Genomic DNA, 72,089 nt, shown 5'->3' with positions numbered 1-72,089 from the left:
TGAGTGACTCTTTGGACTCTGGGTGCTCTTCAAATTTACTGGTGCTTTCGATCCTTTTGGCATTAAGTAGCAAGAAGTTTGGGGGCTGAAACACCTCTGTTAATGTTATCTGGAACACTGTGAATTAATTTAAAAGGGCTCATCATCCTACTCTCTATAGTCAGGTCTCCCTCCTTGCACTCACAGAGTGCACTTGACTGGTGGTCTGCCAGGCAGGTAGGCTCCAGTCTCCATCTCCTCCTCTCAGGAATTCATACACCCCTATGAAAATCAGATCCTCACTTCTCAAGGAGGTTGGAAGAAGGTTAGAGACCAACTGTTCAGCCAAATCCAGCTGTACTACAGGGTTTGCTAGGAAAATTTTTCTAAGGATGCTGCTAAGCTAAATTACCTATTCTTATGTCACAAGTTGGTCTGCACCACTTTACACAGACAGATTCACTGTATCATGTTCCACAGGCAATACAATTATCCTTACTAGGTTGGATAGGAAACTCCACTCTCATGGCAAAGTGTATGAGACTATGTTGTTCATCAGAGCCTTTGTTTTCAATGTTATTAATCTGGCAGCATGTCACCTACAGCTAATTTGATCATTGGCGAATGTGAGGCAGAAGCACGTCTCTCCCTCCATTGTTCCAGGTTTCCAGACACTTGAAACTACCCTTACCTTAGCTGTATTATTAGAATTTATGAGGTCATGACCCCATGGAGTATATGTGCTGCCCAGACATACAAATCCAATAGTTTTACGTTGGGCGAATCGGCACTGTATGCTGTTTACTAACAAAACAACTACTTCCCATGTGCTAGTTATTTACTTAGCTACTGGAAAATATGCCACACTAATATCAACATAGAGCAGCCAGCACATAACATTTACACTGAACTTTGAGTCATTTCAAGTACTGCTGGAACATTTAAGAATGGGAATCTTTGAAACAACCACTACTCTTGTGTATTTTGAGTATGACTAGAATAAGTTCAATTGCTCTCAAATGCTACCATCTCCTTATATATAGTAAGGAGGGTTAAAGGTGGTAAAAGTTGGTATTAATAAATACTTTTCCCTCCTTTGCTGCACAATTAAAACATTGTATATATATATTTCAGTAAAACTGTCCAAGTCTTTTTCTCCAGGGCTAGCTGGTGATGATATTTTTAAAGATCATTCAGAAAGATATATGTGCAAATGCTATTATGCCTGTATACTGCCAACTAAAAAAGGAAAAACCACCTCATCTACCCTTCTGACATCTCTCAGTTGCACACTTTTCCTCCCTGCAAGCAGCCAGTTGAGCAGGTCAGACAAGAGCATTTTAGGTCATTCAGAAACTACTCTTTCACTCTAACTCCTATAAAGGGAAAGTAGGATGCTTAAGGAAGTCTGGAGAAGCAACAAGACTTTCTTCCCTTTTGAACACCCACACAACAGGTCCACACACAGAACAAGGAGAGCACTTCTAATGGACATAAAAATATTGCCCTCGCACTGCCTGTGAGGAATTACACAACGTGGCTTAAAAGCCACCATCCAGTTCACATGCTCCTAAGTGGAGCTCCACAAGCATACAAGGATTCCTGTTGCTGTGAAAAGCCCTCTTATTAGTTGCAGCTGAAGCTCAGCATGACTCACCTGTGCTTTCTTGCTGGGCACTCTGCACAAAATTCTTATAGCAATAGGTTTGGTTAAAAACAAGTGTGGAACAGAAGGTGGCAATTGAACTTAAAAATACAAAAAACATATATAAATAATTTAAAAATCTCTCTGAAATCAGACCGATTATATCAAACAGACTGAATATATCAAATATGGGTTTATTAAACGATGAACCTCTTTCTCCCAGTATAAAGTTATTACGATTCCACATTTTCCTGGCATGACCTCTTGTCCCTCATACATTCAGTTCAGGAAGAGATGAGTTATTTAGCTACTCCTCTGGGATTTTAGAGCACTAAGTCTAAGTGGACTCCCCCAAAATCCAGAGGTCTGGACAACTCTTCTACAGGCATCGTCCATGTGCACATCACACATATACAGAGCCTGGATGCTCTGAGTGAGAGAGGCTTGCCCCAGGACAACTGTATAAAACCTAAATGTCCATCAGACTAAATTATGACAGAAACACAGATGCATTCACTGTGGATTCAACTTCCTATGTCTGATAAATCCAGCATGCATTGGGTTCACTCTGGGTGGTTTTTATGTATGTGCACCGGGATGACACCAGGGAAGTCCTGGGCCAACACATGGTGTTAATCTGCCATGAGAGAGTGGGGAATGGTAGTGCTGAGTAGCTTATGTTTTTTTCTACATTACACTTTGAGGTGTAGAAGATTTTATGATAAAATAGCAATGCTGCATCTACTCAGCATGTGTCTGCACCCCTGTGATTGTTTTAGTTCTAGTCTACCTGACTTACTTTTGCTTGAGGCAAATGTTTCACTACAGTTTTGACTCCATTTTGAAATGCTTTCCTTCTATGCTGTTCTTGCCACTTGATAATTCTCTCCTGAGTAGCAGACTTCTTAGAGGGTTTCTGTGAGGATGCCTCTACAGAAAGATTCCTGAAAAATGGCTGTTAATAAGAAAGAAAAGCAGAGGTCCTGTATGTGTCAGAGACTACAAAGAAACAGAACAAAGTCTCTAATAGGGCATGTGAGAAGAACTGATTCTCCCTAAGGGGAACAGGGGAAAGATGGAAAGGAACTAGAGATTTCAAGATTGTCTCTTTAAATTACGAAAAAGAGACAAAAAGTGGTGCTCAGTTCTGGTCTTACAGTCTTCTGATTCAATTGTCTACATTTCCTCTCCATTCCCTCAGTCCTCATTCCTTCCCAGATGCATACAGGACGTTTTAGTTGCTTGATGGAGACATTTTCTTAATGCTACCACTTTGCGGATAAAATACATTTCCTCAATATATAACTGAAACCTTCCCCTCTGTAACTGGAATTGAAGAACCATTCTCTCAATTTGTTTTAAGATTGGCATAATACCCATGAGTCTATAAATTAAATCTGAGATCAAGGGGTCTCTCAGGAAATGCTGCAAACAACATTAGACTGTGGCACATCATTCTTGGAAAGAAGTGAGTCATCCTTTCCAGCCAGCATCAATACTTGCACAGCTTTTTCTAAACCATGTAGCCCACTACCAGGGCATTTTTGGCCTATGAACCCAAGTGTAAATCTAATCCTGTACCTTGAGGGTGGCTTATACTAAAGCCTTGCCCTCCCAGGGTCAAATTAGAGATCCATCCAACCTTGTAGGCAACCTCGCTATTTCTGGTATTCACTGAGCCCCAGCAGCTCTTCAGTCCAAGAAGAATATTTGGAAAGAGAAGGGGACTTTGAAGAAAAAATAAAAAGATAGGAAGAAGGAGAAGGTGATTTTCCTACACAATTTTACAACAATCAGTACCGATTGGTGCTCATTACCAATAGGCACTGACTCCTTTATGAGCATGGTAGCATTCTATTATAGAATTACAAGGCCTGGAAAAAAGCTGGTATGATGATTATGTCTTTACTTACAAGCAAAACACATCACAAAGCACTGTAACATCAAGAAATTGGAAAAAAACGTCAAACAAAGCTAACCAGAAACATTGCCCTCCAATTAATCTAGAAGTGGCCTGAATACTTTTTTTGGATTGCAAAAGAAGTTTTACTCAAATTCTAAAAAATAAAACCTATAAAACTTGCCAACAAAGGCATATAAACTTTTTTTGTTAGCAGAATACACAAGACTTGCAATTCTCTATTCATGATAGGAAGAAAACTGAGTTTTGACTGAATATATTGGACAATCAATCAAAGAGTATTTGCAGTACCATTTCCAGGAACTAGTGTCTGCAAATATCGAATGATTTTTCAAATTCTCTCTTCCCTTACCAAGACAAATAACTTTTTTGTTTGTGTGTTGTTTTGAAAACTAAAGAACTCTCAACATCTTGCTGCTGTAGCATTGGTGGTGGAATTTTAAACATCTACCCAACCCAAATTCTTGAGCTCTTTGAAAATCCATCCTCTTATCCTTGTGCCTAAATACTTACTGTGAGTTAAACCAATTTGCAGAATCTGGCCTGGAATATGAGGACCACCTAACTTGTACTCAGATTAAATTCAAAAAGACAAACAGCCTAAGAACCACTGACAAAACCAGGCAAGAGATACAGGCACTTTAAAATCTTTGTGTAAAAACAATTAAACCATAAAATGTCATTAAACCATAAAAGGAAAACCAAAAAAAGTTTGCCAGTTTAAACAAAGAGGAGCTGCTCGCATGTCAGGGAAGACCATCATGGCTCTGTAGCTCTTTACCAGAAACAAAACTACTTGAAACTATTAAGACTATCTGGTTTGGGGTCAGCTGATGAGGATGAGACAGGAGAGAGGCAAGGCTGAGACAGCAGCAGTCATGGCCATGCAAAGAGGCTGAATAGGCCGAAGATAAATAAATTGCATGGGCACACCTGCAAAAAGACACAAGGGGTGGCCTATGTAATCCTGGGATTACACATTGAGATTTTGATCCCTGAGAAAACCTGACCTCTGTGCAAAGGCAGTCTGCATAGAAAAAATAGGCCTTCAGAAGTGTGCCAGTCATGTTTGCAAGCAGTGAACTCTTTAGGGTGGATTGCTGCTCATGGGCAGCAGCTGCAAAACAAGTTCTGGAGCTACATGTGGGTGGGACATGTTTGTTCTGTGGTGAGGGCAGTAGGAAAGATGCCTGCAAAAGGCACAGTTATAGGAGAAATCCTTGTGTCCCCACAGCCCTAGGGTTTCACAGTAAGCCAAAGGTTGGTACAGCTCAAGGTTTCACAAGGGACATGGTCAGTGCTCCATGGCTGTGATCAGTGCGCTGTGGCTGTGCTCTGGAAGTGCACAGCCCTAGGATGGAGGAGTAGGGGCTGTTCTCAGCCAGCTTCAGCCATGTTCTTCACACCAGCTTCTGCTGCCAGCACAACGGGGGCAAGGTGCACCAAAAACATCCTCTGTGGACTCCCAGCATGCCAGGTGATGTGCTTGCATGACAGTTCACAGAATTTCACAACAGATAGACATCTGAGGCCTTTGGCCTTGAATATGTTGGTGGGGATGTCTTTACAGGACTATTTAGACACAATCACTACCATGAAATGTCAAAATGCTTTTCACTTCTACAGATTCACAGCCACAAGGATATAAACATCAAAGTCTCAGATAAGCTCTTCTAGTGTTTTTGCATTTTTTTGTGCTAGCATGAGTGTACATTGGTTTTGGCTGGTTGGAGGTATTTTTTGGTGATTTTTTTTTTTGTTTGTTTGTTTTTAAGCTGACAGCTAATTTCTAAATAGGTTGAAAAGAAAACTGTATGATGAACTGCTGCTATTGATTTTTTTCTCTCCCTCTTCTTTCAGGTGGCCAAACCAGTATATCTGGTAGGACAAAAACACAAAAGTAAGATTATAGAAACAGACTTCTTGTTATAACAATTTTTTTTATTGTTTCAGAATCAAAACCACTTTTCTAAAATGGCATTTCTTTTCCTGAAGAATGTGATAAAACACATGGAATAATTATTCTGAACACCCTGCCAAAAAACCCCCAAAACTAACCTAACAATTTATATTCTTCACTACAGGTAATTTCTTTTAGGAGAGGTGGAGGGTAGGAGATTATTTTTGCTTAAATGAAAGATATTCATCAAAGGTTGGCAGAATCCTAATAGGTGGGAAGCTCAGGAATCAATCAGAGCAGGATGAGGCCTTTTGAATACTTCTCTAAAGGTCTTGCAGCTTTGACAAGTTCTCTCTACCTAGTAAAAATAGGTCATCCCATGAGTTTCCCAGACTCATCCTTCTAGTTCCATACATAAAAACAAGACAGTCAGTTTCCCTTCTGCTGTTTTACAAGTTGTGTATGAAAGCAGAAGTCCAGAGTTGCAGCAATAACTAGTGAAAATCTCAAAAATGTAAAGCTATTTTTCAACATAGCACTTGGAAAGACGGAACTGCAGAAATAATTGTTTGGAGGTAGTGACTGAAACCATAAACCAGCCAGCAACAAATGAAACCTAATATGGATAAGGTGCTCTGAACTATACTATTTCCTTCTCCAGTTCATCACTAGATTAAAGAAAATGTAAAAACATTTTTTTAGAATTTAAAGCTGCACTTTTCTCTTGGCGCTGGGTATCTGTTTCTTAAATTTTAATTTTGTTTATTATGATCAAAAATGTGGATTTGAAAAGAGAAAATGTTTTCACTTTGAAAATGCTGCATGAAATATGAAAAAGAATATTATAAGGTCCTCAATTTTCCTTAAGGAATTTTTTTCTGAACTTAGTTCCCCACTGGGAGATTGTTTAGGTCATGCAAAAATTGATTTTCCAGCTAGTAAACAATGTGACTGAAAACTTTTGCTTTAACATTCCATCCAGTTTTGTCTAAAACAGTTCAGTGATCCTAACCTCATTTCTTAAGTTACTTTCCAGATTTCTTAACATTTACTTAAAGACAGATAAAATCAGATATGCCATTCAATCAAGTAGTAATTGAACATTCAACTAAATCATATGTATTTCAGTAATCACACATTTATACAAAGTGTATTAAAAGCTTTGATCTTTTCTGATTGCACATTCCCTAGAATTACTAGCACCCACTAACAGCCATTAACATAGTGGACCTTCAGGTCCCTCTAAATGTAATATGGAATCATATATGAAAAATGTGTAATCATAAAAGAAAAAAACATTCCTCCACTCACAGTTATGTATTTATAAAATATGCTTACAGACAAATGTTCACACTTAGCATTCTGTACACTTTAAAAATGTGATGATATCATTTAGGGACGTTTAAAGAAGGTCTACAGAATACCAGGACAGAAAGAAATATCCACTTCTACAGAATTGCAGTGCTGGAAAAGACTGTAATACAACCTGTATGTAACAATGTACAAAAATATAACTGGTTAATAAAAGAATTAGGAACAGAGTAGGTAGTCCCACTATATCTAGGAGGGATGCAAAACCATTAGAGAGACAAAATAGACAATTAATGCAAGCATATTTTTTTGTGATCTAAAGAAGAGAGGATAAAAAAACTCTATGTCTTGGCTGTATGCTGTATGGCAAGTACACCATAATATGTTTCTTCTGAGAAAAACACATACACATATAAACCAATAATTAAATAGGATTACATTTCCATGCCTTTACCTGCAATTCACTGATGAAGCTGAAGGACAGTGGTGCACAGCAGAAATTCAAATGGTCTGCTGTGGCCTTGGAGCCTATAGAGCTTCTTTGACATAATTCATAGCAATTTCTGTACCCAAGAAAGCTATTTTATTTTACTTGTCCATTTGAAGATGTCAACAATCTCATTAAAACTGATACTACTAGGTTGTTACCAACTCATGAAGGTAGTGTGAAAGAATATTATTTTAGAGAGGCAATTTCTCAGTGGCCTTACTTATGGTAAATTACATGCTGCAGATATGGCAGGCAATGCTAGCAGAAGATATAGCATAAGACCATGCATGAAAAACACATCCAAGTTATGGCCATCAGTGTTGGTATTTGTTGCATCTGCTAGGATATAAACAAGATCTGAATGCTTCCCAGGAGATGTGAGTCTCCCATCTTTGCTTTGCTAAACATGATATGGGAGAGAAGGCTGAAGATTTGCATTTCCTAAGAGCAGCACAGAGTAGCTTTGCAGCTCAACACCCCAAACCACAGAGAATAGCTTGATGAGAAGCTGCTCAGAGGCAGCTTTTGTCCTCGCTCTCCGTTTTGAGTTTGGAGTATTTCACCAAATTAGAATTCTTTTTCTACAAGCTTTGTGTTTATAGCTTTTTAGTCATAAATTTAACCATGACTGGGGCTATTGTTTTCCCCTGGTAGCACATCTCACTGATTCATATTTTGAAATGATTCATATAATAACTCAGGGACATTCACAAGAGGTTATTTTTGGAAATGGCCAAATATCCAAGCATTGCAATAGCATCCTGAGGAATTACTTATCCAAGGCAGAGGAGATAACTGACTGAGGGATCATAAGCAGCTGAACCTTGAGCTCTGCTGTAAACTAGTGTGAGGAAATGTTCCCATGTGTATGTTCATTTGTCTGCTAATAAGAAATTGGAAAGGATGATAAGCAAAGCAGTGACATGACTCATTAGGGCCATCGAATGATTTTCTTCACCATCTCAATATTTCCCCTTTAGCTTTTCATCATTTTTTTTTATTTTATGACTAAAAGTTAAAAAAAATTGGAGTCCTAGAGAACACACATGGCTTTTTGATCTGAAAGGATTTTTAATTGAGTTTCCCCCAAGGTAAACAATTCTCTCTAACTGTTTCCTAACTAGCAGCTCACACCAAACCCACTAGTGATCCATGCTGTTAGGGTTGGAAAAAAACCCTGTCAGTAGAGAGAAAACAAAGTTTTTATTTCAAAGAGATTTAATTGCACAGCCCTCCCTGAGTGCAATGGATCGTTTCAGTGGGGTGTGTTCAATGCAACATTGCTCCATTCAGCCCCAGGCAGACAAATTCTGCACTTAGTGGGAAGGACAAGAGCTTCTCACCTGACTCCCCACAGCATAAAAAAATGAGCAGGGACAACAATAAGTGTCCAGAAGCAGTCCTGGTTTCTCTCTCTTGTCAGTAGAAGAGAAATAGCTGTTGAGACCACAAAAGGGAAGACCATTAGTTTGTGAAGTAACCACCCTCTCTCTAGACTGAAAGGGAGTTTCTCATACTCATCACTTCTGATTTTATGGCCCTCTCCATAATATTTTTCCCTGTATAAGAAGCTGTGCAAAGTTACAGTACCTTCTTTACAGGCTGCTTTGCAATCAAAAGGCTAATGCCTCCCCACAAAACTCTCTCAAGTAACCTACATAAGCTTTGCTATAACACTCACTGTGAAACCAAATGACAACCAAGGAGATGCAGGACTCAGCATAAAAGAACAAAACTTCATGACGACTAATTCTTGCTCTGAAAAGGAGGAAGAGAAGAACAAGATGAACTTGCTCTATTATTCCTGGTATCAGGAAATGCATGTCAAGGAGCAAAGTGAAAAAAAAAGTCTGAAAGGTTCTGGAATTCAATCTGGCTCCCTGTATAAAGACAATTTTGGAGTGGAATGTTTTTTGTTTACATTCAGTTTCTGCAGCTAATCTTTCGAATCCTGGCTTCTCAAAAAAGTTGCATATTCTCAATATCTCACTTTCTATACATATCTACCTTCCACGTAGGAAATCTGTTCTAACACAACAGGACACATCTGTCTGCCTACATTAGGAGCTCCTGTCAGTGAATAACAAGACTTTCTGAAAATGCCTTCTTTCTTTCTTTCTTGCAAGGGTCAGGACACTTTTGACATTACACAAGCAGCAATTTTATACTCCTGGTGATTATAATTCGCTCGTACTGAATTTAGGAGTTTGTGACTCTTATGTAGTCTGTCCACTCTCTAGATTCACAAAACTAGCATACTTCACTCAGAAAATATCATGCACTTTCACACTCAGATCTATCCTTTGATACTCTGAGAATTTCACCACTCTGCAATAGTACAAAGAAGACGGAAAGGCTTAGTTTTTCCCTATATTTAGTCGTGGGCTGATATCATACTCTGAGCTCTCTTTTTTCCCTAAAAATTACGATTTTCAGTAAGTGACTCAGCTGCTTTGCCCATGATCACATTGGAAGCTCTGCTGCTGATTTCAGTACAGGAAGAAGAGTTTAACTTGTTAGATCTAAATCAAATTTGATTAAACACAAATTATTTTTAGGATATCACAGTGATATTTACTCTGTGCCATCGTCTTTTTTCCACCACTGGTCAGTAGGCTGATATAAAGAAAGACAAAAAATGATATATTATGGACTAGGATGTCCTTTGAAAAATGCCTAAGGTACTGAACTTTAGAAACTTTATGACATTTAATTTTGTCTAATGCAACTGAGCATTCTTTTTGTCAGCTGAGGTGGAATACCAATAGTAAGTAACATTATTTTGCAGTGATGAGATTGTATTTTCATTGTGGAGAAGAATGCAGTATTACTCTCCACTAATTGCTTCCTGTTTCCAAGCATCCACACTTGCTGGAAGCTTCAATCAAAACCTAATGGAATATCAGATAGAGTTAAATGAGAGTACAGATAACTAAGTGTAACATTGATTTTCCTGGTTTTAAGTACCAGTTTGTTTGGTGATTGCATTTTTTACATCAGACTGGCCCCTTGCCATATGACAAAGCACAGAATACACTATCCAAAAGCAGGTAAAAAAAGATAATCACAAGAAAAAGCCAGAGACTCTCAGCTACAGTCTAACACGAGTTTGTGCCTGGAAAACTTACCTTACCAAAAAAAAAAAACCAAAAAAAAACAACCCTCCCCCAAAACAAACAAACAAAAAAAAACACACAGAGGAAGATAATGAAGCAACAGAAGATATTTAACTTGAAGGATACTCATTAAAATCAAATATAGGATAATATAATATCCAAGGCGTGGATTATAAAAGCTATATGCAAAAGAGAGAGAGGTGTGTATTCCATGGGGGATCTTAAGGAAATGAGAAGGTTATTTATGGATGACTTCTATGCATACTGTAAGTACATAACCCATTTTCACATATGCACACAGCTGGAAAAGTACCTGAAGCAAAATGAGCATGAGCTTTCTGTTCGTCATGTACTTTATGTGACTCAGGTGGTTCTTCCAAATGTAACTATAAATGGGAACAGTACATGCTAGCAACTCAAGTCTGCACTCAAATAAAGTCTTCTCTGATTTGTGAGTCTTGGTAGAGCTCAGTGAATATTCACACATTGCAAATCTCAGTGCCCAGAAGGGACAATACTCTGATTTCCTGGTTATGGCTCTGTTCTCTAAGGTTATTAATTTAAATGGATGAAAGTTCACAAGAAAAAAGGCACATTGTAACACACACTGGGAGGTGAGATACTGAAAAGCAAAAGGTTTCTGGGAAAACTGAAAGTGGCACATAAAAAGATACAACATTACAACCTGATCTCTACAGGAACCAAATTGAAACACAATTTTCAAAGCATTGTGATCTTTCGAATCCAAAAGGGTAGCAATCTCTCTGCACATCTGGGAAAGGACCACAAGCAAAGATATATATTCAAATGGTTTTATCCCTGAAGATAGGAAGAGCTGTATTTTTATTTTGTGCACTTGTCAAGAACATTGCAGATGACACCAGGTTGGGGGGGAGTGTTGATCTGCTGGAAGGAGGGAGGGCTCTGCAGAGGGACCTGGACAAGGTGGAGAGATGGTTTGATTCCAGTGGGATGAGGTTCAACAAGGCCAAGTGCCGAGTCCTGCACTTTGGCCACAACAACCCCCTGCAGCGCTACAGGCTGGGCACAGAGTGGCTGGAGAGCAGCCAGGCAGAAAGGGATCTGGGAGTTTGGATTGATGGGAAGCTGAACATGAGCCAGCAGTGTGCCCAGGTGGCCAAGAAGGCCAATGGCATCCTGGCCTCCATCAGGAACAGTGTGGCCAGCAGGACCAGGGAAGTGATCCTTCCCCTGTACTCAGCGCTGGTGAGGCCACACCTGGAGTGCTGTGTCCAGTTCTGGGCCCCTCAGTTCAGGAAGGATATTGAGGTGCTGGAGCGGGTCCAGAGAAGAGCAACAAGGCTGGTGAAGGGACTCGAGCACAGGTCCTATGAGGGAAGGCTGAGGGAGCTGGGGCTGTTTAGCCTGGAGAAGAGGAGGCTCAGGGGAGACCTCATCACTCTCTACAACTATCCAAAAAGGAGGCTGTAGTCAGGTGGGTGTTGATCTCCTCTCCTAGGCAACCAGCAGCAGGATAAGAGAACACGGTCTTAAGCTGTGCCAGAAGAGGTTTAGGCTGAATATTAGGAAAAAAAATTTACAGAGAGAGTAATCAGACATTGGAATGGGCTGCCCAGGGAAGTGGATTCTCCATCTCTGGAGGTTTTTGAGACAAGACTGGATGCAGCACTTAGTGCCATGGTCTAGTAACCATGGTGGTATTGGATCAAGGGTTGGACTTGATGATCTCAGAGGTCTTTTCCAAGCTGGCTGATTCTATGATTCTATGATTTGGCTTTACTGTTCTTATACTAATAAAAAAAAATAAAAATTCCAGCACCTGTAGTAAATGAGCAATCATAAAACATGTGTTTGTAGGAATTGTTAAGTGGGCCTTAGCAGTTGGAAGCAAGATAAAATCACAAAGAAAAGAAATACATTTAAGTTGGGAACTCTGAACACAGTGGTAGGGAAACAAGAATTACTTGAGAGGACCACTTTCAAAACAAGGAGCTGCATTCATTTTGTATTTTACTCAGTTTTTAATCTGAAATATGGATACACAAAGAGTTACAACAAAAGCAGCAAAACATGGATTGATAATTACTTTGTCAATAGCTCACCTATCAAGACCTGATTTCTAGCAGATCTGCATCTGAAGTGTGAGGACCTGCATAGATGTGCCTAACAGAGAGCGAAGTTACCACCTCTTCCAGAGTGACACAAGCTTGAGTCACCCTCTCTTGCTCAGCTTGTTGTCATGAAAAGAAGTTCCATGTTTGGCAATTTGTTCAAGGTTGGCTAATGATATCAAAGTTTCCATGGATAAAAGTGAAGGAGAGGAGATTGGTAGCCAGACTTTGTGATTGTCAACATTTTGTTGGCCTAGGAAACACAGCAAAAAAGCCTGGAAAATTGTTCTCTGATACCACTCAACGGAGTTAAGCATTAACCGTAGCATTTCTGAGGGTATGTTTGTCCTCTGGACTAAAGTGACAGCAGAGAGGTGTTGGTCACATCTCCAAATAAGGCTTAAATAGTAGTATCGCAGGCCATAAGACATCTTGGTTCAATTCCTGCTTGCTTAGCCAACATGGCAACTGTCACACTATCATAAATTATCTCAGAAGTTCTGGCAGCATGATCTACTACCTCATTCTTAACTCTCTATTGGGTAAGTAACAATATCTGTAACATTATCTGTCAAGTAAGCATTAAATGGGAAAACAGGACAGAAACTGGAGAACTAGGCAAATGCCAAACAAAGGAAGTGTGGCTTTGTTTTTAGTAAAGTAGAATTAGGGAGAGGGCATCTCAGAGAGTAACAGCAGCAGAGCCAGCTGTTTTGCAAGTATGTGTAAGACCTCATGATCAACTTTAATTAAAGTGCTTCTTCAAAACACTGCATAATGACTTTGACTGTTCAGAAGCAGACTGGCATAAGAAAATAAGACATATTTTTCTAGAATACTGCAAATATAAGTGACAAAAAAAATCCTAACATTTAGAAATATTTTAATGCCCCTGTCTCCATCTCCTGATAGGTCCTAATATAACAAAGCAGGAGAATTTAAACCCTAAGTGCCTAAACATACATCAGCTTTATTAGAGCATTCCTGTCTTCCTCCAAAATTATTTGGTAAAAATCTCAATTAAAATACAGATCATTAAACTGTAATTATATAAATTTATTTCCATATTTTCCCCATGCTGTCATGCAGGAAACTGTAAGCAAATATTTATAAAACATACTGTGACTGTAATTAAAGAGATCATAGTGTTGGTAGAGAGAGGGCTGAATGGGTTTACTTCAAAGTGTTCCTCTCAGAGCCTTTATTAATTTAAGATGCTAAGCTGTTCACAATTTTTCCAAGTTTTTGAGCAAATCTGAAAATGCCAGGAAATAAGAGGAAAAGCTCTTTCTTCCCCCTAAGCCTAAAATGGTGTAAATGACAAAGATTTTATTAGCTTAGCTAATGATCAATATTATTTATGTTAACCATCAATATTTCCAGGCAAGGGTTTAAGTGAAACTAGTCCCCTTCCCTTTGCATGCTTCTTCTTTGGTATGAAACGTGATTTTGGTTCTTTTAGCACTGTACAGAATCTGACAACTTATTTGTTGCTTAAGGATTGAAAAACTGCCTAAGGAAACCTCCCCCTTTTTGTGCTCAGGTAGAGAGCTTCAATGTTGAAGTTTTGTCTTCGTTAAAGACAGGAGATTCTTGCAATGCAAAATGGTCACCCCTTCTTTAGCAGTATAAAGGGCACAAAGGATCAGATGGACCTGTGTTGCAATGGAGCTGTGCCAAATCCATACCTTTTCCTACAGAATGAAGGTAAAAAATACAGCAGGATTTTTTTGTAAATTGTGTAACAATCTTTAAACACATAAAATTGAGCTCAATAACTGTATTGGCTACTTCAACAGTAATTTAGACCAAACATCTCATTCCCAGGCTTCCTTGCCTTTGAAATCTGCAAGAGAAAATGTCCCTGAACAGGAGAGGCAATGAATAAAATGTGAGGAAGAGCATCACACACAATAAAAGTGCCCACTTAAAATACCCACCTGGACAATGTTTACTGCCTTGAGAAACTTGTTGTGTGCTATGAAGATAAGGAAGACTGCCTTAAAATCATCAGTATACAACCACAAACAGCATGGAGAGCGTGTCAAGGGAAGTGTTTGCCTTGCTTTTTTGCAGAAGACAAGCTGAGGCTAGAAAATTGCAGGTAAACTGCAAGTCACTTCCCAGAGCTGAGAGCTCAACCTGGTGGTATTTTAACTCTAGGTTAGAAAATGATATTTTTCTGTCTTCTGTCCCTTTGGTCTGTCTTCCATGGAAAGGGGAGCTGTGCTTTTGACTCACAACCAGACTGCAGAGCACCAGCCCCTCACCAGTCAAATAGCCCACCACACTCTAACTGCTAATCCTTCCTTTTCAGTATCACATTCACCACAAACTCCTGTTTTGATATAGCTGAGCTACAGCTGCAGAAATGTGCTATGCAAATGAAATGAGAAATTGCTTTAATATTCCCTTTTCATGGGCTCTTTTAAGTACTGAAATCTCATTTTCTCGGTTTCAGGAAATGTGCTGCTTGGCTTTCTGCTTTTGAGGCACAATGTTATATGATGCCCACAAAAAAGGGATTGTTCTTTCCATTTTATTCTCCTTTTCAAAGGAGAAATGACACCTAAAAATACCCAAACCAAACCAAAAAAAACCCCAAAAACCAAATCAAACCATCACCACCACCAAGACCCCACCAAAAATAATCCCAACAACAACAACAAAAACAGACAAAAAACCCCACCCTAAACATTTTGACTGATGTACTTGTGGTTTGTTTGTTTCTCCCTGCCATAAACAATGTTGTAATGAGTTCATTTTAGTTCATTACCATTTTAGGGGTGTTACGAGTTCTAGCATTACCTCTGCACTTAAAATGGAGCACACTCTCTGGATCTGGCAAAGATGCCACAAACACTAAAAGCTTTATTTAATGTGTCCATTAAATTTTAGATTTAGATTACTTAGTTAGAACCAGTGGGGAATTTTTGACTTCAATAAGTTCTTCACAGAAATTATAGCTGGGGAGGGGGTGGGGGAGCATTAAAGGTTTTTCAATCAAAAGAAAGCTTGGTTTACATCAAGAAAAGAAACTATTGTGGTTTGTGCCTGTTCAACCCATAATATTTCAGTTTATCCGGTTCATCAAAAGTATTAAGTGCATATCAGTTTGATAAAACATTATCCATATATCACAGCATAGATTTGAGAAAAATGAGTACAAGGTCGGATTTTTTCCCCATGGTGGCAGATTTCCTAGAAGTGTAATTCCTTCAGGGTAATGTTATACAACATGCTTCATTCTATAGCAAAATTGTTGAACATGTTCCAGCCTCTGCCTGTTTCTGTCTCCATCTCCCATGCCATTCACTCGGAGATCATGCTCTAACCTGGAACACTGGGCTGGTTAAGACTTTGTACTGGAAGTCTATTTTCAATCTGGTTTACATTGTGACCCTCAAAATCTACACCAGCACAGAAGAGTGGAAAGAGTATGTGAGGACCAGAGCATCTCTGTCTGGCTTTAGTCCCAAGTGCAGCATACCCTCAGACTGTTCCTGTGCAGTGGTCCCTGCAGCCATCAATCTAACTGCTGATTCATTATATACAAGTTGTGGAAGTATTATGCGAGATGCATCCCATGGGATGGATGCTCTTCCTGAATGGAGATCCAGAACTACCAGTATTCCTAACTTTTTCTTTTCTTTTTTTTTTTTTTTTTTTTTTTTAAATTCATGCTGATCAGAAAATGTCATGTAACAAGTTACCTCAAAGTATTGTCTAATTTCAAAGAAATCATCCTTTGAGAAAATTTAATTGGAACTGCTGAAACATTCCTAAATTGGGTGACTTTATTCTGATTTTACCACTTTCACCAGCTGACAAAATAACTTATACTTTTCTATGAGATAGAAAACCTTTGGGTTTTTATTTCATTGTCATCAGAAGTCATGTAGAGAAATATCTTATTAACCTCTGTGTAGTGCTTTAAAGTTAGATAAATACTCAAGGAATATAATAAAATAAGCTGCAACTGAAATAATTTAACAAAGTGATTTAACATATTCAGGAGATGGACTCAGAACTTCAGTTCTGTTTTGGTTAATTAGACTTTTCCAGCCTTTCAGGGGGTATGGGAAGATCCTTAGGGAGCAAAAAAATTTTAAAAAAACCAAATCCCAGGTTTCATCAAAGAAAGTTGATTGTTTTCAGCATGTTAGTCACATGTTATATACATGAGGTATTATCAGTTTGGAAAATGTCACTGCAAGAAGCCCCAAACAAAATATTTGAATCTTCACTTTGCTTTTCTAAGCAGCTCAACAAAATAAACAAAATTAATTTGGTCATGTCAAAGATACAATTTTTGGGTGTAAAATAATCCTAAAATTTTTTTCCCTTTTCTATTCTAGCTACTTTTTGGTGATCAGTGCACATGGCTGATGCATCCAGTCCCGAGCGCAGATGTTGATGATTCACCAGAACAAATGAAAGATGAAAATGGAAAACACTTGCCATATTCAATGCCCATGGTTCATAGTATTGCAAGACATTAATCCTATAATGGCAGAAGAATAAGTTTGGATTCCTGCTGGGGATGTCAAAAAGATTATAGTTCTAGTCCTTCCTTTCTTCACTAGGTTGGTATAGAGGAGGAGTAGGCTTGACTGTAAGCATACGTAAGCTTAGAGCACTCATCAGGTTTTGACATAATGTGTCCCTAGGCATCAAAAGAAAATTTCAGAGAGAACTGGCTATATTGCATTAGGAAAACTAATTACCAAAAGTACAATCTAATTTAGATAGGACATTTAGGGGACAGGATCCCAAAGCTAGAATTACTAGGGGACTGTAAGTAAAACACTGAATAGAGCGTTTCTAGTGTATGATATCATATCTCCTCTATACCCTACATTAAGTCAATGCTGTTTTCCAGCAATACTCCTGAGAAATCACTTCCCTGCTTGAGGTCTTATATGCCATGCAATTTCTTTATATACCACAATGACTCTAAAATATGTGCATTAAGCATAATATATGGGTTTCTAGTTCTACATCCTGAGGACGTCTGTCTTTTTATTAAAGGTAATATAAGCCAGACATGAGCATGGATATAATACAAATAGTTTGTACAAAGCCAGCCTGGGTTTGTAAATAATGATACTTTACAATTACTCTTTAATAGCCTCCACAGAACCAACTTAGTGTATCTTGGAAAAAAATTAAGAAATCAGCCATTTTACACACTTAGTCTTCAACACTCTATAAAAAGCTTGAACATTCAGCTTTTTCAAAACCAGCTCCTTCCATGGTCTCCAGCTAGGTCCCCAAGTCAACAGAAATCTCACTCTTTATAAATACCAATGCATCAAATTGACACTTCAGATAAATGAAAGAAGTGAGCAATTAAATCCCTCACTATTCCTTTTTTTTTTCTTAACTTGTGGGTGGGCAAGGAAAAGGTGAGAAGACTTGTTCAAAAATTTGAAAGAACATTTCTGGAAAGTGGAGTTTGTGTCTCATTTCTAGACTATGCCTTCAGCTATGGGACTATCCCTTCTGATGGCCTCAACACAGGAAAAACAGCATGCAACACTTGTCATCAAGTTGTGGTCTCTCAGTGAATAAGTGGCTCAAAAAGCTAGGAGAAACTGATATATTTAATTAAAACAGGTGGAGGCATGTAGTTTAAAATATACTTTAGAATTTAAGCTGAACTAAAAAAATAAAAAATAAAAAATAATAAAAAAAAGAGGCTAGAATTATGAAAAACAATAAAGTGTTCATGAAGCAGTGACAGAACAAAACATTATCAGAATATTTCTCCTGGTTTTCCCAAGGTTTGGTGATTTGATTGTATAGGTCCTTTTGGATTGATTTACTATATATCTGGACTTCACGCTGAGGATGAACAGATGGGTGTAGTGGGAAGACTGGACCCATTCCCATTAAATTTTTTTACACAAATTTTGGACAAACAGTTTTAGAGAAGTCTTGAAATTGGCCTATTCTGTGGCAAGATTAGTGTCCAGCCAAGTAGAGAATCAGAGAGCTGTCATTATTTCCTCTGTTGCTTTTGTATTTGCTGACAGAGGAGATTGAGGTCATGCCAGAGAAACTGGTTCAAATAATTAAAAAACAAAAAAACCTTAAAGAACCCAAACAACTGAGGGTGAGGGGAGGGGGGCAGTGAGATACTAAAGAATGAAGGAAACAGTGTACCTGGAGATGATTTTACTACTTAAACTTTTTTAAAGTTTAAAAATCAGATGCTGAAACTGTAAAACTGAGGTACAAATCAGACTGCAGAGGTTACTTAAATAACGGTGTAAAATAATAGAAAATCAAAAATATTTCAGGTTCATTTCATCAATTTAGAATAAGCCATAGCAGTCAATGAGAACACTCTAAATAGTTATTTTTTTAAAGTAATTGTTCTAAAGGAGCTGATATATCTCCCAAACCTTATTCTTACTCTTCCCTAGGGTCACACATAGTACTTTATGTAGGTACTTTAATTGTCTTTCAAACTCTTATTGCTCACAGTAAGTGCCACTTTTCAAAACTGCAGTTTGTTCTTTCATATTAACACAATATATGCACTGGAGAAACTACAGCAAATGAGCTCTGAATGGGCATCTGAATACTGGGAATTGTTATGCTTTCTGTGGAAATATGGAACATAAATGACATTTTACATGCTAATGAAATTTTGCTGAAGTTCTAAGTCTATTGAGATATGAGACTTATTATCAAGATGACCTAGCAGCTACCTAGTTTCCATGTCGTTTTTGCAAGTGGGCTGAATTCAGAACTTTATGTGTAAGCAAGAGAGATTATTTTTAGAAATTAATAAAATAAATTGAAAGGAAAGTTTTATTATAGGGTACAACTATAACTTTATTGTACCCAAATTAAGCCTATCTGGAGTACTAGACTGTTAGAAAATGAAACTCCTGCTGCCATAATAGAGGCCCAAAAATCATGATCAATTAAATCAGCAATTCAGATAGCCATATCCCTTGCTCAGAGAAGTAGAGTCTTAACATGTTCCTAGTGAGAATATCAAAAGAATGCTGTATTTTTCTATCATATTTATTTTAGTATGTCATCTGCTGTACCTTTGTGATACTCCTTATGGTTTGGTCTTGTGACAATTGGAAAACTTATTTCTCTTGTTTTCAGTCAGTTCCTTCCTGACTTATGCCCGCCCAACCTTTCATCTCCAATTTCATATAGAGCAAGGAGAATGTAACTTCTGAGTCTGCATTGCTGACTTTTACTGCTCCCCCAGTAAATATGAAAATAATCTTACTGTGTGTTTCAGTCATTCTACATGTGAAGGTTGAAAAGAGCAACCTATTAATAACTGGAGTATTACATTCTTATCCACATCCACTGACTTCCTTAAAATTCTCATTTCAAAGGTTGCAAAAAGCCACATGTTAGTGCCCATTCCTCTCCTGTCTCCTACCTATTCACAACGAATCATGAATATTAGATTACAGATGTGCTAAATATACTCATCATCATCATCATCTAAGCATTTCTTTGCATCTTCAAACTTGTCATCTATCTTGCATTTCTATCCTAAATTCTGGGGGAAAAATATTTCTAACTCTTTATATAGCATATAATATAAGCAAGCCTAAACCATACCTTGATCAGTACTTGTAAACACTATCCTTTAGTAATGAAATCTCTTCCTACACTTAAAATAACAACTGCAACAACCTCTTTTACACAGTGCTTTAAGCATTTGGAATCTGAGCTTTCCATGTATCTCATAGCTGTCCGACAGCATCCTGTATAATCACAAAATAGTAAAAGACAAAAATGAGTAAGTACACATCATTGTTTAATAGTGACAGACAAGTGTGAGATTATACTCATAGGTGACTGTTGGTGACATCACCCTATTAACTTTTGGCTAGCTCCCACACTAATTCATGGACACCTCTTGGAGATACTGTTCATGAACAAAAGTCAGTCATGCATCTTCTCTAAAAGTTTTCCTGCTTTCATTTCAATACTGAAGTGAAGTACATAAATTCGATTAACTATTTATCATACTTTGTGAAATTGATCATCTAAATTGGAAAGATTTTAATAGGCATAACTGGGGATGAATTTCTTCAAGGATTTAGCATTCATTTAGGTGCCAGAAAAGATGGCAAGCTTTTCAAGAGGACTCATTGTGGTAGATACTGAACAAATCTAGAAGCATGGCCCTTATTTATAGATCTAAATAAAAACTTTGTTTTTCTGAAAAGCTTGCTGTTAACACCTTAAAACAGTTTTCATTTAAGAAGAGTCCTTTGGCAAGTTCTCAAAAACTGAGGCTCTGGTAAAGTGTTTCTTCAGCTAACCCAGACTGATGATTCTCTGGAAACAGAATGAGGATAATACTAATAGAATAGTGAAAAAACAACAAATACACATGGAAGACATAAAAGTTGTTCTTTCTAAGTAGTTGTTGATATCTACAATGATGCTACAACATTACAACAGCATCATTAAGAGATCAAACACAAGATATGAGTTTTATTTCAGATAAAGATTTCCAGAAATTAGCAGAAATGGCTAAGATAAAAAAAGGAGATGCAAAGTAAGTCTAAAATCATGAAAATCTATTTATATGAGCAAAAACTCCCCTTGAGCTGCTGTAAGAATGCCCTGAAATGATGAACCTATGAATAGAAATTTCTAAAAATTTCTGATTTATGGAGAGCCAGTTTGGAGGCAAAACTTTCCAAACCCTTTAGTCATTAACTTTACTCAACCTAAGGGGAGCAAAGGAGCAATTAAAGGGCCAGTTATTTACTGACATCCATCTTCACAGACAAGCATAACAACAGTGAAAAACTAAAATGCTTTCACTACAGCTACAGTAAGATTTCTCTCATGAAGGTTTCCTGTGGGAAGCATCCAAATGTGCAGAAAGGCCAGAGAACATGACATATAAGAGAAAGAACCACCTCTCTCACATCTGGAATAAAATTGGGAGAAAGAGATTTCAGAGTAGCTCAGCCCAGAGAAATACCCAACATAATATGTGCCTTTGAATGGTTCCAGAAAGCTGATCTCCCTGGGCACTATGCAAAGACCATGGTTATTATCAGCTGTGGCTCTTCTACTGAATTGGTACTGGAGATTAAGCATTGCTACAGCTTCAAAATCAAAGGCTGGAACATGTTTTAACTATACATATGGTAAAAAAAATATTGAACTATTTTCCTTGGAGGGAAAGCTTCTGACTTAAAAATAACCATAATTCTTCATCTAAAGATAGCAGCACGGTGGCCATCAAAACAAACCAGTAATTAACTCAGCATGTTACCAAGAGGCCTGAAAGCAATTGCAAAGTGCTAATTGTTTGTATACATCTAGTACCAGCAGAAAAGGAAACAATCTAAGGAAAGGATGTGATCTGAATTGACAAACAATGAATGGTTGTAGACATAAGCATTTTGTGTTTCGAGTATTTGTCATGTGATTCATTCTAATGTCATTTTTCTAATTAATCCCTTCCACAGAGGACATTCCAGCCTTATTCTGCAAAATTCCTTGGAGCTATGAAAACAAATAGACCAGGATTAAGAACCATGACAAATCACCAATTTAGTAGGGATTTTGTTCTTGTTTTTCTTTTTGCAATTATTATAAAAAAGCCTGTTAAAACACTTCCAATTTCCTCATGGAAGAGGGATGATAATTCCTTCTCCTCCCCAGATAAGACACACACACACACACACACACACACACACACACACATACACAGACATAAGGTGTCATGCAAAATTTCACATCTCATCTCCAGAAAGAGGCTACATATCTACCAGGATGTTTACCAGGACAGCATTGCCCTGTTTGCATCATTCATTTGCATTTTGAAAACAAGATGTTGTCCCTATGGTCTAATTCATGTTTTAGCAACAAAGAAAACACTAGTGCGATGGATCAAATGGAACAAGGGGAAAACTATACATAATTTCTTTAAATCATATCAAAATAAAGAAATTTTATCCCTCTATTTGCTCCTAATCCCTTCTCCCAGCTGAAAAATATTCATACAGGTGACTGAATGCTGTGCAATGTGTAGATTCAAAGAATCAAATGATCACCATTAATAAGTACTGTAGTACAATACTATATGCTCTATTATGCATGTTCTCTTTACCACATTTTTAAGAGTATTTGAATAATAGGATAAGAAGCTCATAAAAATCCAATACTATGAGACATAGATACACTAAAGTTAATTTTAAGGCTACGTTTTTAATTTAAGTGATTCAAAAGCCTCACAGTACACAGTTGAATTCTCATCTATATATCATATGGATCACTGGAAACACATCAGTTGTCATTAACAAGTTCTAAATCAGAGAGTCTACATAAACTACATGGATTTTCAATTCTAGACCTAACTTTCCTCTTTATTTCCCAATGGTTACTACATGTCACATACTGCACCACAGCATGTTATAGGCAAAGGCATCTTTATGCATCTAGCGTGAATAAGTTCATGTTTTTCAGCAGGTGTTACCAAATCAAAAGTGGTTCTTCACCACTCAGAACTATATTCCTTTCACAAACAAATAAGCTGAAGACAAGATTTAGTGACTTGTTCCAACTATTTGTGGAGTCATTAGTAGAGATCAAGTCCAGTGCTTCGCCGCAACTTAGTACCCAAGTGCAGCAAAAATTTGTGGTGAAATCACCATGAGTGCAGACTTGCTTTGGATTATAGCATCCAAGGAAGAAAATGGACGAGTATTAGCAGTTCACTGAGTGAAGGGACATAGTCTCATGCTCACTACTTTATGCCACTGGAGCACGTTATTTTGTATATTGTACTTTTTTTTTTTTTTAAATACCTTTCATCACAAAGCAAGTTAAAATGTTGTGAAAAGAAGACAGGGAGTACTTTAGATAAAATGGTCAAAAAACATATTTTTGAATTGTAACTCTTCATAGTTATTCTTTTTATTATAGTTGTAATCATTTCAGTTCTGCCAAAATATTTTAAAATCTCTGGTGGAAGCCACAGGTTCATAATCCCTTGCCTCCAGCACGGGTTCTGGTAGCTCAGTGTAACCAGCATCGCTGTGAATGCAGGTGAGCCTTTGTCTGGCATACTGCGGATGACTGCCTGTGTTTCTCTCAAGTTATTTTCCATCAGCAAGAGAGGCAAAGCTCTTGCCTTTCAATAATATTTAAGTGATAAGAATCCTTGATGAGATAAATGCAGTGTTTTTCAGAGAAAAGAACAGTTTAATCTTCATGAGATTACTCTAATTGCATGGAAGTACTTTATTAGGGCTGGGTTCTGTCATTGCGAATCAGGAAATGGATTGCTGGAATGCCTAGCACAAGACTGTGGATGCTGTAACTTTCTCATTTGAATACTTTAAAAAACCCAACAGACTTGTTGGGTTTTTACTCGCAGTTCTTTCCCCATTAATTTATTGATAGGCTACAGAGTAGTCTGGAAATTGAAAAGACTTTTACCATCAAAGCCATGGCAAATGGCTCAGCTTCTGTAAACAAGCCCCTCAAAAAACCCAGAGCAATTTGAACCTTAGTTCTCAATTTCTTATCCTTCAAACAATCTGCAAAATATTTTTCAGTTTTCATTCCAGATTCAAAGCATGGCACTGAGGTAGGATACAGTTTTGGAAGAGATCTGTAGGCATTTGAGAAACAGCTTGAAAGTAAAACACTAGAAGTACAGGGAAACCGTGTCAGAGACTCTGCTCTTCCCACTGGGACCTGTGTCAGGTTTAATGGTGTAGAGGATTTTGTCACACCTATGGCAGCACCAAGATCAATCGGGACTGTGTCTCTACAGTATAAATTAATACAGACTAGGAGCAGTTTACACAGCAGTGATACAGACAAGGCCACGGCTGGCCTTGAGATAACTTTCTAAATCCTCCCTCTCTCACTCCTTTCCCCTGAGCCAGGGATGGAGCAATGATGACATCCATGCGACCTCTTTCTGGGCTGCTGCTTAATTCAGTAGTACCGAAGTTAAAGTGGCAAGCAATAGGGGATGCAAGACCTTCTAAATGAAAAAGCTGCACAATAAAAAGGAACCATTAAACTGCACATGAGCCAGAACTCAGAGCTTCTACATCTACCTAAGGAAAGTAAAATTAAGTTACTGAGGTCTAAAGTTAGAGAGGCTGCTACCTTGACCTGCAAAAGAGCACTCTTTTCTATTTTTTTTTACTTTGTCCTCTATTTAAAACTGGCACAAGAAGCCAGCAGTAAAATCATTAAGGGATTGCTTCCAAGTTTCAGACTTTTGAGTTTTTCTTAATAAATACCATGGGTGCTGGGACAGAGTAATGGGAAGAGATTTTAGCAACTAATAGAGAAATTAGTGAGCATACATTATTTTCAGATCCCTGCTGGTATCACTCTGGATGCTTGTGCTCAAGTGTGATGTTTTGTCAAATAAGGTGCTATGTACTGCAGCCCCAAGTTATCAAATAAAAATAGGAGAGATAATTTGAGCTCCATCCACAGCACTGGGAGGTGGGGAGGGGAGGAAAGTGGGGGTGGAAAGGAATATTTGTGGAGTGCAAAAATTCAGAATTTAAGGGGTGAGAAAAGAGAAGAAAAGATTTCTATAAAAGCTCTGCAAGAACTGTTGAAAGAACAGAACACAGTGAATCCAGGCCTGGTCCATATGCAGCTTTATGAGAGTTTGCCAGTCTATACATACAATGCTGGTTAGAGTGCAGGACTCGCACCGCTGCGACCCGGGTTCAATTCCCGGCCCCCCGGGCAGCTGGAGCTCGTCAGCCTTGTATGGCAATCCAGCTACGTCCTGGGGACCTCACTGCCACTGTCCAAGCTTTGCTCGGCCCCGGCAGATGAACCTCAGGATTAAAGGGTGGGCTCAGTTCAGCGCACGCTGTGTCTCACCTAAAAAATCCATTGCGCAGGCTCGAAGGGTTTATGACCTTTCCCAAATCTTCGCTTGCGAAGACTGGCCATTATTATTATTACATACAATGCTGTGTACCACATAACATCAATACAATTCCACTGTGAGCTTGCTTACTTGGAAACATTTGTACCATAGGCCTTTGCACATATACCCTCTTAAGTCAGATGGCCTGGTCAGAATGAATGATGGAATTAGTATGTCTGTGATAACTTGATTCAGATTTTAAAGAGACTGGAAAACAACTACAGCAGAACTATGAGGTACGCAATTGGCAGCTATGGCTTCAGCCAGCAAATGTGATGCAAGCAATTGGCACAAATTCCTAGATGGGGAAAAAAAATCTTTAGACAGAGTTAATCTATGTTAGGATAGTCAGGAAAGTTCATCTGTAGTATTTTTAGATGTTGATTGGCCACACAGTCTTAAAACCCGTCGGTGAACACTTACACAGTATAAGAGCAGCCGACATTCAGCTTCCATTAAAAAGGGAATAAAATTAAACAAGCTTAACTTCAGCCATTTGGTTCACTGATAAAAAGTCCACAAAAAAGGTATGATACAATTCAGTTATAATAGAATTATATCCTGTCAGAATTTTCTGTAATAGAAATAAAAACCTTAAAGAGATAAGCCTAGACATTACTGGAAAAAAACTCATACAAGAAGAGAAAATCTTTCTTGAACAGATATTCATATATATATATGTATAGGCCCTCCATGCTAACAGTTTAAGAGCAATTTCCTCTTTTCAAATGTGACAAAATAACATATGCTGATTTATTACAAATTCTGAGCAAAGCAGATTTTCCTGCACTTGATATTCATAAATTCAATGAGGCAAATCTTTGTATCCCGCAATCTGTGCTTTTAGCAGAATCATCCTCTAGGCAGCCAAATATGTCAATTTTTGGGGTTTAAAAAGTCTTGGTTATAAATAACACATACACATTCGAAGGAATTTTAGCCATTATCCACGTGGAAGGACCAACGTGGGATCTACAGACTGGTGATATTCTCTCCTCTCTCTCTCCCTCCCTCCCCTCTCCACTTTTATTTCTCTCCTCCCTTGCTTTGCATGGCTATCATATTCTACTCCATACTCCATACTGAAGTTTGTTGTGGCAGTGGGGCACTTGTGGAAGAGTGTTGGTGCTTGTTAGCTAGCAGCTTTGACAAAGTTCTTGTCAGGAGCTGAGAGCTTATTGAAGTGGAACTCTACTGTACAAATTTAAGGGCTCGTTAGCCAACGCCTTTTGAGTTCAAATAGTGGATTAGTTGCCGGAGTTACGGCAGCTGCACAATAAAAAATTTCCTGACATGTGGTCTGGTGTCTTTGTTCAGCCTGATGAGAATTTATAACAAACATCATGGCCCCTACCTGGGAGGCTCTCTGGGGTGCCAGCTTTCCTGCAGTGCCAACTGTTGTGGCTGCTGCCTGCTGTGTCCTGCCATGCCGGACATGCACCCACCTGGTGGGGCTGTCCTTGGGAAGTGTTCCAGAGCTGAGAATGGTCCTGGGAGACAGGAGAGGAGAATCTCATGTCCAGCAATGGACCAGGAACTCTCCAGCATCTTTCCCAGTCTGTAAGACAGAGGAAGGAACCTGTTGGACTGACGGATAAGGCCCTGCAGGGACGCCATCAGGCTCCTTTGACCTACCTACCCATCCTGCAGCCACCACTCTGGGGACTTTGGGTCTCCTATCAGTCCTCTGACATATCTCTCAGCCCTAATCAAGGTCTCATGCCTCAGTGTGTGCTTGCAGGGCATGTTTCTTTCCTGCTGAATTTCAATCAAAGGCCTAGCTTTTTCCTTGGGCTTCTCCTGCCTGATGATCTCCACCATCAAATTCTACCTATCTTATGGTCTCTAGTGTCTTTCTCACAGCTATTGCTACGCTGACACAGCACTAAAGGAAGCACCCGCAGTCCTGGGCAACTTGTTCTAGGTGAGTCAGCTCAAGTAGGGGAGTTGGACAAGAGCATCTCCATGGATTACTCCCAATCTCAGCCATTTTGTATGGTTCTGTGCTTTGGTTGCACTTCTAAAGCACCTGAACTCAGCCTTAATGCCTGCTGGCAAGGCTTATGGGACAAGGGATGATCCCAAACCACTCCCTTTGGAGTCATCACCAAATAACATCTCCCCAGGCCAAAACATATTATGTCAGACATAGTCAGAAGGAAAAAAAAGGTCATTTTACTGCAAACATCAACTGTGAGGGTGAGGGGGCAGGCCCAGGAGTCACAGGGGTTAGTCTGGTGACAGGAAAAGCACTGATGAACCCACAAAGTCAGGAATTGGTGTAGCTTGGTTTCCCTCTCTTTGGGTAAAACAGCTGACAAGGAGTTGTTTATGGCCCAGTAGAGAGCTCTTGCAGGCATTGGTTATGCCAGCTCTGGGGTTTTATCCCCATGGGGGGGTGCCCTTAGAGACCTGTGAGTGCGCAGAGATGCACAGTGCCCCTGTGCCACACAGAAGGGTTCAGTGGCAAGCCCCTGAGGAGCTGCCATGAAGCTCTTTCCAAGCCCTGCCCAGCACCATCCCTTCTGACCCTTGTCAGTGATTTGGGTTGACTTAGGACAGTGTTGGGAGTTGGAAATGATGGGCAGCACATTCTGGTATGTACCTGGGCTTCTTGCTTTGCCAGACCTTCCTGTGTTTTTCTAGTCCCCCTTTTTCTCTCTTCCTCCTCTTTCTTTCTTGTTGCCATTCCCTCTCTCCTGGCCAGGCACCTTCTTTATGTCTTTTTCTTCTGTTTTCAATTTCCCAGGGCAACCTGCAAACCTTTACCACCAAAGTTTGATCAGATAGGCAAAGCCATGATCTACAGGAGTCAGTTCTTATTTGAACCAATGCAAGCTCATTTTATCTTCTGGACTCTCAAAGGTTCATCAGTGATTCTCTTTGCACCAGGGACTCTGTCGAGCTCTTGGAGGTGTTTGGAGGCAAAGCCGGAGGTGCCTAAACCAGAAATTTTGAAGGTAAGAAGTGGCAAGAGACAACTTGGAGTAGTAAGTGACCGATTGACAAATTGCCACCTTATCTTCACAGAGAAGATGCTGCTTTGCATCATTCACATCTTGCATAGTCCACCTGCCCCAAAATAGACTTGAGGAAGCTGGGATGAAGTAAGATCTGAGCGAAATCCCTCTCAAGTTGGCAGCTACTCCCCTCTATCTTTAATTTGTAGACATTTTGTACTTTGATTAAGCACTTGCCTAAAGCATTTGAGAAAAAACCTGTCCAGCTTCCATTACAATGTGTCACTGAGGAGGGGGGAAGGAACCCCAGAGGCTCAAGAGATGGACTGTCAAGAGAAGGCACAGCAGCTACTTAGCCTCACCAGAAACTTCCTGCTTCTTTGGGACATGTTGTCCCAGAGTTTGTGGAGCTGACATACCTCTGCCCTTTCAGCCTCTACTACTGTCTCCTCTATCTTCTTTGAGGATGTCTGGCAGAGAGGCAGATGCATCCAGACACGTTTTTGCCTGCTGGTCCTTGTCTGCTCTGCCTGCAGGGCCACTTTGCTCTTCCAAATACAGCTCTAGAAAGGAAAAGCATCTGCAACAAAGTGACTTCTTGGAAGACAAGAACACATAAAGCAAAACCTACACCAATTGTCTTCTTCTGAGATTTCTGGTTTCCCAAGTCCCAGGATGTGACAATCCTCAGTTCCTGCTCATACCTGTGTGTCTGTCTGTGGGCCCTGATGACTCCTCCAGTGCAGCCATCTCCTCCCCAAAGATGCCTTCACAGTTTTCTGTGAAAAACTCCATCAGCACATTCACCTGCACACGTCAAAGCTGTGGTCTCAATCCAGGTGCCTGAAAGCGTGTCAGTGAGCCTTTCCCATCATGCCTGAGCCTTGTCTCTGCACAGAACACTGTGGCTCTGGGGCAGCTCTTTTGGGCAGCTCTTCCAGGCAGCTACCACACCAGAATTTGTTGGAAAGAGGGGGTTGCCAGGGACCTCTGGGCAGCCAAGCTCAGATGGGCTGGGGAGGCTGCAGCCAGCTGCTCAAGACAGCATTACCTGCACAGTCACCACCAGTGCGGCCTCAAGCAGGATCAGGTCCTCAGTGGGTGGGTTCAGCAATTTTGGCCCAAGGCAGATGGCCAGGTTGCTGGAGGTCATTCTGCTGGTGGACACATGCTGATGGAGCAGTATAAGCAGCTGCTTGACGAGGAGGAGATTTGAAACTTGCCCCAAGGCAACTTCTTGGACACCCTGAGGGAACAGGGAGGCAATGTTCATCAAGCAGATGTTGCCCACAGCTGCCCTCAAAACTGGCACAAGGCAGGAGATAGCCAGCAGGTGTGTTGCACAGCTTTGCTGATGTTCTCAGCCAGTAGTTAGGGTTTCTGTACTGGAGGAAGGAAGCACATCGTTGCTTCCCAGCTCCTGGTTTCACCCAAGCCTACTCAAGGGAAAGCTCCCTGTCCATTCTCCTGAAATCTGACCCCAACCCAGCAACAGCAAGCTGCCAAGAAAACACAGCATTTTATGAGACCTTCCTCTTTCAGGCAAATATGGTCTTTGCTGTTCCTATCTTAATAGGTCATTCAAATAAAGCTGCAGCCTAGGGCCCTTACCTGGAAAGTTAGTACTGCTTAGAGGGCCAAGCTCACCTTGAAACATACAACAATTTTAAGCAATTAAACAAATAAGTACTAATTAAAACAGTATCAAGAAGCTTTTCAGCAGTAACATTTGAAGTACAATAAGTAATTTATGATGATTCACTTTGAAGGTCATGTTCAAATTAGGGAACTTTTCTCATGCAGAGTTTAGGCTGGTCATCTAAAATTGATTTAAAAGTGGAAAAGTAGATTGGAAACTGAAGGATTTTTTTTATAATGGATTTCTAAAGTACAGACAGGAATTAACTGTCTCAATTGATCCTCTAATTACCTTATAAAACCCTGTTTTAAAAAAATCTACTGCAGAACTGGGCTGATTTGATGCTGTATTGTCTACAGCTAAAGGAAACTATCCAGTCTGCATGGAGGTCCATGATGAGAGCTTGAAGGGGATACTTCAGAGGAAGTCCTGCAACACCAAGGGCTCCTGGTGAGCTTTGAAGTTTCTAGCCTAGCCAGGAGCATTTCCAGCTGCAGGTCAGAAGTATGCACCTTTCAGATGGCTTCCAGAAGAAGCACAGGGTGGCCTCCCATGTCAACATCCCTACTTGTGTGCCATCTGCAAGCTGCCTGATGGGACATTTGGCCCCATCATCCACAACACTGAATATTAACAGGACCTACAGAGGAGAGCACAGGGGATGCAGACATGCACCTTGATACATTGTAAACTTTCACACAAGGATCAGAAAGTCAGGAGGGAAATCCCATCATTTTTTGGTGTTATATATACAGTGCTTCCCCTTTTTATTCCTGCAAGGTATTAAAAGCTCTTCAAACTGTCACATTTTTCATTTGGATGTTACATCTCTTCAGAATGCTGAGGTGATGTGTACATCAGATGGGGTTGTACTCTCATGTAGATTGCTGGATAGCACATAGCCTAGATTATCAGATAGCAGACTATCTGCATTAATGATGCTAGCACCAGTGGCAGGAGACTGCACCTAGCTCTTGAACCAAAGGATAAAAATCAAGGGTAGCTGTTGATCAGCACGTGATTTCAGTGCCATTATGAAAATACTTCTCATATGTCTTGAGCCACTAGTGCCCTTTTTGGGATGTTACCTGAGAACTCAATATTTCTTTTAGCAGCAGGTGAGACCTTCTCTGTCCATGGCTATCCCAGTGGCCAGACTAAGTCAATGTGTAATTTCTCCAGTGATGCAGTCATCATCGGTGTTAGTCCCAAATGTTTGACATAGGATGACTGAATTTCTGTGAGTCTGAAGTTAATGTTTTTAAGCATCTTACTTGCTGCAGGAGGAGAGTGTGAACCTGAACAACTGTCATGGCCAAGCACTACCTGTTTGTGAGCAACATTGAATCACCTAAATGCAAAGAAACAGAAAGCGGTCTTCCCTTACTTCCCAGATGTCTTTTTAATGTAACTATGTTCACAGCACCACTCTCATGCAGTAGCAGTGACTGGAAGACAAGTCATTCTGGAAAAGGGTTGTGCAACAAAAATAATTTCAAGGCAAAGTGGATTTAAACAGACCATCACTCTACAACTTCATTTTTGTAATTCCTTTTCAGATTCTAATCTCTGGTTACTCCACCAAATCAACTGGCTGCAGTAGCAAAGTTGAGCAAACCCTCTCCTTTAACTGATGCCTATCTCCCGCTTCCTAAGCAGAGCCGTCCAGGACAGCTGACCAGTCACCCTACAAAGGCTTTCTGTCATGTTTCTCACAATGCACTTAGTTAAAGGACTGAATAACACTACTCTGCCTGCTTCAAGGCTGCATGAACACAGCACTGTGTCACTGGCTGAATTAAATGAAACGGTGACTCATACTACATCTTTGATATTGAAAAAGGCGTGGGTAGTATTTCGTAGCTCTCAAAAAGCTATGATTTCATGTTATTTTTAAATAAAGAAAGGCAATGACTCTAGAACATACAGACCCTAGTAATAGATTATGTACTATGTATTAAAAAGTTTGGGCAAAATTTTATATGGTTCTGTCATCATCCATCAGCATTAGGATCACAAGCAGAAGAGCAGTTCAGACAAACTTTCAGAAGAAAAATTATATATTACAGGAAAAGAAAGTAAGGAATTAGAGACACAAAGCACAGCTTTATTCACTCCCAGGTCAGATTTTCTTTGGTAGGGTAGGAAATAAAAACTGTACATGCAGATGCTCAGGCTATATTTGGCTTCATCTCACACAGTTGGTCACCTTTGTGCAAAGTGGATATTAAGTACTACTGTTCTTGCATAGAGACATTCTCACATTTGCCTTCTAAAATGAGAGCACTAGGTCCTAGCAATGCAGAACTGTAGACAAGTAATTTATTGTGTTAGAAACACGGTTAAATTCTGCTTCTTCCCATTCCTCATTTTTCTACTACTTTCCGCAGAAGCACCCTTTTGAAAATATTTTCAAAAACCGATCTAAAAGCAAATATAGTAGACACCAGAAGTGCAGTGTGCTGCCTATACAGTGCAGCCCAGGGCTGGAAATACCATGCTCTCAATGGACCAATAGGCTTTTTGGAATTACATCTTTAACCTCTTCAGGAAATGAAAGTAATTAAAACATACCAGGAGTTTCTAGGATCATCATAAAATGTGCATACGTAGGGTTCATAATGATCATTTTTTCTACTGAGAAGCAAGGCAGATGACACAGTGGTCAAGTTAGTAGCAAAGGCAGCCATTGGTAAGCCTGATGAACACTTTTCAGATGCTTCAAAATGCAATCTGGTTAAGAATAATCGTAATTTTTAACACTGTTCCTTTGTTGTTGATGTGTATTCCAACTCGGCATTAATCATTTCATGTAAGATGCTAATGTAGAAGCAGACTAAGGTAATCTGGGAAGTATTAGCCTCCTGGAGGTATTTGGAGGACTGATTCAAATACTTCTCTGCATGATTTTGAACACCCATAAAGTCCCACTTCTCCCTAGTAGCCAATTAAAGAGTGAGTCAACCAAGATATTTCTAATTTGTTACGTGCACTTTGCACCCACCTTTCTAACTTGCATATTATCTCAGTGATTTACTGTCATTCTGCTTCACTCCCCACCTCTTGGCCTTGCCATTTCTTCAAGTACCACTGTAAGCTGTAAGTTCTCTAGGATGCTGTAATGTACTGAATAAAGAATAAGCTTTCCCCAGTACTTTCTCCATATTTCCTTTGTCTTCTTCATGGCTCATTAAATCTAATTATATCCACTGTAACATCTCCAGATCTGTCCATCCGACATCTCTCCATCATCAGATCAACTAATAATACAGTCTAGAGAAATGTGCTCGAAAGTCTGCTCGTAATTTATGTCCCACATGCTGAAAGATACAGCTACAGATTTACCTCTTCCTCTGACACTCATATCAGCTCACAGAAAGGGTCATGGAGAAGACAAAGCAGACTTGTCTTCTGTTTGCTTGCCTGTTTGCTTGCCTGATCCCTTGCACAATGTAGAAATTGTATGAGGAGGTAGAATCACCAGCTTTCATACATTTCAATAATCTGCTTTCCCTAGAATCTTGTCCTTGACAAGATATAACACTACAATACCAGATTTAAAGAGACCCTAGGTTCTGGACTTAGATTTCTTTATAGATTCACATCTTGTGCCTCTTGATCCTTGGAAACACTCTAGATATCCAAAATTTTAGGCTAAGCACTCATTTTTTCACAATAACATAAAGCAAAAAGAGGAATAAGTATCTGCTTTCTACTACTAGATAGGATTATGACTAAGGCATTTGGGTCAGGTTTTGTTTGTTTGTTTTAGAATAACAGAATACTTTTATTTGTTTGGCTTTAGAATACTAGAATAATTTTGATTGAAAGGAACCTTTGGAGGCAATCTGGTTCAAACTCACTGCATAGTCAGGGTCAATTTCAAAGTGACACTGGGTTTCACAGAGACTTACTAATTAAAAATGGAAAACATCTAATAAAGGAAGGAAGATATGACATTTTGGTGCTGAGGGTATTTCTTCATATTTTAAAAACTCTTTATTGAGGTATCGGAGCAAGAGCTTTTCTTGCCTTTCATCTTACTCTTTATCTCAGGAAGAAAGGTACTGCTGACTGCACAGTGGAGATTCAGCCTATCAAAGAATGTAAAACCATATGAAATATGTCCTTCTGCCTTACAGCTTATACATTCCATTCTGAAGGGAGTTTGGAGACAGAACATGGCATTGCAAAGCACCTCTGGCAAAAAAAAAATATATAAAAGTGGTTTACAAAGAAGCTGCTTCATAGTGTAAAGGTTTTCTCTATTCCCCTTTCCTTCCCACAAACCTACAAAGGTTTTATACAATTTCAGTAAGATTCTCTTTTTGACACACAACCTATTACCAGTGTATCAGCTCTCCGTTCTAGCAGCATACTCCCAGTCCTTGGACATCTTTATCATAGGCTATACTGCAATATAAATGAAAATGATCTGGGAGAATAATGTCAGAAAACACTTAACTGGAAAAAGTGTCTACAGCTACCAAGTTATCCAGCCCATGGTTGGCTATATGATGGAGTGACTCTCTTTCTTCCTCCTTACCCTCTTCCTCCTCCTGCCAAATTATTTCTCTTAAAAGTAAGATCTTTAGAGGAACAGGAATTCTCTAGAAAGGCAGCAATTGACTAGTAACACAGAATTCATTACCAATGGAGTTTCTCTGTACACTCAAACTCTAGCAGACAGCAGGACCGTAAACCAAAGGGGACAGACACTTCCTTAAAGCAATGACAGTGGTTGCTGCTGTCCCTTTGATAAAGGAGCTATCCTACAGTTCCTGCATAGGAGACAGAACTCAAACATAAAGGAACAAGGAACCAACATGCCACTCACTCCAGCCTGATATCTTTCTCATGGATTCTCTTTTTCTTTGATGTATTTCACTCCTCCCAGTCATAAACCACAAGACACCAGTTCCCTGATCAAATACCATGACCCAACTTCATTACCAAAAGAGTCCAAAGAGCGAGATTATACAAAAAAAACCTTGGGACACATATAAATCAGTTTGTAAAGTATGAACAGTGAAGGATAGAGGCTTTTTTTGTACAGTGATGATCACTCAAAGTGACATTATGTCACACATTATGTGACATTAGATGACAAACATAGAGAGGATGATGTGAAAATTTAAGAAGGTGGTTATGAATTAGGGGTTCCTAGCCACCTTTCCTTATTAACTATTTTCAACATCTACACCATTTATGGTGAGCATACTGCCTGATAAAGAAGAATTGTGACAGAGTGAGAAATGGTTATTATTTTTCTGAAGCTCAAATTCCCAGCCCGGGAGGTCACTTCAGAGACAAGGGCAGAGCTATGGCAGGAAGAGACTGTCACAGAGCTCTTCTGGATAAATGAGATGGAGAGGAAGAGAAAACGTGAATGATCATCAAGTGTTCCCAGAAGCAGAAGCATTGACCCAAACTAACGTGAGTCAGGCTGAAGACAAAGAAAGAAATAAAGTAATTCTTCAAATCACATGAATGAACTGAAAACCTCTTGCTGCATATTGTGGGTGCTGAAAGTTGGCACAGGCTCAAGACCTAATTGAACAGGTTCATGGAAGTGGAACCAATTCGAAGCAATTAAAAAGATATCATCTTCACTAAAAAACCAAACAGCTTTATGACAGAGCCCCAGGTTATTTGGAAGCTGAAAGAGTCTTTGAGAGAATCAACATGATATGCTTCTACTCTACATCCATACTTCCCTGAGGATCAGCTTCTTAACATTGTCAAAGGTCTAATTGGATCTTTGCTCCAGGGACTGTTTTCGTAGACGTATTCTACGAAAATTCACTCTGATGGGAAAGAAGAGAGTGATCACCAGTGTAACTGAAAAGGTATATTTGACACTTCTTTTCAAACAAACATGCTTTGTCTTGCAGCTTTACAATGATGGAGAACCTGAATGGTATTTATTAGTACTGGAGCATTACAGGACAACTACCATACCAATTCAAACTATGTACTACATTACAGAGTCATGGTATATATTTGTGTAAATCCCTAAGGCTTCCTAAAGTTTCCAGTCTTATGCTCACCCACACCTGTGAACAATTTTCCATGCTGTATTCAGTCTGTAGAATAGTGTAAAGGAAGGAAGTTACAAAGTTTCTAAGTCAGCATTTACTGCGGATGTCACAGATGCTCTGGGAGAAAAGGCCAGATTCCACTTACATGATGAAATCCTGTAGAGGATAGAGGAAAAAGAGAGCAAAAGAAATCCATGCTGAAGTTTCAAGTCTCTGGTTTAAACAGAAATGAAGTTTATTAGTCTTAGGTGAAAGTACTTGCAGTTACCAACACCCAACTGCACAAAATGGCATACTTCTACTGGAATGTCCTTCAGGACTATATGACAATAGATAGCAGTATGCTAAATAGGTATAAACAGTGGTTTGCATGGCACAAATATCTGAGAGAACAGTTATCTCATTGATAAACACGTCTTGCTGAATTGCAAGAGAGAAAGACAGGCTGAACGTACACTAACAAAGTGCAATGCTCCACAGGTTTGGGTTCTGGTCATTATAGTACATAGTGGAAACTGTGCTATGACACTTTAACCTCTTCATTTCAGCACTGAAGAAAGACCGTCTTACTGTAGAGAAATCAAAATTAGGATATTTGGGCTACATTCAATCCAAATTCACAAGAAGGATGAATACAAAGCAGAATATGTGTATTAATTTTCCTCTTCTTTGAAAAAGAGCATTTCCTCCTCTACTTTAAAATTAAAGAGGCATGCTTTGTCTGATAGAGCTTTGAACTAGTAAAAATTACTCTCTGTTTTATAAACTATATCACAGTTTATTGTCACAATACCAAAGTCCTCCTTTGTTCTTCAAAGTCTTGTGAGATGAGTTCACAGGGTGAAAAGTTCCATAAATATGCATGGGGCAGCAGTGTGCTTTTTGTTTCTAGATTAAATATTTATGTCATTCAGAGCTCCAAACACTTCAGCATATACAGAGCTGGAAACCATGATATGTAGCCCAATGATATAAGCTGTACAATGAAAAGTACCAGAGAAGGCCATTTCTTTCCACTATTTTGAAAAGCTGCTAGGAGGACAAAAGAAATCCATCTTGAATTAGAGCCATGGAAGATGCAGAGATAACTCTATTAAGAATTTTAAAGTGAGTTTTGCCAATAGGGTGTAATCTTGCCTTCTCCAGGACCAGACACTGTCACAGACATATTCATCTATAATGAAAAAGAGTGAAGATACTGACCTTGGGATGTATGAATTGATAGAGCCAAGAAAACATAGAAAACTTGAGGAACATACTGTGTTGTTGCAAAGCGATTGATACCTTTTTTTTTCTATAGCTACAGATAGACTTGATGGGCATTGCACTAGACTGGACCTCTTTCTTGAAAGTTCAGTGCCATTAAAATGCTTTACCAGCTAAAATAAACACAAGCCATGTGACCACCTGATATTTAGCAACGTAGTTTCTCATTGGTCTGATAGCTCACCAGTTCACAACAAATGGTGGTCAAGTCTACTGACAAATTTTATAGCCTAGAAAGCGTTAGAGTATTCCAGTTCTTCTAAGGAAGAAATCACACTCTATGCAAAGGCCTCGAATTTACCCAGTATGCCTTTAGTGTAAATCATCACTGTTGTTTCTGCAACAGATTACAGCAGCTGAGGAGGATCTATTTGTAACTTTCTACAGCCTGCAAGCAGAACAGGTGGCTTCTGCCTGCTGAGGTAACACAAAATGACTTCCTGCTGCTGCTGACTCTAGTCATGCAGTGTGCCATGATGAATGTTGTGATGTGCATTCTCACACCTGCACCCTACACTCTCAGTTCTAATGCACCTAAAAACTGGTAGGAATATATTTTTCAACCTTGAATAGACAACTGCTCTGTTGTGGAATCCTTAAGGCATCAAAGCTCAACCCAACACCTACTGATGATCAGTCCATTAAAGCCAAGGAAAAGCAAAGCATGGCAAAATATCTGCAAGGCAGCCACACATTTCCCACACTCCCTCAGACCCAGCATATGCACTACTGCCAGGAAATATCAGCTTACCTTTCAGATGAGTTGTTCATAAAAGTCTTTTTGCCCACTGTGCTGTCTTTCCCTTTTTCAGTCTGGACCCATTACTGTGAATCGAAAATAGATGCTGATGGTATTTAGCCTGCAGCCTAATTCAGAAAATAAAATATGGATGTTTTAATTCTGCTCTAGGCTCAGAAAGAAAGTGGATCCAGAAGAACACCCAGCAGTAGGTATGCACAGTTTATTCCTTAGTATCTTTACTTTCTTAACCAGGAATAAAGAGTTCTGCTTGCCCCCTGAATATTTGAACTCAAAGAAGAAATGGCAAGTGATTGAAAAAGTCAAATTGTGTTCTAGAGAAACAGGAATTTCCACCTATCAATGCAGGACTAAACTTACTAGAAAATGTTAGACATTACTGCAAAGATAAAAATCCCCAAAGATTAAATGTGACCAGGAACTATGGCAGAGAAAAAATTAGAACTGCACTGTGAGATACAAATGATTGTCTCTTCTTACTACCAACCATGATGTAATTTTTATTATATTGATGCAATTTTTATTTTTATTATTTTCTTAAACACTTTCAAAATTCATACAATTTCAAAAAGGTTGGAGTTTTAGTTGTTCTTTGTGTTTTTTTTCCATTAAATTAACTTTTAATGTATTCAGTGGTGGGACCAGGAAGGAGGAAAGAACAAGAGAAACAGCAGATTTTAGAAGAGTTTTGCATAATTTTGGAAAATAGAAGTGTTTCTTCTTGATGCCTGTAAAATAATCAAGGAAAAATGCATTTTAAATGTCATTACAAAACAGACACACTTTCCTTAATCATCTCTATAGTAGGAACTCTGAAAGCATTCAGATTGGAGCTCTCATTCATAATGTTCCACATCAAGATTATAGCTAGTGAAATCATCCAGACTAATTCTAAGATGCTGGATTTTCTAATTGTGAACAAGTGGAATAGCGAGAAGTTGTTACAGCTATTTTTCCTCAATAGGTCTCAAAGCACCATACGTTCATTAATTACAGACTAATGCAATCTCATCTGCTTGAGAACGTACTCTGAGCAAAACCAGAATAGCTTGCATAAACTTTAACTCCAAGTGAGTAGCCTAATGTTTTATTTCAAACACATTATCCTAGCTTACAGATAAGGTCTTTATGTGGTGTTACTAATTGTAGCAACTGCTTGAAGGAAAGAAGGCTTTAAACTGTTAATCAATTGAAAGACATAATTTATGCAGCAGCATTTACAGAACATGACTCAGAATGCTTTCTGAAAAATACAACACAAATGCTTAAATGCTTGAATACCAAAAAGCAAGAGAAAATTCTGGAAAAAACTCTCAAGTATAAATAAATATAGATGATAGGAGTTCATTACATTGCTTCTTCTATGTTTCCACACTGCCAAGGTTTTTAGCTTCTCCAAAGCTCCCTACAGACATCTGAACCCATCTGGCAGGTATAATAGAAAGCATACTACAAAATACAAAGCAGGATGTTAAGCTTCTTGGTTCATTGAAAAACAAAATAAGTCACCCAACAATTTATTTTTCATATTGTAATTAGAAGAGAGTTATCCAAGCAGAAGATAGTTTCATGTTTTTCCACGTGTACGCAAGCCGTGGCTGGGGCAAAAACCTAAATTGCCTAGCAGGTAATGCTGGTTGCTTTAGGTGGTTTTTTACTGTGATACTAATGAGTGCAGCATAATAGGATTCTGAGGAAATACTTAAAAACCTACTTCCCTTTACTTGTCTTTAGAAGTAAAATACAAGCCTTACCTATACACTATATGAATCTAAGTACATTTTTCACTACATTATCTCTAGCATAGGATATAAGGTTACAAATTTTTTTGTATGTATACTGCTACAGGCATGCTTGGGACTGCACCACTGATTAGTAAAAAAAAAAAACCAAAAAAAACCAAACCAGACAAAAAAACCCCAAAGCAGCTAAACAAATCACAGGTCTAATAAACACAGGCATATTGATAGAAAGACCACATTTTTTTGTATAATACATTGGAGTATATACTTGTGCTGTTAAGAATTTACTGAAACTCTGCTGAAATCTGACAACCAATTGTACTTATAAGCCCAGACCACTGGAATGCAAATCCTACTACAAAGAGGAGAGCAAAGGTTTATTGAATTACACCCTAAGGGCCTGGAATTGCCAAATGGTTCATGGGAAAACCCAGTATGAGATCCACAGCACATACTGAAGAAGAGGAATTTAAGGTAGAAGCACTGTGAAGAGTTAAAATTAAAAATCCTTACATCAACACGAGTATAGTTTTATAAGTGTCTTACAGCTAATTATGAATTACAAGATTATATTTATTCCAGCCCTGGCAGAATACCAGTTAGCTGCTACCTTGTACCTGCTGCCATAACCCCAGGTACCTCAGGTTTCCAAGCAAAAAATGAAAGGAAGAAAGGAAAGAAAGTAAAACCACAACAATTCATGCATCTTATATATACATTGAAAGGTAAAAAGTAGAAAAAGGCAGAGGTCACTCCATGAGGCAGAAAATTAATGCTGAACCCCTCCCAAGTTATTACTGAACTATATTTTGTGTATGTGTATTGTTACATACACACTACCTTTTATTATTTCAGGCTTTATAGGCTCTCTCTGCGATGTGTAGTGGTTTGAAAAACCTTTTCTCTGAGGTAGTAATGGTTTACCCCACTGATAATACTGGACCAATCAAGAGTCCACATGCGCCCTATGGAAATTACATGCCCACAGAAACGGAAGAGAGGGTAGTGAAGATAGTGTAGAAGGTAGGTAGCCATGATCTGAATCACGAGGAGGCAGGGGGCCAGTGAGCCCCTCTGGGGGCCAAGGGCCCCCAGCCCCCAGCTGAGGCTAAGGGAGACCCAGTATAGTGTCAGAGCTGGACCGGGTCCCGTAATCAAGAGCTGGAAAAGTTCCCTTACTGTCAGCAGCAGCAGAAGACACTGAAAGCTGCAGTGGAGCAGTCCTGACCAGAGATAGCGATGGCTAAAGGCCAAAAGTTAGCCAGTAGCAGCGAGATAACGTGAAGCCGGCTGAAAGACGCAGAGATGTTCCTGCAGGAGGGAGAGCTGGCAACAAAACAGAGGAAAACTCAACAGAGCTGGTTTGGGGTAAGACTGTATTATTTTTCCCAAAAACCAGAGACTCTCTGAAGAGGAGGGGTGGACTTCCAAACCCTTAGGGAGTCCCAAAATACAGCAACAGCTAGAGAGAGGGAGAAAGGAGCTGAAAACCCAGAGTTTGTCCTGAGAGCTGAGCCAGGACGGAATGCAGAGGAGGTGGCTGTGCCCTCTGCTGCTGCTGTTGCTGTTTCTATCAAGCTGTTGAGCTGGGACAGAGCAAAAGAGCATTGGTGAGACTGAACTGAAAGCTTCCTTCAATGTTCTAACCCAAGAAGAGTGAAGATCTACAAGGAAATCCCCTGAAGGCTCGAGCTCGGAGTTGAAATTTCCACAAAGTAAGAATAAAAATCCTGACTGCTATACTTAAATCTGCTGCCTCAGGAAAATGAAGGACACTGACCAGTGCCACAAAAACTGAAATGAAGGAACTGTGGTCTGAGAAGTGATAGAAAGACTTTTCTCTTTTCTTGGACTTTTATTGAAGAAAAGGAGAAATTTAATTTAATGTAAATATATATGTAGGTGTAAATAAACCTTTGTAAATATTTTCCCCTTCCCCTAATAATGAATGGTTGTGTTTTGTCTGAAAACTCTCCACATGGGGTGAAAAAATATCAAGTCTATACGATCACTAAACCCTCTCACACGGGCAAACTGTGGGAGGGGGGCTTGAACTTAAAAATTAGATTCTTGGGAGTTTCAAACCACCACAGATTCAATTCAAATATTTTTAGTGCACATTGTTTTAGACAAAGTTCAGTGCAGCAAGAAATGAGAAGGTAGGAATCTATGCTCAGGTTAAGAGTAGCTTATCTCTCATGGTCCCATTAGACATACAGTATCATTTAGCAAGAAATCTAAGTGCCACCTTTGTCTTGGGAAGTTCTTTGCTTATATTAAGAGGAAGATGTAATGCAGAGTTTGAGATGATGGCTAAGGGACAACCCAATGCACTGGTTTATTACCAAGTCAATATTGCAGACAGAGAAGGTGGGGATGTTGTAAAACACACAGTTTGCACAAATTCTGCACTTTTCTGTCAAGGAAGGAGCAAAATACTTCAGCTTGTGAGAAAACCAAATGAGAAACCAAGGAAACATTAGCACAACACTCACCAGCAGAGCCCAGAATACCTTAAGAAAGGTGATAAACTGTGTATGTAAACTAAGTATATTGTACATATAGCATCTCAAGTACCATTTTATTTTGATCTTAGAGTAGAAATGACCTGGTTTCTTGTGGAAAATAAGGCCCACTTCAGTTTGGAGCTATTTTGGAGCACATTTCAGACAATTCTAAGCATCTTATTCGTAAGTGTTACTGGACTGCTACAAGGTCTTACAGAGCAGTTTTACCCATTTCTCTCACTGCATCAGACTGCTAGGCAATATGCAATTAATTCCCCCCACTGGACATGCCTGAGTTTAATCAGTGGTGTCAAGCCTAGCTCCTTCAATCATCTGTCCTGATGTCATGATACACGATGAGTATCATGGAATAGTTTCTTGTCTGGGCAACTGCTCAAATTACCTACTTTGTCAAATTAGACAACCTATACATATTACTGTGGCTCATTTCTTTTTGACAAAGATGATCTGTAAACTCAGAGATGCCAAACTGACTACCCATCTCACTTTTCTTTCAGCACCACCAAGTCTACTCAGCACTTTGTACTGTGTTTCATCTTTTGGCAAATGTTTTTCTAGGATGGGGGAAAAATATGCCTACAGTGGCATTCAGACTTCTAGATGTAACAATATTTTAAGCTATGTTTTGGTAACATCTATTCAGAAATGAGGCATCTAACATAGCGGTTCAGTGACTGTTTCTTAACTACATAATTTTTATTGACAATGAAATTCTACCTCCTGCAACAGTAATTATGAAAATTTTTCTGAGGGACAAGTATAGGGAAGGTGTGGAATACATCCTGCACACAACACACAGTGAAAAGTTAAATTCTGTTATTATGGATTCAGAGGTTTAATGGCATAAAATAATTTTAGTGGAAAATAAAAAATGAGAAATGGTTGGTATGAGGCAAATCTTTCTCTCTGAGGTCCCTTTATAGCAATAGTACTTCCATGAATCAAAGGTAATAAAGATTGTTAATGCTTATTTTCCTAGCAGTATAAGAAATCCTTGAATGCTTTCCATGGCGCTGAATCATGAGAAGAAAAAATCCCTATATAGGTGGTCTATAACATCCCTAATGAAAATATTTCTGCTTTTACCCAGTGTTTAAGGTTAAGAGGGAACTACAATTATCTACCTGCTGAATTTCTTACCAGCCTAACAAAATTTTTAGCACATGCTGCCTGTAGGTAACCCTAGCTAACTTTCATGCTCTGCAGCTCTATAAATAGTGGTATTTGTGTCTTTCTATTTGACTTTATCTATTCACAAGTATTTAAATCAGGTTTCCCTTCACTTTGACTTCTAACAACATGTAGAATTAAAGCAAAGTGGTATCAGTCACTGAACTGTTGAGCTGGAAGTATAAATATTTGTGCATCATTGCCAATTCCCTATAACAAGCCCAAACTATTTATGTTAACTCTATTTACAGAAACTTAGTTTGCAACAAGTCTGTGTTATTTGCAACTTGACAAAAAGCAAAAATATAAGCTTTCTTTCCAGTTTGACATCTAGACTCTGCACTTTACAGGCATTATCCTCAATTTGTGCAAAGTCCACCTGGAGCAGGAGATAACAGTGTGGGCAAGACCTGCAAGTATCAGCACTCGGGACTAGGACAAGAACTGATTTTGCACCTGGACAGAGCTAATATGAAGCTGTCAAACTGACCATGTGAACACGGCTCCTTAAATAAGCAGGGCCTAGTAGTCACCACTCTGAATGACAAGCAAATTTGAAATAATGCAAATAGTGTTTTTCAAGATATTCATAAATAGCAGTAAAAAAAAAGATTACAAAGAAAATTCCAGTGAGTGAGCAGTGAGTGAAGATTATACGTCTGTATCCAAGCCCTAAGAAAACACTGTGAAACTTAAACACCCTTAAAGCAGAAATTATTACCTAGGGAATGGGAAGGTGTGGAAGAACTGTTTTCTTTAGATGCTAGTAGTTATACAAATGAGTCCATTGTTCTTGAAAATTTTTCAGGATGAACTTGTTACTCCTCTCAGAAATCAATTTGCTTCCATGAGAATTTCCGACTTCAGTGCTCATGCTGAAGAGCAGATAAGCTTTTGCTATAAGTCCTTTAAGCAGTGGAATAAGAGCTTTTAAGCATGTCAAAAATTGTAATCTAATCAAAAGAAAACACGAGACATTTAGCCAAAATAATATGTTGAGAAACTTATCCCTGAATAACTCTCTCCTTATGACCCAGTGGGGAAAATTATTTTAAATGAGTATTTTTAAAGGAGCCCCAGGAGAGAAAAAAAAAAGTCCCCAGAAGGAATAACAGCTTTCCATTTACTTTCATGGACATTCAATCACGATCAAGGTAACTATTCAAAAAAACCAGCCACAAACATATACAAACCCATTGATTATTATGTTGTGTCACATGTGGACAATTGCTCCTTAAGCTTGAAACATATGACAATGTTTAGAAAGGTAAAATATTCACAATTTACCACAATCCAATGGGATCTACTAATTCTGCTAAAATCATGTTGCTTTAGATGCAGCTTGGGAATTGGAGTGTAGGACAAGGTTTGCTAAGAGTTTTTGTAAGCAGAAAAATGAGGCCAGGAGATGAAAGCACTTGTTTCTTCAATCTGATGTGGTGAAGAACCAAAAAAGGACAAATTCCCTGTTTCACACAAATAAAACTCTCCAACAACAACCACTTTAAAAAAAAAATTATATTGTACCAAATAGCTACGTTTAAATTATTTATCTAATAAAGTATTTGGTTGCTTCTTGATAAATCCGGAAGTTTATTTGCCTACACTGACACACAATAGTCATGCCACCTGTCTACCAACCTTCACAATCAGTCCACCTACTACCACCAAGTATGCTTGAATCTACCTCCTTCATGTATTATTTGAAAGAAACATTCCCCACAACATTTTTCCAAACTGAAATTTTTTAAAACAGCATCTGGCATTTTTATATTGCCCCATCAGACCACCACAGCAGGTAATTTCTTCTGTTGTTCCTCTCTTGTGATTCAATTTAGTAACAGAAAATAGAACTTAGATGAAACAGAGAATCTCCCAGTCTCTGCTAAGAAGGAAGAACTGTATCTTCTGGGAGAAGCTCTGTTATTGCTGGAAAAGGGAACTTCTATTTCTCTTTACCTCACACATCTTCTTCAAGTCCTTTCAACTCTTTGCTCTCTCACCAGATCTTTCAGGATTTTGTCTTAAGAAAGGAAAGGAAACAAAACCTAGACCAACCTTCCAATCTTTACTTGGCCTTTGCTTCCCTCACAAGCAATTCTGGCCTTTGCAGTTCCTGTCTTAATAGATCATTCAAATAACGCTGTAGCCCAGCCCCTTACCTGGAAAGTTGTGGTAGTACTAAGCATAGTACTTTTTAGAGGGCCAAGCTCACCTTGAAACATACAACAATTTTAAGCAATTAAGCAAACAAATACTAGTTAAAGCAGTATCTAGAATCTTTTCAGCAGTAACATTTGAAGTACAATAACTAATTTATGATGATTCACTTTGAAGGTCATGTTCAGATCAGGGAACTTTTCTCATGCAGAGTTTAGGCTGGCCATCTAAAATTGATTTGAGATAGTAAAAGTAGATTGGAAACTGAAGATTTTTTTTTTTTAGAATGGATTTCTAAAGTACAGACAGGAATTAACTGTCTCAATTGATTCTCTAATTACCTTATAAAATTCTGTTTAAAAAAAAATCTACTGCAGGGAGGGGCTGATTTGGTACTAAAGTGTCTGCAGCTAAAGGAAGCCAAAGTATCTAATTAATACTGTAGAGAGTTTCTAAAGCACAAATAATTCAAATACACATTGATTCGATGTTGACAAAAATTATGGGCTAACACAGAGATTTCAGTCAGGCAGAGCTTAAAAAGATGATGCAAAATTTCCCTGCCTTGAACCTGATCACAGTGTACCAGGAAAACAAAGGTCCTAGTATTCAGTAAACAATCTCATAGTGCATACATATTGCATATCTGATGGTAATTAAATAACAAAACTGAGACAGATTAACAGGATTAGTTTTATTTTAACATGTATATATGTGTATAATGCATAAATATGTAAATATATATTATAGCACTTCATCAGCCTATTCATATGCAGATATTTCACCTCTAGAAATAGTCTTCGTAGATGTTTTAATCTGATCATCAAACAAAGTTAAAGCTGGACATTAGGACTTCAGAGCCCACTGCTATAATGCTGTGTATTTTGAGAAGTTCTTTATGAGGGATAGCATGGTGAGAAAATAGTGGAGGAGGGTAGTATCTTGTGCCTATGATCTCAGCTTGATTAGGCTGCCTGTCTGCCCATCCATCCACCTGGTATCTATGAGTAGCTTTTCTATCTTCTTGACACTACCTGCAAATATGTCTCTTACAATAAAAGAAATGGTGGTGAGGGTACCATCTTTTCAACAGTCTAAAAGCTAAATGAGAAGGGTAAAACTATTACAGACTTATTGATCAGAGTAAATAAACAACAACAAACTACATTCAGATCCAAATTCTTGCAAAATGTGCATCTGGGATTGTGACATAAGCATCGATGCAATGCATCTCCAAGACTGAATGTATTGTGGAATAGTTTATAGTACTGAGATTGCTCAAATAAAGCAGGTCACAGTGAGGGTCATTCTTATCTTCCTACACCATTGCAGTGTAATTTGTTAGTCTCTCAATGAAATAGTGTACGTGTTTCTGTTTATCTGGGGGAAAAAAGCTATTTGCACAGATAGATCGAATTTCATAACCCAGATTAGACTTCTGTCTAAATGTGTGGAAGTTAAATTAGATTATTGAATTAATTAGGTTGCAACAAGAAAATATTAAAATACTAATTCTTTGCAACAGATAGGCAAGAGCAATGCAAGAACCTGTTGGAAAGAAGTCATTCTTCTGAAAGGTGATTAAAGTTTATAAGTCTATGTGTAACTTGGCATTTTCCCATACTAGAGGTGCAAGCTTTGGAGTTAGAATGACAGCTCTTGAACAATGAGATTTCCTCATTATGAAGCAGATTAACCTTTCAGAGAGAAGTTTGTTGGTGATGTCACCATCTGTCTTGATCATTTTGCATAGAAAGAGATCATGAAGGTTATTCGCATTATGACAACCGAGCAAATAATTTGCAACAATTAAAGTATTTGGTGCTGCTAAACCTAAGCAGACAAAGAAGCTCCTGCTATCTTATCTCCAGTTTTGAAAGATTGGTTCCAAACACTGAAGCTTTGCTTTTTAGAGGTATGCGACATTTCAACAAAACCCAAAAGAAATAAAAAACCATCAACCCACAACAAAGTGATCAAAGAAACAATGGTCACAGGTTGAATAACTATTAACAGACATCATCTCAAAGTCCATAGAATATTAAACAAAAAAAACAAAAAAAACAAACAAAAAATTAATAAATAAATATCTGCTCTGTATTTGTTTCTGCTGAAATAACTGCCAAAACTTGTAGAAGTGCAAATCTAAAGATATAAATTAATTACCAGATCATCCTTTTCCTTTCCAAAGTTTCTATTCTTCCTAATTTCCAAAATTCTTCCATAATTGCTATTTTTTCTTAGTTCCAGTTTTTCAGATAAGATGTATTATTTGTTTATTGGTGGGTTAATTTTTCATGCCTTTCCACAAATAAAATTCCTTTACAAGCTTTAAGTCTGGTCTTGTGAGCATCCATTTATAGGATTTAAGCTAGAAGTTTCCAGGCACAGCTACACACTCTTCTGTGTGCCTGGAGAGGGGTAATGGAATTGGGTGTCCAAGCCTGGCATGGCCCAAGGAAGTGCTACTTCCTGAAGGGTCTAGTGTTCTGCATAGACAGCCACAGGGCTCATCTAGGCAGGTTGATACTGAGCGTGCCTCGCACAGAAGAGTACCTACATGGCATAGGGTAGCCCAAAGTGGTTTGTTAAAGCCTAAGAAAAGTGATCAGAATATAAATCCATATTTAAGGAGAATGAACACAGGACTGCACTCACAATAAATTCAGTCATCTTTGTACAGCATTTGAGGGTGATGACACATATTATTAATGCATGCACAGCACAACTTCCAAGTGGCTTTTGGGTCTTTGAACACAGCAACAGTGACACAGATGATTTCTCAACAGACTGCCTTTAGAAATCTTCAGAACACCTTAACATTTGGAAAGATAAGCAACACTGTGGTCTATGTTTTAAAACATTAGTATTGTGCCTTGATGACTATATTTCACCTCCTTCATTTTTTCACCTTCCTCCAGTGCCAAGCCTATGTTTAACCAATTTTCAATCTTCTTCATGCTCTGTTTCACAGCTTTCACACACATAATGCTTGTACTTACAGAGAGCTCTATTTCTACATTTTTCAGGTTAATTTGTATACTTTTCCATGACTGAACAATTAGAGGTTTTTGTGTAAGTTTCTTGTTGTGTAATAGGCAGGAGAACCTTAATTGAAAAAAAGTTAATTTTGAAAAGAAATGCAATCTTTAGAGTTGTAAATGCATTTAGACCAGCCACTCTATCACAACACATTACATGAGTTCTCAGAGGTAAGGTCTACTGGCAAGTAAGGTAGGCTGATATTATCTCTATTGGTCTAACCTGGAACAGTTTTCAATGCTGCCTGGGGGTCATCTTTCTTTTATCCCACACAACTGGCAAAACTGTGAATGTCATTATAGAATTAAAGGATAGTGGAAGTTGAACAGGACCTCTGGAGGTTTACAATCAACCACCCTTGATCAAAGCAGCATCTGCTAGAGCAGGTTGCCCAGTGCCTTGTCCATTTTGGTTTTGAAAACCTCCATGGCTGTGGTCTCCACAGCCTCTGTAGGCAAGACATCACGTTCTAACCCTTCCTTCCCCTCCTTTTTTTTTTTTTTTTAAACAAGTTGACAAATTTTATAGGAAAACAATGACCCATATTTTAGCAAAAGTTCTTAGTTTCCCTTAAACTAGGATCTCTGATAAAAAGAGGTTGTTCACGGTTTACAGTAGGAGGATGTTCTAGTTCTGCAGTAGTTCTACAATAGCTATATTGATAGCTAGTGAGGTGGATCAATTTATGCATTTGAAGAAGCATTTATCTCTCCCACTTTGGACTATCATACTTTGCATCCTTATTCTCTGTGTTCTTAATTTGTTACCTTTTCTTCAAAGAAATTAATTCTCACTTTAAGCTCCCAATGCGCAATGAAAAAAAGAATTTCCTTTTGCCAGGCCATAAAGACACACCTGAAAATTAATGAAGGCACATCCCCAGTACAAAAAAAGTACTACTTATGTGTTCACCAGAGACTTTGTTTCCACATTTTTCTAAAGTCAGGAATTTGCAAAATATCCAAAATATCTGTGACATGGCAGGGGTGGAGCCCACAGAAAAAGGTTGCTTGAGATGAAGGCAGTAGGAATGAAGCTCTTGCTCTCCAGACAATTAGAAAGTGAGGAGAGAGAGATCTGCTGTGCTTTCTTTCCTTCTCCCTGATACAAGAAACTTTCACCCTTTCAGTAGGGAAATAAGAGTTGCACACTAAAAACATTATTATTTCAAGCCACTGTTCATCAAAAGTGAAACACTCACCTGTATAATTAAGAAGCAAGCAGTCAACTAACTTTTATTCTTTTTCACCAATGGTAAATATTACAGGTGCCTGCTAAAGGAAGCCCAGGGCATCCTCAACACTGCAGTTCTCTTTTGCACTTTCTTGGACTGCATGATCCCTTCCATATAAATCCTGGTGGATATCTCCTCTCAGGTAGGGGCAAAAAGCTATTGGCTAAGAAAAAGAGAGAATTTAAACAATTTATCTATGGCTTTTCCACACCTCTTGTGTTTTTTAAATTCAGTGGAGTCTGCAGATGAGCCAAGGCTTTTTTTATTATTATTTTTGTTGTTTGTTTTTCATTGGTTTTCCCCCAGAACTATTGTTTTCCTCTTCCTTATTATCCAGAAAGGGTTCTTAATGTCCTTAGAAGACTTGGAGAGAGTCTCTTTAAAATTCTGAGAGCACATAAAAATCCCATCCTAAACTAAAATATAGAACTATTTCAATTATGTACATATGTTCAACCAGTTAGTTGTTCACCTACATTTGCAACAGTTTCTCTGATGACTGCCTCCAGATTTCATTTTCCCCCTCAACACAGCTTCTGGCTATGTTATCTCTGTGCTTTTAAGTATTTATGGTTGCCCTTTTTTTCAGTCCTTCTGCTCACGAGCTGTGGAGACTCAATCTACCAGTAACACCAGTGAGAATTTGGACTGGATTAGTCTTTCTTTCTGCACCATGTTCCTGTGAGTTCAGGATTCAACACTATGTCACGTAGCAAATAAGAAATGTTTTTATTTCCATTCATATACAAAAAATTGTAAATGTGGCTTAATGGTTTTCATGGTACTGTAACAAAGTCACCATTTACAGCTTGCAACACTTTTCTCTTTCATCATAACAAATCCTGAGGAGGTGAAAGTTAAATTAATTAATCTGGTAGTTCTACCCACAGATTTATCTCTTGATTTGGTCTAATGAATGTCAAAAGAAAAAGCAGAAATGTCAAGACATTTTCAATAATTCTTGACTAGTGTGAGTAGAAGCACTAGTAATATCATTTTAAGGTTGTACACAGGAAAAAACAGGGATCAAACCATGCATTTCAGTTTACTTTTTCAGGAAAGAAATTGATAGCAAATTCTATGACCTGCTGTCAGCACTGTACTCACAACAAGTAGTTTTGGGTCAAAGTAGAAAACTGGAATAGAATAAGAGAAACATTAATATAAAGAAAAGAAAGACAGAAATGTGAATACTTTTAAAGAAAGATAATCTGAATTAAAAAATCAGTATAGAAAATATAGACTTCAAGCTATTCTGTCCAAGAAAAACTTACATTTATTACTAAATTCCAGCGAGTCCAATGTTGATACTCAACCTGCTGAGGTTGCCCAGCAGTTTGTGTATTAGAGAAGGCAACCATGGTAGTTCTTGGTAACCCTTCAGTGACAGGACTTTTCTTGTGGCCACTGCTCTCTTGCAGTGATTTCACACAACACAATCCAGTGCAGAACAAGTTCCGATTCCAACATTTAATTTGAATTTCATGCATCCCATGCTAGCTTAATTTTTCTTTCTTTTATGACCAAGAAAGCCATCTTCAGCTATTTGACTCCCCCTGCCCTCAATGAAGAAGCTTCAGACTTACCCCTGATGCTCAATAGAGTTCTACCATGAATTATAACACTAACACTGATGTTTATTCCTAATTAAGATCCTAAATTCTCATCACCTATTCAAATTAAGGAGTTAGTAATTTGTTTCTATGAATTCCCCCACTGTGTTCATTATTTCCATTGAAGGCTTAGAGTAATAGGATGTCGTTAAAGCAGTAGGGCCTGCCTGCTTGGCTAAAACAGGGCACATACAAATCATGATGTGAAAAGGTTTTTGGCCATTGCACTGAAACAACAGAACATGGAAAATATTAATTTGGCTATATGAAGTTTTAAGTTAAGGGCAGTGGAGCAAAAGTATGTTTCCTGTTTAAATTGCACTATTTGCTATTTGCTCCCTACTTTGCTCTTCTTCCCCTTTCCTACTGTTTGTAGATTTGTGCAGGTGCCTATTCAGAATGTCTGATGAGAGGTATGAACTTTTCAATGATAGGTGAGATTTCAGTAGAAGACAACTGATGTGGAAATTTGATTCACTAAACCTGTACTTTAACAAATAGGGAAGAGAGGGAGGAAGGAAAGAAGTAGAGCATTCCTGGAACTAATAGGATATTACCATTATGAACGAGAAACTCAAGAGGCAACAAGTTTATAAGACACATCATTACTATCGAATGGTTGTGTTTTGCTGATCCCCATTCTAATTTACTGTGAGCAAAAGGCAGCTGGGCCATTAAGTGTAGAGAAAAAAACCAGTGAGATGCAAATATGCAAGAGACTAATTACCAGGCAGGCAAAATAGCTTCTATTTTGGGTCTGTTGAACAGGGGATTAATTTCTCGTAATGGAAGTGAAATCTGCCAGATCAGGCTCCTGTATAACCCATTGCCTTCAGATTCTCACTGAACCATCAGCCTGCATGTCTGCACTGAGTACTCTGTGTCAGAGGCTTTTATCCACACATAGCACAGCCCCCAGCTGAGCCTCCTGTGATTTTAAAAAGGGCACATTTCTCAATGGCTGTCACTGGGTAGTTCCTCGGTAAGTTGTTTGAACTAGAGTCTTTTATGTACTTCAGAAATTATTCTGCATGTTTATGGTAGAGGTTTGAGGCACAGAGTATTCACCACGTCATGGCAAACATACCCCTGAAAAAGAAAAAGCCAGTCACAGTGCCATGTGTTCACTCAGTGGTGTGAACTGCTGAATTTTCTAGGCAGGACTCTAAAAAAACCACAGTGGTCAATACTCATCCCGAAATACCATCCTCTAGTCTTAACTGGAATACCCTCCCTTCTGTCTGTTACTCTGCAAAGTGTTATTCACTATGTAGAGGTATCTCTGACCCAAGGATTGCAGCAATCCAGAATATGAAGTCTCACTTCTGCCAGGAAAAGTGGGTTTCAGTTCTACTGCACAGAATATGCATATGAAAAATGTGGTTCAAAAGAGCACAAAGAGGTTGATGCAATGAGATAGCATTAAGCCCTGTTTACAGTAATACCAGACCAGCTGTAGAAATGAAAACTGAAGTCTTTAATTCAGAAGAACACTTAAACACATATTTATCTCACAAGATCTCATGAAGCTTAAATGACCCATTTCTGTGCTATGCCAAATTACTGTCTCTGTGTAGAATATTATAGCTCAAAAATTTTAACAGGAGAATTATTAATCATTTCTCAGACTATCAACCTTAAACATGAAAACCCAGAGTAAGTGGTAAGAGGAGCTAGTTAAAACATACTCATAGTTTATGCAATCATCCAGGTGTCATAATATCTTGGAATGGGTTACTTTCTTGAATATTTTAAAGTATTTCTATTTAAAGTACCATTTTAGACTAAATACTTGATGTGGAGCATTTAAAAGTAATATTCTGTTTCAAACCATTAGAAATGGCATCAGATGCTTGCAAAATGAAAGATATTTCACCCTTTGAGTATTTGCATTCCCTTGAGAAGTAGGATGGTATAGTATGCAATTTCTGTAATTTGTCATCATTTTCCATAATTTTTTTTCTGATCTACATCTGTTTTTCTCTGATATTGAATCTTGTTTTTCATTACCTCCTCTTCTTTCCCATAAATGTTATCTGCAGATAAATTACTCTCCTTACGATCTCAATGTCTGAGAATTTTTCTTCCTTTCACTACTAAAATTGAAAACTTGATTTAGAAAACTAACCTGTAACTTGAAGAGCAGAGATTTAACTATGTTTAGCACAGATGTTTTCTTTGTTTATTGATTTAATTCTGTTTCAGGTTTCGTCCCTGTTCTTTGCCAAGGGAACAGACGGAACAAAATTTTTAAGGTCACTAGTACAGAACAACAGACTGAACTACATCAGAGTTTAAAACCATCTGAAGAATAAAAAGCTAATAAGGCATGTGATCTGCACAGAGACATTTAACTTCACACATGGATGATGGGAAGGACTCTACTACAGAACAGCATGAAGCAAGATAGAAGACAAATTTTTGCTTTAAGAACTCAGATTGAAAACACAGGTAAACAGCAATTCATATTGCTCACATGTGATTCATCTGTCATCTGTAATCAGCCAAGGAGAAGACTCGAGTAGCACAGGGGGCAGTGAAGCAAGACCATGTTGTCAGCACAAAGTGGCAGCAAGAACAAAGCAAGATGTTTGCCTATAAGAATGGAACTTGAACTAACAGTGGGTATTAGCACTGTTACTAATGTTTCTTGGTAGTAGGAAGCCAGCACTGTGTTTCTTCTCTGATTACTGCATATAATTTGCCAAACCTATTTCAAAAAGGAGATCAGCACAATATGTAAAAATAAAGGAAAGAAAGATGGGAAGATTTCCAGCAAAGTCAAACGAAGGCTTATTTAGACTGAAAGCAGGGGGCAGGTTGAGTAGACTTTCAGAGTTATTTGTTGCTTTAAATGCAAAGTCAACCAGACATCGTTGCTTACTTCTGTCAGAATACAGAGAGAGAACCCAGTATAAAATTAAAAAAATAATAATAACTAAAATTTACACAAAGTATTTTATATGAAAAGGCATTCTTGAGAGGAAAAAAATGTGGGCTAGCCTATAAACAATGAGATGAAAACATTTTGAATTATATCAAAGTCCACTCTCTCCTGTCAAAAAAATTACTTCACTATTTTACATAGTAGAATTTAAACCTTTAAAAACCTTTCTCTGAAGCATATTTTGCTGACTACTGTCTTGAGATACCACTAGGGCCAGATATTTTCACTGATTTCCCAGAGATGCATATTTCCCTGGTCTTCCATGCCAGATAACTATTTATCTCCTGTGAACACTGATTTGATGGCAACACTGACCACTGTTGAAGATGCATTTCTTTGTAAAAATATTAAAAGTGGAACTTCTAGGAATATACATCCCAAGATTAAAACAATTTTAAGGAATTGCTGCCATGAACTGTCTCTCAATGATCAGTGACTCACATTTTTTCAAGAGCTTGATAACTGACTTTCCACATCACAGTAGTAATGATGACTGTCCCCAGTGGGTTTTGTATTTTGTTTGATTGGTGCTTTTTTTAAAATTAATTCCTTTTTCAATTTCTTATGACAGTTAACATTTTCAGCCACTAAAAGAAATTAGATCCCCAAAGAAATCAAACATATATTCAAGTAAATATTGCAAATATCAGGGATGATGACAACAAAAATGTTAAGCCCTCCTTTAAAAACTTGGGAAGAAAAAAGTTTGAGTTTTTTTAATCCAGAAAATGGAGAGAACATTTTATTTCATGATGATAAAAGCTATAGCAGTACAAAAGAAAGAGTGAATATTTTATCAGCAGATGCCTCAAAAATGAGATTTAACAAACACATTCTTATTAGATATATATATATAGTCAGGAAGCAACACCACACTACATAGAAGTGAACTATTTGCAGGGAATCTAACCAGCCTACTCCTATGAAAGTTCCTATAGTTTTATCTCGCAGCTTATTATTTTTTTGTTATCATCTATGGTCAAATTGTCCAAGGACTTCCTTGTAAAACGGTGAATGCCAGAGCATCTAGCTTAGAATATGCTCTGTTTAGAGATAGCTGGGGGCTCTGATCTGGAGGTTTGCATACATTTGACATATAAACCACAACTTGTTTTGGAAAGTTGTGCTAGGAAAGACAAACAGGTCACTGAATACAGTCTCTTGCTATTGCAGGTAAACCACGGAGGCCGTATTTACTCTAGAAGGCTCGACAGTGTACCCCCTCATGCCATCATCCTCTAATACCCTTGTAGTCTAATTTTCAATTCCAGTAGAAAGCCAAAATTTTAAAAAGTCAGTTAATAAAATGTCATGTGCGAAAGCCCAAACGATCAAAGTCAGCATCTCAAGGCATTGCCATAACTGAAAACGTTAGCCAACCTCTCCGCTGACTCCAGAAAGTGAACCACGTTCCTTTGTTTCTTGTCCTCCATTACAAAGCAAGACCAAAAAGAAAAAATCATTAACCCGGTCCAAGACAGATTTGCTTCCTGACACTAAATCTTGGGTTTGTGGTGGGTAGGGACTTATGTAATAATACTCATAATAACAATACTCTGCACATGACTTTTCTTCATCAGCAAAACAAAAAACTGGACTGGGAAACTCTTAGAACTTTGTCATTGTGTTATATTGCATTTTACCGTATTGAGAATGTAGAAAGTGAGCACCAAGTATACTTGGATACTTACCAAAGTATATTGTTCTGTAATTACTGCTTATCAGTGTGCTTTATGTCCTTGGAGACAAAAAATCTTTTGCACTAATTACCACAATCAAGGCCCTTTTTTTTTTTTAATTGCTGGAGTAAATAATGTATATTTTTCACTTTAATATTTTTCCTGGATCTGAGTTGACATGACAGACTTAGGCAAAAGCTAAATAGGTCCTGGGTAGGTACTGAAATGCATTCAAATGTTCAAGACTTCAATAAAACCACAGCAAACTTCTATGTCTGCATAAGAGAGAGGACACAAAGTGTTGGTAATACAAGCATAAGGAAAGTTACAACACAGGCACTTAACTAAGAATACATTTAGTTGAGGACACCAAGTAGAATAATATACGAGAAAGGGAAAAAAATGGGGAAGAAAAATTTCTATGGAGGGACATGTTATTTCCCAAGATGTATTCTGATGTCTGTATTGATACTTGTCTTATCAGCCTTACTTTGGCTGAATTGAGGAATATGAATAGATTTCCTACCAGCAAGGCTGACTGACCTCATTTCCATAAAGGCACAGAAAATATCTGGTCCTCTGTGTTTTGACAGCAGAAATATTAAGCTAAAATATATCATCTTCAGAAAAGGAGTCATAGATATGGGCAACTGAGAGTCTCCAGGATGAAAGCTGTTTGTAATTGGACACTGTGCTGTGCAGCGGTTTACACCATGTGAAACTGGACAGTCAGGCACTCAATGAACTCAAACTCTTCCAGGCATCTTGGCTCCAAGTGATTATTGAAGAATGCTGGAGACCTGGATTTAAACAAACTGGAATATCCTCAGAGGAAGGACAGAGCAGTTAAGTGCCCCATCAAATACATGAAAGCATTCACAGATACAAGAGCATAGCAAACACTCCCACCCTTGAGAACAAAGGAATTGCATTTTCAGTATCAAATCTACAATAGGAAAACCCAAAGCAAGGGAATTTCTGTGATTACATGCACACACACTCTGGAACATTCAATAAATGTGATCAATACACTTCCATTGCATTAAAGAAAACCAAGAGACAAATGTTTGGTCTCAAAGAGTATGTGAATTATGATTGCCAGAGCCCTTATTGAGGAGCAGAATCTGAGGAATCTAATTCCTTCTGTAAGCATAGGGTGGTCAGGGAAGCAAATGCCTCAGCAGCATTATCAATTTAAAAAGCAGTTCTAGGGACTAGAGAGGATTTTGTTTAATGCCAAAGGAATTTTGACTCCTTAGATGTTACAGAGAAACATGTTATAAAGGATACAGAAGTTATTTATAGATCTAGAGAAAGGGCAAAATATATTCTATAAGAGTCCTCAGACAAACAGAAATATTGAGAAAACTATTAAGGCTGTCGTGTATGACAAATACACAGACCAAGTCAAGCAAAAGAGTCCCTTACAGTACTACATGAATAACTGGCCCCGGAGGGAAAAAAAATTGCACAAGACCTTTTTGCAGAGCATGTTCATGCAAGCAAATCTATTCCCTGTGTTCAGCTATCTTTGAGAACAGATAGTATGCCTTAAGAACTCACTGGATTTATTACTTACTCATTCTCACTAGACATCATATACCTAATGGTCTCGGTTTGTCCAGCATCTGTTTCAGCAGTTATCAGCCATGTGAGGGATTATTTACATGAATTTAGTATGAATTTTCACAATCAGAAGCAAGCAGCAATATTATAGGAGGCTGTACCAGTCAAATGGATACTTCGCGGGGAAAAGATTACATCCTTCAGAACTCATTAAGAAGGGATGTAAGAAGCAGGGACTTGGCTGCTGGGCTCTGGGACCACATCAATTCTCCAAAAGAAAATAAAGACTTTTATTTAACAGCCAAGATGCAGAAAACTGCAGAATAGCTATGCAGAAAGCCTCTGAAAACTGCTAAGTAGCAGGTTGCTCATATACATTTATAATGCTCTATCACATGGTTCTTGCTTTAGCAATAATTATTTTATGTATCAAAATTATGCATTATTATTATTTTTATTACTAAAACTTCTGACAGATGATGAAAGGGGAAACAATACCTTTTGGGCAATCTCACCAAACCATTTGGAAATGGCTGTTGTGCTGTGCAGATGCTGTAGCTGCACAGTCCAAAGAGTTTAATGTAGCTACTGAACAAAGCCGACCTCTGCCAGATGGTTTGGCTTAGAATGGCTACCAAACAGCACAAAATAAGAATCTTAAGTTGTTCACCTGTCAAACTATGCTTTTTATTTTTCTTTAATTTCTCAGACTGTATACAACTGCACTGGAAAGGACCTGAACTTTCAAAACACTTACAATAATGGTAGTTTAACACGGGGGGTGAGAATGTCATGAGAAGAAGCATTCACACAACTTGACTGCTTCTCTTGCTGGATCCAAATTTTATAGTCTGAACTTTCAGGAATAACAAGGAAACACTTGCTGACAGCATGAGAGAAGTTAAAAATACCCACCAGAAGGAAGAACAGGGGATGCAGTAACGAGTACGCAGTTTAAAAAGTTACTTTGAACCAGGAGCTTTCTGTCTTGTCTAAATTTAAAGAGCCACCCACAAGAAGGCCAAGTGAGAAAGAGGAGTTGCAAAACCAGAAAAAAATAAACACACTACACCTCACTTCACCCCTCTAAATGCAGGAACTTTAACAGCAATCAATCATAATACATTCCTCTCCTGAGACTTCTTCTGTGTCCTGGATAGGAGAGCTTTGCATCAGCATACTTATGGTTAAGTAGCTGAAGCACACCCAAAGGCCACAGTAAACTTCAGAACAATTTTGCAAACAAATAAATAAAGGTCAAGGCTGAAATTTCAGCCATTGCCTCTAGCCACACATGGCTCATGATCCCTAGAGACAGGAGATGAAGCAGGCACAGTGCTGTGACAGCCTCATATACTGGCACAAGTAGGCAGTGTTTCCAAAATAAAGATGTGGGCTGGAGTCCCATCACAAGAAAAAATATGAGGAAACAGTTTCAAAAGTGACTTCAGAAGGTAATTCTGTGTCATGTGGACTCCAAAATCACTTGGAAAATATTACTTCACATGTCCTTGTTCCTGGAGGGGGGTCTGACAGCACCTCTTCCCAGCAACAGCATTATATCTGCTTTTAGAGACAGAAAAAACATTCAGTGTGCCAGCTTTCTGCAGACTGCTGTCCTACATAAAGGGGCACGAGGCTTGCTGCCATGCTTAGCTGCTCTCTGCATATGCTAGGACTCTATTGAGCCCGCTATAATTCCCTTCCAACTGATGTACCAAGGCATCCATGTCACAAAAGAAACACTGGCAGAGAAAGGGAATGGTGTGCACCCACATCTCAGCCCCCTGTGGATATAGGCATGGATGAAGTCAGACACTTGAACCAGGGACCTGAGAAGTTCTCCCAAGTCCCCATAGAAACAGCCAGACATGGTGTACAGCCAGAGAGACATGGGCACACCATCCCTCTGCTCTGTTCTCTGCCAGCTCAGTGGTCTGCCTGTCAGAAGCAGGGCTGTACTATTCCGCTCGCCACGGACATTGGAAACCTCTTGGAATTGCTCATGGAAGAAGGTAGAAAGGAGACAGGGAATGGGTAAGAGTCTCATGTCTTTGTATGTCCATTACCACAAGTTGGCTGTCTCATCGGGGGCTCTCTCTTGGTCACCTTGATAAGTGACACAGCCACAAAGCGTGCTCGTAAGTGGTTACACACTTCAGCGACCCACAGTGTGCTTTTACCTCGCCTATTGTGGTGTTGCACAAAATAGCAGCAGTTACGCCATAACAACAACAGCCTCACTTGCATGAGTTGCACCCCACTTTGGTCAATGCAGCCAAGGTAAAAATTGCCACAGCTTTGGCTAAGGAACTCATCCTCATTTTTGTATTAACCTGGGGAGGGGAATAATCTGGGCTACACTGTCACAGCACAAGAAAAGTCTTGGCACTAAGTAACTTAGGGGGCTCTGGAGACCCCTTTCATCTCAGGATTTCAAGGGGCTTTTTGCCTAGGCACAACCAACCAAAGTTTCATTACCACTCTTCCCAGACTTGCAGAGGCCCGATGGTCATGTTCTACCCACACCTTACAAAACAAAAATGCAGCCCTAAATACGCTTCTAAAAATCAAGACAAGGATTAGATCTTCAAAACATACTAGAACATTCCAATTTCTACAATTGTATAATTGTCATCATTTTAGTTACTACAAATCCATAATCCATTACCATAGTTTCTAAATTATTGTATTTACTTGGATTTGATATAACCAAGACCATGAAAGAAAAAGGAAGTGCCAAAATAATTGTTTAGCATGGCACTCATGTAAAAGAGTGCCAAATAATAAACAGTAGGAAGGATGGAAAGAAATATATGAATAGACAGTCAATTGGCATGTGTAATAACCCACTACATATGCTGTAACCCTACGAATAACATGAAGACTCTTTACATTGCAAATAGTTGACTCATTTTTTTTCTTGTCCTTCTGTTTTACAAATGTATTTGGAAAGAAGATATTTTACAATTACATAATATTGCTTTTCCACAATATTTAGTTCCTCATACATAAGAGTATATTATTCCACAACACAGTAGCTGTAGAAAAAGCTATCAGTTTATCTTTCAGAAACACAGCATATATTATTTTCTCATTGTGTATAGTGGTCAAGTAATACTACTGGCCAGTAGCAGAAGGATTGTGGCAGCCTGTGATTTGCATTTCACAGAGGAATAAAGAGGAAAACTTAGGGATTTCTCTCCCTTCTGCTTCAGGACTCACAGACTGAAGGAATGCATAACTCAGGCACAGCTAATACATCACTAGGTTTCATAGCTGGAGCAATGCACTGAGCAGCAACATGTTATTAGTCATATCAAAAGTGAAATTTGAAAGCAAATTTCTGAGATTTTTTTAAAAAATTGCAATGCATTTCACATGGTTTTCCCAGGTTTTACAGGAGATACCAGACTGTTGCTTCAATGACTGTGCACTCTTTTACTGACACTGTCCTCAAAAGTCTCCCAGGATTAGTGGTGATACTTAAAAGAAGTGGTCTCCAGCAGGCAAAAAGCACCAGTGAGTATCAGAAGCTTGTGTCATACGAATCTGAAGGCTTTTCCAACCACCACTACTGTCAGGAAGTAAACCGGATATTCAACACACACCACTAAAACTGTCAAGGGTACCTCCACAGAGGAAGAAAAAAAATGGAGCTTTAAGCCTTCTTCATTATACATTAAAATCAGGGGGTTTCAGCAGAAGAAAAGATTAAAGCAGCAACAGGCACCTGGTTTATTATTTAGTGATCCCCAAAGCATGTGCCAGCTATGCCAATAACTAAAAGACAAGAGCCTTGAACACTGATATGACCGATATTAAAAAATTAGAGACAATCTATAACTACAAGACAAATACTGAGAAGTTGTTTCCCCAGTCACTGCCAATACAGTCAGATTCCCAACATGAACAATACAGCCACTGAACTAATTTTGTGATTCAATGTTAACTAATAGAATTGCAGAGTTTTTCTTTTACTCATATCTGGTTTTCATCTGTATAATTCTTAATGGCATAAGAGGAGTTGGTGGGTCTGTGTGCGGAGGAAAAACTGAGCAATTTAACTACTAAGAGATTAATGACTAAACAGAAAAAAACTCCATATCTGATGAAAAGCTTTCAGGTAATTTTTGTAACAAGTATCCTCTGATCTTTCCAGCCACTATAAGCCTTAGTTTTCTTTATATTGAAGCTAGTAAGGTCCAGGTACTGTTCCTAAGAAAATAGTTTTACATGGTATGGAGTATTTGTACATAATTTGTGCTCCCACGTTACTTCCAGCGCTCAGGTCAGAGAAAAAAAACCTGGTAAACAAGTTAATTTCAAATAGCAGCTGTAGCTTTAGTAAGAAAATCAGTCTCCATTAAACAAGTGTGACATTTACATCCCTATTTGTTTATGGCAGCATCTATGGCCTGATATATCTTACTGAGAGCCTTGAAGTCTATGTTGACTTTCACAAAGAATGTCAAGGTTTTTCTGAATTTCTCAATTGAACTACACAGCAGAAAACTTCAAAAACCATGACTAATTTTAATGCCATACAGCTTAAAATCACCTACCCCTTTAACTGACAAATACCAATCTTCAGCTCTTTCTGCATGATGCAAATTACAAAATAGAGTGCAGTTTTTCTATGCACAAGAAATGAGATTTAGCAGAGGCTGCTCCTATCTTTCAGAGATGAAGTTTCCCAAACATATATTTTCATCTCTCTTCCTCCTGTGATCTGGATACATCTTTCAAGGAATAGGTGTTTAGGTCAAATTCTAAAAACACTCAAACGGGAACACCACCACAGTTGTTTTTAGGAATGTTCTCCCTAACTCAGAAAGCCAGTGCCTAGGTTGCATAATCGCAATGACAATATCACTGTAGTAAAAAAGATCTAGTTTGAGGACAGACTATACATTTTTCCTTTTCCTTTTCCTTTTCCTTTTCCTTTTTTTTTTTTTTTTCTTTTTCTTTTTCTTTTTCTTTTTCTTTTTCTTTTTCTTTTTCTTTTTCTTTTTCTTTTTCTTTTTCTTTTTCTTTTTCTTTTTCTTTTTCTTTTTCTTTTTCTTTTTCTTTTTCTTTTTCTTTTTCTTTTTCTTTTTCTTTTTCTTTTTCTTTTTCTTTTTCTTTCCCTTCCCTCTTCCAAGGATATGTCTTGCATTTGTCTCTTCTTGTTTGTAGTCAGTAAAATGTTAAAGGGCATATGCTTTATTTTTATTGTGACCCCAAATGTTCTTATTCAAGCATATTTGACACATATTTTGCACAACTCTTCTAACACTTCTTGTCACATCTGCACTAGTACATATGTTTTGGCGCTGCCTGCTGCACATCATAAAATTGAACATAAAAGATGCATTAGAACTCTGCTCAAGAGCTGTTTGCTGCTAGACATTAAAATTCACAAACACAGATAATCAAAACTTCCCAGTAGTCTTACTGCTATTTCAACTTGTCATACTCCAGATTTTTACTACCTTAAAAGAAAATCAACATCTTAATTTGTTTGAAAATTACAACAGAGGTGACAAGCTATTAGTGAAGGTTTTTTACTCAAGTGAGCCGATTTTCACACCTTTTTTAAAAAGCTGTAGAAAGCAACACACTGTGTGTTGGTTACACAGTGCATAGTGGTTACAGTGGGAGTGCTATTTCCAGAAACCTGCCACTCATTCTGTTTACATGTGTGAACCGTACCTGTGGCTCATGTGGAGAGACTTATAAATAACTCATATTGACCAATTTCCATTATGTTTGCTCACAGTAGGTTGACATACTAACAAAAAAATTATTTCAGTATTAAATGGCTTGAATCAAAGACAACAGAGCAAGAAAGATGAAAGTGAACATATAAAAAAGGAAGGTGAGTACATACTGAATGCAGACACAATTGTTAATTAAACCAAAAGTCTCCCTATGGCCCTAGCCTAAACGAAAGCTCTGTCAGTAGGAACACACTTCCCTGTTAATTCTTAATCCATAAGGTCTCTCAGTTTTGCTTTCAATTCTCCATTCACAAAATCTTCCTTTGCTTCTTCCCATGGCTTGCTTGCTCTGATAGCTTGTCATCCTCAGATAGTTAGGGTCACTCTTAGCCCCCCAAGGAAAATCCCTTTTTAATCTAATGATTTAGCTTTCCTCTTTAGATTTTTGAAATTGCTCCCCCCGGACAGATGTTTCAGATGGCTGCTACCTGTCTAAGGCAGCACCAGGCAAACCTTCCTTTGCTAAAACTTCTTAGGGTTGTCTTCTCCCTGATGCTCACCTGTGAGCTTCCAGGGGTCTCCAGCCCCCACTCTGCAAGCCCCCTTTGCTCACCATCTTGATTAACAAATCCTGGCTTCTCCAGACTCTTATTGTCCTAGGCAATAGCAGAAATGGATCCTTCCTTGGTAAGGGGCACCTCTCATGTGGGCTCCCCCATTATTGCTGACCTCAAATTTCAAAGCCCAAGCTTCAGAGGTTCAAAAATCCCTTGAACAACTTACGGTCGCCACAGCACCTGTGCAACACCATAGACTGTACTGCTGGACTCAAAGATAAAGTAAAATCCAATGACTCACCTGCTCAATGCAGTCTGATGTTGGACACCATTTTCTTTGCTCCAAACAGTACCCATCATCAGCACAGCCTCTTCCCACGGCACCAGACAGACCAGACACTGACCACTTGCAGGAAGAACCTCTGCTGCTGCCTGTGTGATCAATAAGGTCATCATGCAACAAGCAAAGGCCACACATCACATGTGCATGCAGCAAGTCTACTCTCAGTGTGTGTTCAGGACATAGCTGCTCTGCCCAGAAATGGCGGGTCCAACTTGCTATACACGCTACTGAAGTTAATTTGTCACATAGCTTCACTCATCTCCACAGCTGAATCAATTAATGAAGCTCTGTATGCACCAAAATGTTTGTGTTGCTGATCACACTGACACTCCAGAGAGCAATGATCAAGCAAAGAAGTTCCTGATGTCTTGTTCTTACTGAGTTTCCTGGTGGTTTCAGATCAACATACTCTGTTTTTAACTTTTGTGATTGTACTTCCAAGTTTCTGGGTTGCTCTTGTTTGTTTGTTTCTTCAGAATAATGCCCCTAAAGTCTTCCCTGCAGATTTTTGCTCTCTCCAAGACAGCAGAGAACTGTAGAAGGAGCACAGCTACACAGAACCTCACAACTTCTTAAAATCCTATCTCTTCCTTAGACATATGTCAATGCCTCTGTCTGTACCTTGCACCTGTGTCTTCTGAAAGGGAGGAGCCCCACACTGATGGCCCACACTTTCTAAATCTTCCGTTTGATACACTTCCCACCACCAAAATAAAGAGAAAGAGAAAAAGGCATTGTGCACATAGGGATTTTCAAGTGTCCACCAAATACAAAATATCTCTCCTGGGTCCCACGCGAAGCAGCGAAAGTGGGTCAAACTTAATTTGTGGAGGAGGGAAAAAAATAATCTTGGATGTCTTAGCTTTTCTAACTAGATCCTAACAGTTCTCCAGTTTAGTGTCACTGGGCATAAATATTTGTTCAACTGCCAAACAAATCTCCAAGTAAATCAGTTACAAGGCATTTTGGCTAGTATTACTTGCAGGTATCAGACTACCTAGAAGAAAGTACAGAATTTAAAGCACTTTTTGCTCGGTTTCCATAAGCAACATCCAAGGATACTTAAACACCTTCAGAATTGGGCACATCACCCTGGTAAGCATCACTCATGCTCTAGAATTAGAGTGGTTTATCAGCTTTGTGCCAGATGTGCCCATGGCTGGCTCCTGGACGAGCCAGATGAGAGATGCAAATCCCTCTGAGAAGAGCCAAGGCAGAGGACAACAGCAACATTGCCTGGTGCTGTGCTTGGCACAGGCCATCTCAGTGGGTGCTCTCAGAAGGCACCCAAACCACGTAGCTGTGCAGGAGGTGTAAGAGGAAACTGCATATCGGAGCTTAACAGCCAGAGATGTACCTTCTTACTGTCACAATCTCAAATACTGTCCTTTAGAACAATGTGAGTTTTGGTACCTCCAAACTGAGCTTGAATCTAAGAGGGGATCCTTAGGATTTACCTTGAAGATTTAGGTAGGATTTGTGAAACCACATACCAGAACACCTGGTGGTGCTCGCAAGAGTTTCAGTTCCTCTGCATCCCAGGGGGAACTAGAAATGGTCTTTCAGGGAATTCAGTGCAGATGTGCAGTTAGCCTTTAATAAGTTTGATATAAGGCTATTAACTCTTGAGCATTCTTCCTGCCTTTGGCAGAGACAGTCCTCAAAAAGACAGCAACAGAACATTTTCATCTCTTTATGAAAAATTATTAGACGAAAGATTTAGCAAAATCTGAGTGGAGACTCACAACTTCAGGTGATCCTGAGTTTAAGGAGAGAGACTTTGACAGAATGGCAAGGTTTTTTTAATTGCTTCTATTAAGAAAAGGCTTAGATAACATCTATCAGCCTCATTTTCTACAGACAGATTAGGAGATTTACATTCAGCCAAAAGTCTTTTTCCAGTGCCAGGTGGCTCAGTGCGTTTGTCAAGACTAATTCCATTTTGTTTTGACTATTTATGTTTTCTATAAAATGACAATTTGTATCTGAAAGAACTGTACTGGACATTTACTTTCTGAATAACAGATACCAGGTGACTTATTAATCATTACTGTAATGGAACTTTTATGTATTTCTTACCCCATTTTTTTCTTTAATTTCTAGGGAGCTGTGCAGCTGCTCTAAGCATAAACCTTTGAAACCTTACTGGAAGTTTCATGTATGGACTAAAGTCAGATCTGAATTGCTAATTAGTTATTTTTAAGGGCATTCCTCTTATATCACTTGCCTTTGAGAAGAGTTACAACTATATCTTCTGAAACAGTGTCCAAACATGCCTTATGATATTTTCTATCAAGCTTCAGCTTTTTAAAAATAGGTATGTCAATATCTTGGTTCCCAGAAGAGACTAGGAGGCTAGTCTTGTCTCCCTCACAAATGCAGACAAGGAATATCCTAGCATCTGTGGAAGAGTCTCTCTATTAGGCATCCTTCCATAATCAATCAGCATAACCCACTGAAACAAGGAAGCAAACCCCAAAAGATTTCTTTTCAAACCTCACACTCTTCTGCTCTTAATACATATTGAAATTCATCTGAAGGAGATAAAGCTATCCTCACCTGGTCTCACTGTCTGAGACTCAAATATTTCTTTTCAAGAACCTAATTTTCAGTCCTGCCCCCCCCCCCCCCCCCCCCCTTCCCTTTCTGGCATACGCTTCAGTATAAGTTTTCAAGTAAATCACAGCCAGGGATGACTTTCAACAACACTGTACCCTTACATTTAACAAAGAAGGACCAGCTGGTTCTCCAGGGTCTTACAGGTTACAGAAGTTGTCCTGCAGAAGTCAGCTCAACCTTTCCTGTTTGCAGAGATAATTTGGTTTCTATGCTGTTTATTCTTTCCACTGAGGATCCAGAGTATAGCAGAGAGTTTTCAGAACATGAAAGTATTAACTTTTGCTATTATTCTTCAAAATGCCTTGCCTCCTTGCTGAAGGTTGTAGTGGGTTCTGTCTACACAGATATGATGGCTCACTTTCCAAAGCTGTGCTTTTTGGCATTTGACAGCCAGAAGAGAGTTGCAAGACTGGAGGGTGACAGAAACAATCCACACATCACTGAACAAGCCCTCTATAAAAGAAACTGCTTGGAGAAAGAGTGAGATTCTTGTTTTTTATCCCTTTGAGAGAACCAATTTATCTATATTTTAAAGAGAAACGGAGTAAAGTGAAGCAATAATTAAACGAAGACAAGTAGGAGGTAGAAAACCAAAGAAAATCTGAAGTATTGGATTAGTACATGATAAAACTGGACAGCATTTACATAGAACTTTAAGGAAAGCATATCTATGTTTCTTCCAAATAATTTTGAGATTAATGTTCTTTTCTTCACAACAAACCTTCTACTGAGCCTTAAAATGCTAGTCATTATTTAAATGAAATTCTGGCTTTATTTTGCTTTTTGGTTTGGTTTGATTTTTTTAAACCAAAAACTTGATTTCTAAATGAAAACTTTTCACACCTATTCTGAAAAACCTGAAACTTAGTGGTGGAGTATTCCAAACTGCTCAGGACACTGCATTTCAGAACAGTTTTGTGCTATCATTTAGGACTCATTTTAGGGTTTCACCCAAAAGTGGGTTCAGATCTAGAATCTGGCAAAAAAAATGTCTGGGCTCATTCTTAGCCAGTGTGCCAAGCTCTTACAGAGGCTAGCTGGCAGGCTTCTGGTCCTGCTCTGATACTGGGTCACAGTGAGACAAGGGCAAGCTCCTGAACCCAGAAACTCGGCATTGCTTTCAGATACAGCAGTTCAAATATACTGTGTAATCTCAGAGGTAACTGGCTTGGCAATTTATTAGATAAATAGTGTAAGGGTTTCAAGGTGCATAACTATAGACCTTAATATCTCTCTTTTACTAGAAGCTTGTGGTACAAGACATATACCCTATGCTATTTCTATCCTATCAGGCATATTACATATGAGTCCTGTTTATATTTTTTGGTCCTTACATTAATAATAATAAAATGTAAGAGGAAATAAACAGCAAATATTGTATGTTTTGTGCACAATCATGGCTGTAGATTGTACCTATATGGGATCTTAGGAAAACAGATTATGTTTTAAGGCTCTATTTCTATGACTTGGGAAAGAACGTATCTTTCCCATTAAAAATGGCAAACTAATAGACTTTCATGCTACAGGACATACTGTCATAATTTTTCTTTGCTACTTTCATTGGTCTGCAGCTTATACATTTAACAGTGATTTGGCAAAATGCTTTTGAACTCAAACTATTGAGAATCGATTTACCTTCAGCAGCTGACTAACAAGAGTAGCTGAAAATTCCCACTTCATTATCTGCTTAGACATAAAAGCTGCACTGAAAATTTGTGATTATGGCAAAGTTCAAACCATGAGTCTGAAAAATATTTCTCTGCTAGGTAGCAGCTTTTCTTTACACTTTCTTAGTCCCCTTTCTATTCCTTTTCAACAAGCAAAGGTACAAGATGCCTTTATTGCTCTGTGTAGCACAGGAAATACACATCACACTTACACATGTGAATATTTGAGGAAGAAACCGCGTATTTTCTCCATTAAGGTGTTTGTGCAGAAACAGCACAAGACTACCCAAATACTTTCACTGTAGTCAGAAGAGACAAAACTAACTACATCTTTTGGATGTGGGACAACAAAAGGAATATGGAACAATTCTGTGTCAAGATAAAGTTTAAACTGAAACTAGGTACTGATCCAGTTAATTTTTCCTCAGTCTTTCATATGATTAGTTTTGGGGTTTTTTTTTTTTGGTTGAAAGGATGCTTCTGGCAAGGTCTGCTTGCCCTAGAAACACAAACATGAACAAGTTCTAAGGTTTCTAACCTCTTTTTACCACTGATGCTCCCTGAGTGATTACATGCTCCAGAATTTTCTTTCCAACTATTAATTTCAAAAGATAAACTCATTTGAAAACTGAATAGGAGCACATCATGAATTCTTTGGCCTGCTGCTCAAAGTCTATATGAGGAAGGCTTTCAGACTTTTTTGCAGTTGACACTGAGAATTAATTTATGTTAGACTCTAAAAAAAAAAAAAAAGTGAAATAAATGGGAGCAGGAAATATGACTGAGGAAACCTCACTACCTATGGCCCTTCTTTATCAGAACAAGGGATTTTCCATTACAAAATTTGTCTTCTTTGCATTAATTATTCTGATACCTTTGAGAGGGGCAAGGTTGGTAGAAACTTCAGTAATCTGTAATGAAATCTGTGTTCAGATATTTCATCACTCCCATATGCTACAGTTGCTTTTCTAACTTCTATCTCACAAAATTAAAATGTCTACCAATAGGCTGGGCAGCCAACCCCTGGGTCTTAACTGTTGTTTTCCCCTGGCATCTCTCAACAATGAAGCAGCATATTTGCTAAAATGCAATCTCTTACAGAATGAGCAAAATGGAAGTGACTGATTGACCAAGAAGACAATTGTGTTCAGAGAGTGCAGGTTACTATTTGAGCCTTCTCCAGTTTTCCTGTGTGGCCTTGTTTAAATTACTTAATTCACTTCAGTTTTCCATAATTTAAAACCAAACCAAACCAACCAAACAAACAAAACCCCACAAAACCCTCCAAAACAAACAATAACAAAAAAACCCAACAACAACAACAACAAAACCCAGCAATAAAATAGTTCCCTACCGACTCTCTGTGTATCTTGCCTGTAAGACACTGTAGTTCTAGGTGTGTGGACAGATGTAGTTCTAGCCGTGTGTTGGTTATGCATACATACCCCTCCTTCCTCCCAAATCCAGAATAAAAGTGTATCATATTAACATGTACACTAAGGCCAGAAGATGTATACACTAATTTCTGCTTTGTCTTCACAGTTCCACAAAGCTTTAGAGTCTACCTGCAGCAAGAAAGCCTTCATAACAAATTTTCTGAAACTTTATTATTAAAAGATAAAATTGTTATTAAAAACAAGGTCTTCTCTAAGTGACAGTATTTTTTGTTAGTACAGCTTTCATCACATCAAAATTGCTATGTTGCAATTCCACATAGTCCAAACCTTCCAACACTGCACAGCACTGGAGGCAGAAACAGTGAGAAGTCAAAATTTGGGGTACACAAGTGCAGGGAGAGGGAGTCCTGCAGGGCAGGGAAACTCCCAGGATTGTCTTCCATTCAGGCTACCTGCACTTCTGCTGCCACTGCTGAATGGTTGCTTTTAATAGCTAACCCGGGGTAATGTGTGTGCAAATACACTGCTAATAATTCTCAGACTTTTCATTCCTTAAACAAAATCTTCAGATCTGAAAGAAACATCCTTGAGATAATTTCATTTGAAATTAGCATGACCCTCAAGCTTTTGAGAGTTTATGTTGAATATTCTGTACCCACAGACAATTTAGCACGGATAGTTTGGGCGTAGAGCACAGTTTCTCTTTAGTGTTTATTGTTTCCCTTTTAACTTACCAGGTACTTAAAATATTTCTTTTAGCAAGGTAAAAGAAAAACCACACAAACAATTTAAAAACAACAGCCCAATTAATCTGGGTTCAGATGAAGGATTCTGTAAAATATGATAGTCAGACAGCCTTAGTGGGTTCTGAAAGAATTAAGCTTCAGGGGACAAAACACCAAAACCTATTTTAATCCTTATTTTTCCAGTGGAACAGTTATTTTCTCACTGCAGAGACCCAAAAATTTAGGAGACAGTTTTTAAGGAGACATCCAGGGATTTAGCAATGCTATTTTGTCAAGGCTAAATTTCCCAGAACCTTCTGCCTAGTTAAGGGGATCAGCTAATGTATGCCATAATTTTATACAGACAGCCCTGGAGTCTTTTGCTGCTGAATTATTTATTAATGAGACTAGTTGTTTGTCAAGGCAGATAATGGGGAAAATGTTTCCTGGGAAAAGATAGATTATAGTCACACTTTTAGCCTAAAAAAATATCTCACTTCATACATTCCATATTTTTAAGCTCTGAAGCTGAAAAATATTTAATAGAAGGTCTTAATAGGTTAAGAACACTTTAAGGACTGAAAGATCTCAAAAGATGTATTTAAACTGAGGAATAGTCTGCTTTAGTAAAGAATTCTAAAATTATGTGCTTTTGTAAACCTACCTAAGCACACCATTTTACTGAAGAAGTAATGATTTTTGATGAAAAAAATGTAATACACACATGCCAAAAAGATTTTGGCTTTTGTTACTGGTAGCAATTAAAAAAAAAAGAGAACATGGGACAGATCAATGAAGTAGGTGGCCTTAAATATAAGGCAGAGAAATTTTAGTAAGATGTGCTGCAGTTCATGTTCAGGCATCTCTGAAGCAGCCATCTTTCCCAGCAATTCCCTTGACAAGGCCTCAACATTTGCTCCAAATAAATCCTCAAATGGACAGTTAAACCCACTGTTACTTTAGAGACACACCTTTCACTGTACCACAGAGGGCATCCCGACGTTACTGAGGGAAGAATACCAAATTGCAAACCCTGCTTAGGCAGAAATTTGTGTGTGTATTGACCAACGCCTGTGGTAACATCCAGTTTATGAATGTAATTTATCATTTGCTCTCTTGTGGCCTGATCTGGTTTTGGATGAAGCCAGTGGAAAAACTCCTGCCAACTCCATTGGCAGCTAAATCAGGTCATAGATGGAAAGATACAGAATTTCTAACAAATTCCAAAAGGATGGGGAAACAAGTAGGCAAAGACAAAATTATTTTTGACTACCAGTTAAAAGAATCAGAAATATCCTTAAAAGTTACCCTTTTAATCAAAACACGTGAAGTCAAAACCAAATTTC

Source organism: Pseudopipra pipra, chromosome 1 (genome assembly GCF_036250125.1).
Source record: "Pseudopipra pipra isolate bDixPip1 chromosome 1, bDixPip1.hap1, whole genome shotgun sequence".
Taxonomy (NCBI): domain Eukaryota; kingdom Metazoa; phylum Chordata; class Aves; order Passeriformes; family Pipridae; genus Pseudopipra; species Pseudopipra pipra.
This window is presented reverse-complemented; position numbering follows the sequence as displayed.